Source organism: Pituophis catenifer, unplaced genomic scaffold (assembly GCF_029215685.1).
Source record: "Pituophis catenifer annectens isolate HBS135680 unplaced genomic scaffold, rPitCat1.0.hap2 SCAF_1, whole genome shotgun sequence".
Classification (NCBI taxonomy): Eukaryota; Metazoa; Chordata; class Lepidosauria; order Squamata; family Colubridae; genus Pituophis; species Pituophis catenifer.
Genome location: NW_027256881.1, coordinates 354,064,927 through 354,135,463, shown reverse-complemented (window position 1 = coordinate 354,135,463; position 70,537 = coordinate 354,064,927). Strand labels below are relative to the sequence as shown.

At 42.5% G+C, this 70,537-nt stretch overlaps 4 protein-coding genes across 4 annotated transcripts; all 4 read left to right on the top strand.

Moving 5' to 3' along the window:
* The first annotated feature begins 3,969 nt into the window (after window positions 1-3,969).
* Window positions 3,970-14,021, top strand: LOC139313659 (vomeronasal type-2 receptor 26-like). The gene is made up of 6 exons (XM_070939097.1): window positions 3,970-4,104; window positions 6,347-6,476; window positions 7,691-8,545; window positions 10,229-10,343; window positions 12,735-13,026; window positions 14,013-14,021. The coding sequence occupies exons 1-6, from the start codon at window positions 3,970-3,972 to the stop codon at window positions 14,019-14,021; spliced, it is 1,536 nt and encodes a 511-aa protein (XP_070795198.1).
* A 53-nt stretch (window positions 14,022-14,074) lies between these two features.
* LOC139313643 (vomeronasal type-2 receptor 26-like) lies at window positions 14,075-20,680 on the top strand. The gene is made up of 4 exons (XM_070939096.1): window positions 14,075-14,308; window positions 15,686-15,904; window positions 18,850-18,979; window positions 19,776-20,680. The coding sequence occupies exons 1-4, from the start codon at window positions 14,075-14,077 to the stop codon at window positions 20,678-20,680; spliced, it is 1,488 nt and encodes a 495-aa protein (XP_070795197.1).
* A 19,435-nt stretch (window positions 20,681-40,115) lies between these two features.
* Window positions 40,116-49,687, top strand: LOC139313627 (vomeronasal type-2 receptor 26-like). The gene is made up of 7 exons (XM_070939095.1): window positions 40,116-40,345; window positions 41,706-41,997; window positions 43,149-43,390; window positions 45,542-45,614; window positions 46,273-46,397; window positions 47,402-47,514; window positions 48,783-49,687. The coding sequence occupies exons 1-7, from the start codon at window positions 40,116-40,118 to the stop codon at window positions 49,685-49,687; spliced, it is 1,980 nt and encodes a 659-aa protein (XP_070795196.1).
* A 7,573-nt stretch (window positions 49,688-57,260) lies between these two features.
* On the top strand, window positions 57,261-62,728 carry LOC139313585 (vomeronasal type-2 receptor 116-like). The gene is made up of 4 exons (XM_070939091.1): window positions 57,261-57,917; window positions 59,914-60,132; window positions 61,258-61,387; window positions 61,824-62,728. The coding sequence occupies exons 1-4, from the start codon at window positions 57,261-57,263 to the stop codon at window positions 62,726-62,728; spliced, it is 1,911 nt and encodes a 636-aa protein (XP_070795192.1).
* Window positions 62,729-70,537: the final 7,809 nt, after the last annotated feature.

Sequence of the window (70,537 nt, the reverse complement as noted above, 5' to 3'; positions counted from 1 at the left end):
TCTGTTTTCTATTCCTGTTCTGTCAAAGTCTTTAATTTTCTTTGTTTTTTCTGCTTGTTTCCTCCTTCTTTACTCTTCTCCTCTTCCAACTTTTGGTTCCATCTGAGGGAAATTACTGGAAGGACTCAAAGGTAATTTTTCAAGAGACAACTGGATTTTCTGGTTTTTCTTTGAAGACGTTTTGCTTCTGATCCAAGAAGCTTCTTCAGCTCTGATGGATGGTGCGGATGCTCACCATCCAGTTAGAACTGAAGAAGCTTCTTGAGTGAGAAGCAAAACATCTTCAAAACCCCCCCAGAAAGTCCAGTTGCCTCTTGAAAAAGCATCTTTGGAACAACCATGACCTGGAGGACTGAGAATCTCCATAGACATTTACCAGAAGGACTTTTCCCTCACGCAGGTTCTGAGGGGAGGCAATCAACGTCTCTCTTTCCCTCTTTCCCTAAGTTGCTTCCTCCTTTCTGTTTGCCTCTTCTCATCTGAGCAGTTTATCTCTGAGTTAGCCTCTTTCTCTGCCTCCTGGGCTTCAGCTCTGTCCAGCTTCTTCCTCCTGAGGCCTCACAGAGAGTTCTTCCTCTATTCTGCATTCTTTGCTGGGTTTGCCTCATCCTGAGCTCCTTCCCTTCGTTCTCGAGAGGACCAGGAACCTGAGTTTGTGTGGAGGCAAAGACCTATTCCCTGAGTTTGGAAGAGAAAAATACTGTCACCTTTGTAAATTTGGTTTATCTGCCTACCCGAAAATACAAACCACCAAGGAATTCAGGCAAAGCCAAAAGCTTTTTTTTTTTTTTGGGGGGGGGGGTAGGGTGTCAAGTCTTTATAAGGTACAGAAATAAATACATTTATTAAGTATATGTGATACGTCAACAAGGAACAAATCATAGAACATAGAATAATAGACTTGGAAGGGACCTTGGAGGTCTTCTAGTCCAACCCTCTGCCCAGGCAGGAGACAAATGGTTGTCCAGTCTCCCTTTGAAATCCTCCAATGATGGAAGCACCCACCAACTTCTGGTGGCAAGCTGTTCCACTGGTTGATTGTTCTCACTGTTAGGAAATTTCTCCTTAATTCCAGGTTGTTTCTCTCCTTGGTTAGTTTCCATTCATTGTTTCTTGTCCTGCCTTCAGATGCTTTGGAGAAGAGGTGGATCCCGTCTTCTTTCTGGCAGCCCCTCAAATATTGGAACAAACTTATCATCTCCCCTCTAGTCCTTTTTTAAAAATTAGATTAGATATATCCAATTCCTGTAACCATTCGTATGTTTTAGCCTCCAGCTCCCTAATCATCCTTGTTGCTCTTCTCTGTACACTTCCCAGAGGTTTTTTTTTTTATTATTATTGTGGTGACCAGAACTGGATGCAATATACCAAGTGTGGTCTTACTAAGGCTTTGTAAATCAGTACTAGAACTAGAAATCAAAGAATAAGACATAATTTAGACATGGGAATTAAAGAATAGAAAGTATTGGTCCTCGATAACATTCCACAAGTGGCAAATTCATGGGTTACATCAACCCTCTTTTCCTCCTAAATTCATACCTTTCTCAATATACTTGCAAATGTACTTCAGTGATTTCCGGAATATGCTCCCTATTGTTGAGTTGCTGAAAAAAACTAGTTTTTTCATGTTAAAAAAAATGATTTGTCTGAAAACAGTCACATGGGTCACATCTTCCTCGTGTTCCAGACAGAACAAGATAGGACAGGACAGGACAGGACAGGACAGAACTTTCCTGAAGTTCAAAAGGGACTAACCTGCTGGAGACAGAAGCAAAAATTGGCCCCTGGGATTATGCATTTCCTATGTGGAAAAAATCTGTTCTTTGAAGAATGGAATTGATTAAATCAAGTCAATGAATAGAGATATAAGGCCAAAGTCTGTAATCTAATTGAGATATTTCTTTTTAATCTGTTCTTAATGTATTTATTATGTGTTTTTATTTGGCTGTACACCGTCCTGAGTCCCTAGGGAGAAGGGCGGTATATAAATTTGAAGTAAAATAAAATAAAAATAAATAAAAAATAATTAGAGCAATCCCATAGATTTGCAATGGGAAATTTTTCTCTTTTGGTGTCTGGCATTCTGGCTCCTTCTCTTGATTTATGGGAGAGGTTTTCCCTCCCTGTCCTATTTTATTGCTTTATTCCTCCCGTTTGGCTTCCAAAGGAAAATCTGCACAAGAAATAGGCTGAGCTCCATTACTTGAGATCCTTTCCCTATGAATATCTGTGCTTATCTTGTCTGTTGCTTATGCATTAGCCTCTCCTGCCTTTCTTAGATGTGTAAATATGAGACCATCCTTTTCTTGAGCCTCTCTCAATATTGGAGAAGTCCTACCAGCACATGCTGTTTCACGAACCGTGAAAAATGTCTTGGTTATTGATTAACTTCCAGTTTTGGAGCACCCACAACCTCTGGAGGCAGGTTGATCAATTGTTCTAGTCAGTGGAATGAGCTGCCTCTAGAAGCTGTGAGTGCTCCATCACTGAAGGTTTTTCAGAAGAGACAAGCATATGCCTGAAATGGTATGGGGTTTCCTGCCTGAGCAGGGGGTTGGGCTAGAAGACCTCTGAGGTCCCTTCCAGCTCTCTTATTCTGTTATTTGCTTCAGGTCCTCTGTTTGTTTCCACCCATTCTTGTCATCCCTCCCAAAACAGAGGTTTATGGGAGTGATGCTCTCCTTCCCACACCAGCTTACTGTTCTGTCCCCGTCTCACACATGCACACCAGCAGTCGACTAAGAGTTAAAACAAACCAGCAGACAAGAATTTCCTTTGAAAGCAGAATTGGCAACAACCCAGTGGCTGCTTGCCAATAGTTTTTACTTACAAAGTGAGGTTTATCTCCTCCGACTGAAAACATCAAAGTTCACAAAAGCCAAGAAATAGTCAAGTCCAGTCCAAAAAATCAGTCCAAGCAGAGCATATAACAAAGTTCCAGAAATGCAGTATGACTTGCTAGCTTTTCAGTTTTGTCCGTCATAAAGCCTGAATGGCCACCACACCCCCTTTATCCCCTGTGGGGTGTGGTCCAGTGACTCAGCTTAATCTCTGGCACGCCTCCTTCTCTGCTGCGTGCGCTTTCTTATATAAGAAAGAAAATTTTCAGAAGCTTGGACTGCACATTATAAAAACAACCTATTGTGATCCTTATATTAAAACAACTCATTTGAGAATTCAAAAATTATATATAATACGGCACTTTATTGGAAGAAAACAGTTCACCTAAAATCTGTATATCTGGGTCTGATTGTGGGAAATTATAAAGGTGATATAGAAGTATGATTTTCATTCTTTATTCAGGTTCTTGTTTCCTTAATTTTTTTTATTCTATGTTTATATATTGTGTTCTTAATGTTCTGTGTTTTATATTCTGTATTTTTGTAGGCCTCGTGACTAATAAGCAATAAACTATGTTAACAAGTTTAAGAGAATGAAGTTGGATGTATTAAAAGCTAATGTTTTGGACTTGATCTGAATATAAGCATTCTTTGATGTCTTTTCAGATCAGTTATCTAACTGCTTTCATTTCATTTCATTCGTATTTTCAACAGTTGGCTTAAAGCTGAAGTGATAATTCTGTTCGGAGATTCCAAAGGTGTTGAAAATGTTGCAATGGCTGTGAATGTTTATCAAGAATTTCAAAAGACGACATTTCAAAAAGTTTGGATCTTAACTTCCCTTTGGAAACTCAGTGAGATGGAATACGAAGAGACACTGGAAATTGTAAAGCAATTCCATGGGGCTTTGCATATTAGGGACCACACCAGTCATTTCTCGGAATTCGCCCATTTCCTTCTGACGTTGGACCCTTTCAACCCACAAGGGGATATTTTTCTGCCACTATGGTGGGGAAAGGTCTTTGATTGCGCAGTCCAGAAACCAGGAAAGATCTCTCAAAAGGGGAAAAAACCATGCTCGGGAAAGGAAAAATTACAAAACGTACCTTCTTACATCTTCGAAACCACCATGACGGGAAAAAGTTACAATATCTACCATGCCATTCATGCTGTGGCACACGCTTTACATGCAATGCATGGATCAGGAGGGCGACCAACCATGATGAGGCTTGGAAAGAGGGTCTCCAAAATCCGGTCATGGCAGGTAAACTCTCAGACTTTCTATCCGGTCCACAGATGCTTAGAGTGGAAGGTTTGCAAGTGTATTTTTGAACTATTGAATAAAATCTCCATATGGACCTTCTGTCTGAGCCCCTGCTGCTACCAAACCATACAGTGATGTAGGTTGTTTTAATGCTCTCAATGGTGCCTCTGTAAAAAGCGGCCAGGACAGAAGGAGAAATATGGAGTGGTGCAATGGCCTAGAGGCGGTGCTGTCGCCTCACAATCAGGAGGCTGTGAGTTCGATCCTAGGTAGAGGCAGATGATTCTCTCTCTCAGCACACTGAGAATATATCTGCTGAACAAAACTCCACATTGGTGTCAGGAAAGGCATCCGGCCATTAAAACATTCTGCTAGCTCCATTCAATTTCCCAGACTCCGCCCTCAAGGTATTATGGGGTTGTTAAATGAAGACGATGATGATGACAGAAGGAGAAAGATGTGGTCTCTTTTTCTTTCAGCTTCTTCCCTATTTGAGGAAGGTCCAGTTCAACAACAGTGCTGGAGGTGAAATCTCCTTCTCAGAAAATGGACTGGACTCTCCTCGCTATGAGATTCTCAACTGGCGTTTCCTCCCCGATCTTTCTTTTGTCCCTGTGAAAATTGGCCGAATAGATCCCGGAGCTCCCCCAGGCCAGGATTTTACTATCAACTCCAATTTGATCCTTTGGGCCACTGAGATGAGATGGGGGAAAATGTTCTGAATTCAGGGAAAGGCCTGTTTTCTCTTGGAGATGACAAATATCTTTCTCATTGGGAAAAAAAAAACTGTATGGAATCAGAAAATGGTTGGTGAAAGTTCTGTTTTCCGTGCAACCGATTCAAATCTTTGTGTCATCTCCACAAAGGCTTGGAGTTGAAGGAAAGCCCTGGCTGAACCTAGGGTGCAATTAGAGAAAGCAACTGTAGATTTTGTGAGTCATTCCTGTTTAGTTTGAACATTGTGACTCTTTCTTTTAGAAAAAGCTGTAGCTCAAAGACACAATGCAAGGACGTAATTCTAGGGAGTCCTCATTGTTCAACCATTTGTTCAGTGACCGTTTGAAGTTATAACAGCACTGAATGAATGGGACTCATGCCCAGTCCTCAGACTGTTGGCCATTGGAGCTCCCTGCAGTCACGTGACTAAAATAATCCTCTCCCCCCCCCATCTCTGCCCCTTTGGTCCCCTCTGCTCTGCTACCCCCAGGAGACCTCGCGGTCTTCTGGATCCCATTGCTGGATCCCGTTGCCTGGCCTGGCTCTTCCCGAGGCAGCTGATAGCCAAGGAAGTCCTTCTTAGGATGCTCCTGGTGCTTAACTCGAAACTTTTGGGGGAAATGTCTCTTGTAGTCAGCAGCTGCTTCTTGAAGGGCAATGCCTTGTCTGCAATAGGAGCAAGAAGATGGTAATGGTCAGCTGAGATGGTGGAGCAGATGGTGCCAAGGGATTCACAGAGCAGGTGATGAGGGTGGATGTGGCTGGGTCTTTGATGCCAATTCTGGACTGGCATTAGGTGGGTCTTTGTGACATGTTGCTAAGCTGGTGGGCTGAGGTTTTATGCTGCATGGCTGGGACAGGGTTTTCTTGGCAAACTTCAGCTCTACGGCTTCTTGGTGCTCCATGACTCTGGGCTATTTAACAATCTTTGACCCAGGAGGCCCCTTGGCACAACGTAGCCAACTTCTGATGGAGTGGAGGTTGTGGGATGCAGTGGCCTTTTTATGCTGTGCAGTGTGGCCAAAAGAGCAGAGACGTGGAGAGGGTGGGGGGAAGGGGAGATTGTCCCTTTCCTTGGAACAACCGAGGCTCTGGGTTGGAAGCGACCATGCCAGGAATGGTTTGGATCAGGGTGAGTCCTCAGCTAATGACACAGAAATCATTTAACAACAGCAGTAGGGACTTCTGGAACTGTTCATCATTGAATGGGGACATCACATGATGTTTCTATTAACTATTGTTTGATTAGCAACAGAGCTGCCAATTCTAATTAGGGTAATAAAGAGAGGACTACCTATAGCTGCCTTACATGCAGACCTCAAGTTACAATCCCCAGCATCCATTGGTTAGGTGGCGATGCAACTGGTCTGAATTCCTCAGGAACTCCTCGTGTTCATGTTACACTATGGTGATCCAGTTCTTCTAAAGACCTTCTGAAGGTGGAGATGTCAATTCATCATGATGAATTGACATGATGCATGATCAACATATAGAGCATCTCAAACATTTCTCTTTTCTCTTTCAGAAGGTGCCCTTTGCCAGGTGTGGCATGAAGAGGTGCCAGGCGGGAGAGAGGAGAAGAGTTCCAGAGGGCAAGCAGGTTTGCTGCTACCAATGTGCCCCTTGCCCAGAAGGGACCATTTCTAATCAGACAGGTAGAGCACTCTTCAAATGTAGATCTTCCAAGATCAAGGAAGCCATTCAGTAGATCAAAACTTTAAGAGTATTTTTGGTCATTTGTTGGTAGGTTTCACATGCTTCAGGGTGAGAGAACAAATTGTCCTGTCACAACTGAGGAATGATAATTGGCAGGACTTCTCTCCTGACCCAATTTCACACAGGGTAAACTCAAGGCAGCAATTTGTAGATTTCCTGCTGTACTTTCTGCTCCTCCTGTCACACATGAATGGGAATATCAGCTACTTGAGTCTTCGGAGAAAGGCAGCATACAAGTTGAACAAATAAAATAAATACTGGTCCTTTTCATGAATTAATAGAGCAGCGTGTCTGTTCATTTGTGTTACTTTATTGTGCCTCTTCTGTCTGGAATATTAATCTTCCTGGAAACTTGCAGGCATGTCAGAGAAGTAAATCAATCTACCTGTGCCTGATAGCCCCTCCCTGCAAAAGATTTGGGGTTTCTTCCCCAAATCCCCAAAACTTTAACCTCAGACTGTCTACTGTAGACCTCACCCCATTCCTAAGAGGTCTGTTAAGGGCATGCATAAGTACACCAGTGTGCCTACCATCCCTGTCCTAATATTTTCTTTTATTGATATCCTTTTCATGTATTTATAATTATGTTTACACTTGTATCTGTCATAAAATACATGCTTGACAAAATAAATAAATAAAATAAAAACAAATCTCTAAATGCATAATGGGGGAAACTGATTTGAAATAGGGAAATTCATTCTCCCTCCTCACAGACCTCCCATTCCACATAGGTGTGTGATTGTTCTTGTCTAGGAATGTGTGTATGTCACTTTATGATCTTATGACACACCAAGAGATAATGTACCTAAAGAGTAAATAGCAGGATCCCTAATAGGCAGGTGTATAAATCTTCTTGGGCTTCCAGTATGATCTGGGTGGGGCGGAGATCAGGTTCCAATTTCTCCCTGTGAAAGGAAAATGAATTGCAGAAGAGAGATCCTGATCTTTAAGCAATTGATCCCTGAGCTCATTTTGAATGTACAATGATCTCTACTTTTTAAGGGACCTGAAGCTACCAAGGAGTTCTTTTCACCATTTCCTTTGTGAGTTACACTCACTAGAAAGGAGTCACACTGGGATCCTAGGAGAGAAGGGGAAATAAAACTCACTGTGGATGTCTCTGAAGTCCTAAAACAAAGACTCTTGATTGCAGATGCAGCTCGCTGTGACCCCTGCCCAGAAGACCAATATCCCAACAAGGAGAAGGACCACTGCATTGCCAAGAAGATCCACTTCCTCTCCTATCAAGACCCCCTGGGATATACATTAACCTCTCTTACTATTTTTCTCTCTGTGAGCACATTGGCAGTCCTGGCAATTTTCCTTAAGCATCGTGACACACCCATTGTCAAGGCCAACAACCGAGATCTCACCTACATCCTCCTGGTCTCCCTCCTGCTCTGCTTCCTCTGCTCCTTCCTCTTCATTGGTCAACCTGGGAAGCTCACCTGTCTCTTCCGACAAACTGCTTTTGCCATTCTTTTTTCCCTTGCGGTTTCTTCTGTCTTGGCAAAAACTGTCATGGTGGTTCTGGCCTTCATGGCTACTAAACCAGGGAACAGGTCAAGGAAACTCTTAGGAAAACCACTGACCAACTCCATTGTCATAGCCTGTCCCCTGGTCCAAGCAGTTCTTTGTGCCACCTGGTTGGTAATCTATCCCCCATTTCCCAACTTGGACTTCGGCTCACTAGTAGGAGAGACCATCTTGGAATGTAATGAAGGCTCAGCTTCAATGTTTTATGTGGTCCTCGTCTACCTGGGGTTTTTGGCCCTGGTTAGTTTCACGGTGGCCTTTCTGGCTAGGAAATTGCCCGACAGCTTTAATGAAGCCAAGTTCATTACTTTTAGCATGCTGGTCTTTTGCAGTGTGTGGATCTCATTCCTCCCCACCTACCTGAGCACCAAAGGGAAGTCCATGGTGGCCGTGGAGATCTTCTCCATCTTGGCCTCTGGGGCTGGTCTCCTGGCTTGCATCTTTCTCCCCAAATGCTACATTATCCTCCTGAGGCCTCATCTTAACTGTAGGGAAAATATGATAAGGAACAAAAATCTCTAACTGGTGCATGTCCAAGAAACATTTAAATTTTCCTTTGAGGCATGTTTAGTATCTTATGACGTTTCTAAAACATGATGATAGAGAATTTATTTATTTATTTATTTATTTATTTATTTATTTATTTATTTATTTATTTCAACTTATATACTGCCCTTCTCCCCAGGGGGACTCAGGGCGGTGGACAGCCAAACTTAAAACACATATAGTACAAAAGTTAAGAAAAAACTAAAATAAATTAAATCATCGGCATTTCCAATATAAAATCCCAGATCTGCAAAATCGAAAAGTTCCCAATTTAAAACCCAGAATCAATAAAATCAAAAATTTAAAAACCCCATTAAAGCCATTTAAGCTAGGCCAGCTTGTTGGAATAAATAAGTCTTCAGGGCCTTTCGGAAAGCGCGGAGGTCCGGGATCAGTCGTATTCCAGGAGGTAGCTCATTCCACAGGTTGGGTGCCCCCACAGAGAAGGCTCTCCCCCTGGGGACCGCCGGCCAAGATTGCTTGGCCAACAGCACCCTGAGGAGGCCCTCTCTGTGCGAGCGTACTGGCCAGTGGGATGTTATCGGTAGCAGCAGGCGGTCTCGCAGGTATCCCGGCCCTATGCCATGGAGCGTTTTAAAGGTGAGAACCAACACCTTGAAGCGCACCCGGAAGACCACTGGGAGCCAGTGCAGCTCGTGCAGGGGAGATGTTACGTGGGAGCGCCCTGTGGCTGCCATAATCACCTGCGCGGCTGCATTCTGGACCAGTTGGAGCTTCCGGGTGCACCTCAAGGGGAGCCCCATGTAGAGAGAATGAGGAACATGCCCATTAAATAATGCCTTATCAAGTTCTATAACTGGTTACAATAAAAGTCACTTCTTTGAGACAGACAGCTATAGAAATTGAATGACTGAGTCAATGAATAACTAAACAAATAAACCTGCTATCAGTAACAATTATGCAGCCATTTTCATCCCATGTCTTCCAGTTGTCTACACTGAGTCCCAGTGCCCTATGTAGAAAGAAAGCTTGCTCTTATACATCTTTGATCTTTGGGCATTCAGACTCTCCCCAACTCAATCTCATCCTGTTGAGCAAACTGAAGCTTTTCAAACAGCTACCATAACTAACTTCTGCTTTTTGAGGAGGAGATGAGAGTTGAAAGAGACACTCATATTATACAACAAGTCAGGGCAATGTCATGCAGGACCAAAGAAGGAAAGTCCCCAGTACTGGGAGGATCAATCATCCACGGCTGTTTGATTCTACGAGGTTTAAAAGTGGGAATCTTCCTCCATCCAATAGAATTCAGGCACAAGGGCAAATGTTTGATAGCATTCCTTGGTCAATCAATGGTTGTATAATTGAATATTATCAGGGTAAGGATGATACTTAGAGCTGAGGTGGTGCAGTGGTTAGAGTGCAGTACTGTAGCTACTTCAGCTGACTGCTAGTTCAACAGATCAGCGGATCAAATCTCACTGGTTCAAGGTTGACTCAGCCTTCCATCCTTCCGAGGTGGGTAAAATGAGGACCCAGATTGTTGGGGGCAATATGCTATTTAGTATACTGTCTTTGGTGAAAGCCGCCCAGAGTCCTCGGAGAGTGGGCGGCATAGAAATATGACTAATAAATAATACTTGACCTTGAAATGAGAAGGCCTCACTGAGATACCTTAAAAATCAGGACTTTGGGCTCAATGTCTCCCCTCCAATCAACACTGAAAGAGCTTCAGAGAATGGAGGGAACCACATAACACCCATGTACCCATTCCTATTAGCCAGCAACTCCAGACGTAGACCATGGGTGATGGGTGATGGGAGAAGAAGCTTTCTGATTCCAACAAGTAGTTGGATAACCCTCCTGTAGAGTTTAAATTTGCCTAACACCTTGAAAGATCTTCCTGCTGATTTTTAAGTTCTATGGGAGATGTTAGTGTTTAATTTCATCACCTGCCATGTTGGTAACTATAAACCACTTATTCCATCCAAGCAGTGGTACGATTGCCCAGACTAACTAGGGTACAATTGATTGTCAAGTGCCACCATGCCCCATGAACACTTATACTATCCAAATAAACTATGAAAGAGGCCAGACTCCACCTTGAGTGCACCTGCTCAGTTTCACATAACTCAAATACCCAACTTCACCTTGACTCTCAACTGCATCTGATCTGTGGATTAACAACAGGAGACCCAAACTCACTTTTCTCCATCTGCTGCATGAAGAGTAGCTATTGCTCAGTAAATAGAACAATTGCTTTTCCATGCAATTATCAGAAGAAGAGTAATTTCTAATGTATCCCCTATGGATTTCTACACACAAAAAACCTTCCGAGATAAAAGCTGCTTTAAATTAGATACTCAGAATTTTCCCAGTGGGGGCAGACATATTACTTCACTTTGTTTTCCAAAGAGCTAACTCTGAGGTTTGGTGAGATTTAACTGGCCTTCGTTTCCTCCCTGGTCACAGTACAAACAAAAATAAGAGGAAGCATGGTTGATGTAAATTTGCACTGAGGGTATTCGGGTGGCACAGCCTCTCTCTATGGTGCTAAAGCTCTGTTGAAGTTTCAAGTGCTATTTGCGATTCGGCTTCTGCACAAACCTTGATTTCTGATCTAGGAGGAAAGGTGAGAAGAATGACTGAGCTGCCTCTCCTGCTGCTGCTCCTCCTCCTCTGGCTCCTGTCTCCAACTTCTGCTAAGAGGAAGCAAACTGGGTGTGTTTTGACAAACACTTTGCAGACTAGGAAAGACTTTTACAGGCCTGGTGATTTCATTATTGGTGGGAATTTTCCCCTGGGAACCATACATGCCTTAAAAAGCCAAGACTTTCGAAAAGACCCAACTCTGCTTCGAGAGAGTTTTCTGTAAGTTTCTCACCCAGAGGAGAAATATGTAAATAATTATTTGCTTTATATTCAGGGACTCTTTTCAGAAATACTTGTTCTAGTGATGTTTGCAATGTCCTGGCGTAGTTCGGATCTTTGTGCTTTTCTCAATAAAGAACCGAATTCATAAAATAGGCTAGAATTCTCCGTCTTTCCAGAACTCAGGAAGCTAATAAATCACCGAAAAAAAGGGAGGAAGGAGAACCTCTTGGAAATTAAGTTAGCTTATAATATAACTTTGGACATAAACCCCTGATACAAAACTAAAAGATGAGGTCTACCTATTGACACTGTGGAAGAGTTTGAAGAAATGCCTCGGTTTCTGAATCAGGATTGCTCATGAATAATGGCCTTCCGTAAATCAGACCCCTTTATTTATTTTATTTTATTTATTTGATTTGTATACCGCCCTACTCCCGAAGGACTCAGGGCGGTGAACAGCCAAGCAATAAGATACATAAATACAAAAATTTAAAAAACCAGTTAAAATCGAATTAAATCATTTTTTGGCCCAGACAAATTAAAACACCCCAATAATTTAAGAACAGATTTAAAATTTATATATTAAAAGAGGGAGGAGATTAGGCCAAGCCTGCTTGATGGAATAAAAGAGTCTTCACAGCGCGGCGGAAGGTGCGCAGATCCGGGATCCTCCGTATCTCTGGGGGGAGCTCATTCCAGACGGTAGGTGCCCCCACAGAGAAGGCTCTCCTCCTAGGGGTCGCCAGCCGACATTGTTTGGCTGACGGCACCCGGAGGAGTCCCTCTCTATGAGAGCGTACTGGCCGGTGGGAGGCTATTGGTGGTAGTAGGCGGTCCCGTAAATAACCAGGTCCTAAGCCATGGAGCGCTTTAAAGGTGGTAACCAAAACCTTGAAGCGCACCCGGAAGACCACCGGGAGCCAGTGCAGCCCTCCCATTGAAGTCCTGTGCTCAGCAATGGTTACCAGATCATAAGAAGCTGCTCCAAGAGAGGACCAAATTGCTTAGGGGGGAAAAGGAGCAATTGAGGAGGACTATACCCACTGGGGCAGAGAGGGACAATGGAGAGGTATACAATGATCTGGGATATGGACAGACGAGATTTTCTCCTTTCTCTCAAGGCCATCAAATATTAATCAACGAACACCCTTAACAACAAAACAAACCCAACTGAACTTGAGACTACCTGCTACAAAGAACAATTTTTAAAAAGACACAACAAACTCCACCAGCACACACAGACTTTGATTAAAATTTCCCCAATGATTTTCTCACTGTAGAGTCGTACCCAAGAACTACCAGCAGTTCAGAGCCTTGGTGTTTGCAGTCAGAGAGATCAACAAGGATCTGCTTCTCCTCCCCAACATCACTCTTGGCTTCCACATCTATAGCAATTCTCATATGGAGATGGAGATTTCCATAATCGGCCTCTCCCTCCTCTCCACACGAAACCGAATGGTTCCAGGGTACAAATGCGACATGAAGGACCCTCTGCTCTCTGTCATTGGAGATCTCAATCCCAGATCCTCAAGGCAGGTGGCCTCCATCTTCAGCCTCTTCAAGGTCCCACAGGTAAGGGGGCTTTATTGGATACAGTGTCAGATAGAGAAATAACAGAAGCACACACAGAAGCCAAAAGTGGGGGAAAAAGGTGTTTTGGGGAACATATATTTATATTTTTGTGTCAAGATATGTTTTTATAGAAGCCAAAAGCGATAGATTATGACATAAATTTGAAACGCAGTACTTTCCAAGACGAATTCCTTCCTAACCTATTTTTCATAAAAGTGTAACCAACCTTTCAATGCAGTCCATTCTCTGAACTAAGTTGACGTATGGTTCTCTCGGCTTCTGACATGTCACCACCAGTCAAAATATGTAACCTCTTCTTCCTAATATGTAATCCTTCTTCCTAAGAAGCCAGGAAAATTAAGCTTGACACTCAAAGTGAGCCAGTCTCACAGGTGCAACAATAATTCACATAAAGGTGACACCTAAAATTTACTATCAAGAATCTCACTTTCTCCAGCTCGGCGTTGGCTTTGAGTTCACTCAAGGAGACAGAATAGTTTATCCTTCCTTCATCTGGATTAATCCCAGTGACTTTCCTCAGTATGTGGGTTTAGTCCAGCTGCTCCTGCATTTCCAGTGGAACTGGGTTGGGCTTTTCGCCCCTGAAGATGAAAGAGGAGAACGTTTCATCTCATCTCTGGTGCCAATGCTGAAGGAGAAGGAGATCTGCCTGGCCTTCACTGAAATGATTCTTGATATTACAGTGTTGAAATTACTTCATATTTTGGAGACTTGGACTAAAGCTAAAGTGATTATTCTATTTGGAGACTCCAGGAGTATTACAAACGTACAGGCAGCAATGAATATGCATGAACATTTGAGAAAGCCATCATTTCAGAAAGTTTGGATCTTAACTTCCCATTGGAAACTTAGTGTGGCCAGGAATCAAGACATCTTGAAAGCAGTAAAGCCCTTCCATGGGGCTCTGCATTTTAGGCCCCACACTGGAGATGTCTCAGAATTCAGTCATTTCCTTCTGTCTTTAGACCCCTTGAAGCCACAAGGGGACCTCTTTCTCCTGCACTGTTGGGAAAGGTTGTTTGGCTGCATGACGGAAATACCAGGCAGGTTCATTCCAAAGAAGGTAAAACCATGTACAGGAAAGGAGAATTTACAGAATCTACCTTCCTACATTTTTGAAACAAGCATGGAAGGTGAAAGTTACCACATCTACAATGCCATTTATGCGGTGGCACACGCATTACATGCAGTGCATGGATCTGGAGGACAACCAGCCATGTTAAGACTTGGAAAGAGGATCTCAAATATTCAGTCGTGGCAGGTAATCTCAGTGAGTTTAGCTCTCTAGGTAGGAAACTCCCTATATGCATTTCTTCAATTACTGATTAAATATCTATGTGCTATCAATGTATCTAAGAAGAGATTAAGATAACAATTATTTTAAAAAATGTAAATTGAATTGAGTGAGAGGTTTTTGTTGAAAAGGGAGAGAGGGAGGAAAAAGAGAATTAAACTAAACCAATTGTTCATAAGAGCAAAGAGCTTCCTAGAAGGACATCAATGGCTGCCTGAGAGTCAGGCGTGACCACTCCAAGGAGAAGTGGTCATCCCAGAGCTTAAGGACAACCTGGATGCTTTTGTACCAGGCGCTTCAACAGGTCAGTTCAAGTCTCAGTGGACACATTTGCAGAAGCACCTCAGTTTCTCTCAGTCGGTAGTTTGAATGCAATCTGTACAAAGACACTCAATGCATTTCAATGTTACTGTGGCTTAGAATTCTTTGTGAGTCCATCCCATTTTTTTTATGATTATCCCATTTCTTGTACTGCTTCGTTTGTGGTGTTCAGCCTCGGTCAACCTCAGCATGTGCAGAAGAAGACTCAATATATAGTCCTAATGGGTTCCTGATCTGAAATTCTTCAGACTTTCAACATCAAATTATTCCTCTCTGGACAATGAAGTGACAAACCAGGGCAGGACAAACCTTCTACGTGGCCCCTCTTGGTCAGATCTCCTTCTTCATTCTGCTCTCTTTGACCATCAGCTAGAGAAAGTCAGGGGAACTGTAGGATTTTATGATAGAAAGTATTTACCAGTAAAGGAGAATATTACAGCTCAGGGTTGAAATGAGGGGTCCTTGGTGCTCTTTCAGTTTGGTTGTTTTATTATAGACATTTCATGACCCAACTAGGTTGCATCATCAGTGCTGGAAGGGAGGGATATCACTATCAATGTTACCCAGTTTAGGTCATGAAACGTCTGCAAGAAAACAACCAGGTTCAGAGAGCACCAAGAATCCCTCCAAAATTATTGAATCATTCCTAAAATGCATTTGTCATTTCCAAGACCATGGGCCCAAATAAAATTAAAAATGTAACTTGCCAAGTATCACAGAGCAAAACTACACAATGTAATGTGGAATATGGCATTAAAATGTATGTAGCTATCATTCCTGTAAAACTGGAATTGAAGAAGCCATGATTCAAATGTCCAATGATAAAGAAAATGTGTGACTATTTGGGGGATGGAGTTGAATATCTGATGTTACTTCTGATAGCTTAGATCTCCATCAAGGGAACTCTTTTAGCTTCTCAGGTATAGACCTGATTCCTAGGCTGAAGGACATGACATTATGATAGAAACCAGGGAGTCTCATGTGTGGTGTTCAGCCAATTAATCCAGGTGTCCTTTCTTTCAGGTTCTTCCCTATCTGAGGAACATCAAGTTCAACAACAGTGCTGGAGAGGAAGTCTCCTTCTCAGAAAGTGGATTGGTTTCTTCTCGTTACGATCTTCTCAACTGGCTTTTCCTCCCCAATCAATCTTTTGTCCCCATGAAAGTTGGACAAATAGATTCCACGGCTTCCCCAGGACAAGATTTCACCATTAACTCCAATGAAATCATCTGGGCCACAAAGGTGAGTTGGAAGGAAACATCATAAATTCAGCAAAGGATTCATTCATTCCAGGGGATGCATAGCACCCTTTTCACTGGGAAACACTTAAATTCAGGAGTTTGATGAAAAACCTGTTTTTGAGTTTAACATATTTGAGATTTGACTTCTGAAAAGTCCAAGATGGAGTAAGATTGAGAAGACCTTCTGTTGAAACCCAGAAGCCCATTAAAGCAGGCAAGAATGATTTCCATGGAGAATTCCCATTCAGTTGGAGCCTCACGATTCTTTCTTTTTGAAAAGCTGTGGCTCCATGTCACAAGCCTTCCTTGTATTTTGAGGTCTCTGTTCCAATCTCCAGCATCTATTCGTGGGTCAGGATTGCCACTGGCCTGACTCCCCCTGGAGCTTATCCTGGTCTCTGGTAAACCATTTCTTTTGAAGACATTCTAAAGATGGAAACAGAAATGTACAAATGAAGAAATGAAGAATATTCATTGCTGAGGCCACCTACAGTACCTCTCTTTTCTCTTTTATTTTTATTTTTTTAAATTAATTTTTGAAACATAAACATAAAATACGTTTATTTATTTATTTATTGGATTTATATGCCGCCCTTTCTCCACAAGGACTCAGGGTGGCTCACAGCAACAACAAGTCCAAATTAAAATTCAAACAATAAAAGAATCTAAAATTCCCATTAAAACCCCTTCAGTCCAGGCCAGCCTGGCGAAACAATCATGTTTTAAGGTCACGGTGGAAAGAGCAACGGTCAGGGGCCACCCAGAGCTCCAAGGGGAGCTGATTCCAGAGGGTAGGTGCGCCTACAGAGAAGGCTCGCTCTCTAGGGGCCGTCAGCCGACATTGCTTGGCCGACAGAACCCCAATTAGGCCCTCTCTGTCTGAGCGCACTGGGCGATGGGGAGCCGTTGCTGGCTGCAGGTGATCCACCAGATACCCCGCGCCTAAGCCATGTAGGGCTTTATAGGTAATCACCAACACCTTGAACCTCACCCGGAGGGCAACTGGTAGCCAATGCAGGTCATGCAGGAGGGTGTGACATGGGAGCGTCAGGACACTCCCATCACTACCCACGCGGCCACATTCTGCACCAGCTGAAGCCTCTGAGTAGTTTTCAAGGGCAGCCCCATGTAGAGAGAGTTGCAATAGTCAATCCGAGAGGTGACAAGTGCTTGGGTGACCATGTGTAAGGCATCTCGGTCCAAATAGGGGTGCAACTGGCACACCAGACAAATCTGGGCAAATGCCGCCCTGGTCACGGTCATGACATGGTCTTCAAAAGTCAACCGTGCATCCAGGAGGACGCCTAAGTTGTGCGCCCTATCCACAGGGGGCAACACCTCTCCCCCTATGACCAAAGATGGAATTTTCCCTTGGAATTGAGATGCCAGTACCCACAGCCACTCCGTCTTGGCAGGGTTGAGTCAGAGCCTGTTCCTCCCCATCCAGAGCCCCGCCACTTCCAGGCATTGGGACATCACGTCGAGGGCATCACTGGGCTGATTCAGGGTGGATATAAAAAGTTGGGCATCATCAGCATACTGATGATACCCCACCCCAAAACCACGGATGATCTCCCCCAGCAGCTTCATATAGATGTTAAACAGCAGGGGAGAGAGAACCGACTCCTTGGGAACCCCACATGTGAGGAGCCTTGGGGTCAACCTCTGCCCCCCCACCAACACTGCTTGCGAGCGTCCAGAGAGGTAGGAGGAGAACCACCGTAAAACAGTGCCTCCCACTCCCAACCTCTCAAGGTGCTGCAGCATGATACCATGGTTGATGGTATCAAAAGCCGCTGAAAGATCTAACAGGACCAGGGCAGAGGAATATCCTCTGTCTCTAGCCCTCCAGAGATCATCCACCAGTGCGACCAATGCCGTCTCTGTGCTGTACCTGGGCCTGAAGCCCGACTGGTACGGGTCTAGGTATGATGCTTCATCCAGGACCAGCAGGAGCTGATGTACCACCGCGCTCTCAACAACCTTTGCAATAAAGTGAAGGTTGGAGACAGGACGAAAATTGTTTAAAATAACTGGATCCAAGGTGGGCTTCTTGAGGAGGGGCCTCACCACCGCCTCCTTCAAGGCAGCAGGGAAACTCCCCTCAGCCCTCTTTTAAGAGCGAAGCTTTGATCCGGTCATGTATAGGTACAATCGCTTCTCCCTCTTTATCAAGCTCTTTCCCAAATCTCCACCATAACATCTTTTTAAAATAAAAACCAAAACAATTTTTCCCCAATTATAATATCTTAATCTAAACAATTACCTTTCTATTATATCACCACAAATCTTAATTTCCAAATAACACAACTCAATATTTAATTACATTTATTACCCTGAATTCTATCTATATACCCATATCTAGGACCCACTACATTAAATCTTTAAATCCTAATCTCTTTATCTTACACCTATATTTCTTAAATTTATCACACATTACATTCTTCATTTTACACAGTCATTTCATTTTTACAGTCTTATCATTTAATACTAATCCCAGCATAATCATATTATTATCACCACCAATTCCAACTTAAGTCATATTTATTTTAACTACTTGTCTCTTAATCATCTTCTTTTGGCTGTTTTCCAGCATATTAATTTATTGTTTGGCTGTTTCCCAGCATTATCATTTATTGTTTTGGCTGTTTCCCAGCATATTCATATTATTTGGCTGTTTCCCAGCATATTCTCTCTATTTTACTATCACACTCAAAGAGAGAAAAGAACTCATAGAGAGTTCCCTCCTACCTCCGAGGAACTTGCCTGTTCCCCTTGGTCATCTGAGGTGCATCTCTTCCTACCCCATCTCTGCAAGACAGTTCTGGTCCGAAGACTCATCAGGAGCAATTCGGCAGTCGGGTTTTTTGCAGGGCTCTGCGGAGCTTGCTATTTTCCTGGCTGTCTCGCTGTGAAGTCAAACCGGAAGTCTCTTTTCTCTTTTAGAAGGTGCCCTTTGCCAGGTGTGGCATGAAGAAGTGCCAGGCAGGAGAGAGGAGAAGAGTTCCAGAGGGAGAGCTGGTTTGCTGCTATCAATGTGATCCTTGTCCAGGAGGGACCATTTCTAATCAGATAGGTAGAGTTCATGTCAAATTTATATCTTCTAGGATCAAGGAAGCCGTTAAGTAGGAACAAATATTAATTTTGGCATCAGTTTTCTAGGATTTACACACTTCAATATATTCATATTTTTCAGCAGACCTTCTCAACTCATGAATCTAAACTGTACTACCCCACAGGGCACTTTTTCTTGCTCCTCAGAAATTTAATACAGTTGGTTTTGGAGCATAATTCATGAGTTACCTACTAGGCTTTCTACTTTTACATCTCATCTGGAAAACCAGAGATCAATCTTTTTGTGAAAGAATGGGATGTGAAATTCAAGCTTTAATTTTTATTAAGGACTCTTCTACCAGAACACTTGATCTCCCAGGAACTTTGTAAACCTGTTGGAGATAGAGCAGATCCATCAATCTATGTCTGTTGATCCTTCCCTGCAAAAAAAAAAAAAAAAATTGAATGAGTGGATCAGGGGTGAAATTCACTTACTTTCCCTACCGGTTTGCAAATGTGTGCACGGCATGTGCAAAGCCTTCTGTGCATGAACAGAGGCTGAAAATCATCGCAAAAAGGTACATCATGAAGTCCGTGTGGGTGGGTGAGTCTTTGTGCATTTGGCCCTACTGTATCACACGATTCATTAGGAACTGGCTGAATTTCATCCCTGGAATGGATTTGAAGCATAAAACAGAGATGCTGAGCCAGAGAACAGATCTACTTTTCTGACTAACCAATTCCCAGCATTGTCAATGTGGATGGATGATTTGCCTGTGTTGGTTCACCATGAAATTCACACTGACTCTTGATTTCAGATGCAGCTCTCTGTCATCCCTGCCCAGAAGACCAATATCCCAACAAGGACAAGGACCACTGCATTGCCAAGAAGATCCACTTCCTTTCCTATCAAGACCCCCTGGGATATTCTTTAGCTTCTCTCGTTCTTTTTCTCTGTGTGACCACATCTTCAGTCCTGGTGGTTTTCCTTAAACACCACGATACACCCATCGTCAAGGCCAACAACCGAGATCTCACCTACCTCCTCCTGGTCTCTCTCCTTCTCTGCTTCGTTTGCTCCTTCCTTTTCATTGGTCAACCAGGGAAGCTCACCTGTCTTTTTCGACAAACTGCCTTTGCCATTCTCTTTTCCCTTGCGGTTTCCTCTGTCTTGGCAAAAACTGTCATGGTGGTTCTGGCCTTCATGGCCACCAAGCCTGGGAACAGGTCAAGGAAATTCTTAGGAAAACCACTGACCAACTCGATTGTCTTCACCTGTCCCCTGATCCAAGCACTTCTTTGTGCCACCTGGCTGGTAACCTCTCCCCCATTTCCCAAGCTGGACTTTCATTCCTTGGTAGGAGAGGCCATCTTGGAATGTAATGAAGGCTCAGCTTCCATGTTTTATGCTGTCCTTGCCTACCTGGGCTTCCTGGCCAGTGTCAGTTTCACAGTGGCCTTTTTGGCCAGGAAATTGCCTGACAGCTTTAACGAAGCCAAATTCATTACTTTTAGCATGCTGGTCTTTTGCAGTGTTTGGATCTCATTCCTCCCCTCCTACCTGAGCACCAAAGGGAAATCCATGGTGGCCGTGGAGATCTTCTCCATCTTGGCCTCTGGGGCTGGTCTCTTGGCTTGCATCTTTTTCCCCAAATGTTATATTATCATATTCAGACCCCATCTGAATTGCAGGGAAAAGATAATGAGGCACAAGAATCTGTGATTTATGTGGGTATTGGAAACTTTTATTTTGATTCTGAAACTTTGAATTGGGACTTTTATTTTCACTTTTTTGTATTTGATCTGATTTTTTTAAATGATTAAATGGAAGATGAGTTTGTCCATTAAATAATTGGAAACCAAGTGAAGTGACTAATCACAAGCTATCTCTCATCAGCAACAGGGGTGAAATCTGAACCGGTTTGCTACCGGTTTGCTGGCTGTGCAGTACGCACCAAAAGGAGGCTAGGTAGGTAAGTAGAACAGCAAGGGGGGGGGGGGTCAGCTGTGGCTAAAATCCTGCTTTCCAGCAAAGCTAAACCACACGGCACAGGTGATGGTTGGATCGTAGCTTTCTTTAACTACCGGTTTGACTGAATCGGTAGCTTTTTTTTATTACCAGTTTACCTGAACTGGTAGTTTTTATCGCTACTAGTTCGCCCGAACTGGAGCAAACCGGTAGCATTTCACCCCTGATCAGCAACTATCCCTCACGCTTTTAGTTTTCATTAATTCCTTTGTCCTCACTGAGGCCCCAGTGATCAATTTGGAAATAAACATAGACGTTTTAAGGATGTGGATATTTGTTTCCAGCATGTTTCCCACTTTATTATCATCAAATAAAGCTTTAAAAATATGTCAGTGTTTTTAAGCATGCTCATTTCCATAGATCTCTGAGGGTGTGTTGAGTTCCTACTAACTTTTACATTCAATCAAATATCAGAGGGTTTTTTTCATAACAAATTTCTAGGATTTACATGAGGCTCATTATTTTACTCTCTACTAATTAATTGTGAGACATACTTTATTAATAAACAAGAATATATAAAGTAGACAATAGAACATTTGCAATAAATGTTCTATTGGTTTTATATTTAGTTCATTCCAAGAAGCTAACCTGAGGATAAGCTTCAAACAGGCTCCTTCCTAATTCCCAGAAAGGTAAACTGCGGAAAGAGGGAAGCACATTCAAACTTGCAAAGCCCTCTATTCAAAGTAGCCTTAGACTCATGTGGCTTTGGGTTCCTGGCATGCTTTTTATTGGCTGAAAGCCCCCCGTCCCCCCCACAAATGGTAGCATTTTATTAAAGGGATCCCTCATTTCATTGAGGCTCATCTTCTCTGCCCAAATGCACCAGATGGGCAGAAACATCTGGAGACAGGTGATCCTTCAAATAACCGTCAGGCCCCATGAAGGACTGTGTAGATGACAACCAGCTCCTTGAATCACACCTGGGAGGCAACTGGTAGCCAATGGAGCTCTCGGGGCAGCAGGGACACATGGACCCAGGGAGATGCATCCGTTATACGGCTCACACAGCTTCAGTTTGCACCAGGGTGACTTTTCTGACTTAAACCAGTTTCATCACTCAGCTTTCCAGAACTTCCCTGAATGTCACCCAAACTGCCCTTCAGGTTGTCTTTGGACACGGTGGTCCTGCTGGGGTCTTTGTGTCAAACCACCTGAAGATTTCAAGATTAAAATCCCCCCTTTCAATGGCATGGAACTGAAATCCAACGGCACCGAAATTTCTAATATCAGCAGATTTGAGACCTCTGTCATTTCTCTGTTCTGGAATTCCCGTCAAGAGTTGGGAAAATGGCAGGATCTCATGTCATCAGTTCTGCAACCAACGGACTTTTCCCAAATCTTCTAATCCTGGTTGTGGGTTAAAGCAAAGGGGAGGGGGAGCTGCTGAGGAGTTCTAAAAAGAGTCCACAGAGAGGTAGGTGGGAGAGGGGCAGAGGAAGGCAGTGAAGGAAAAGCCTCTCCCCCTTCTGTGCAAAAGGGAATGGAAAGAAATTCCAAGGGAGGAATTTCAGACATCATTCATAATCTGGGTCTAGTTGTGGCATGCAATGCCCTGTAGCAACATTCTGGGACATTGAAAAAGTTTCTGTTCAGGATGTGAAGAGTCTGTAGTTATTTTCTCATCCCTCTTCCTGGTTCCTGCAGTAATACAGATCCTCAGTGGAAAGCAGGATGATTGCAATTGTTTTTTCTGCAGTCCTGACTACTGGTTGAAGTCTGTACCTGTCCTGTTCGGTTGCTGTGCCAAACCAGACAGTTCCAGAAATACAAATGACAGACTCAATAATTCCCCTGTAGAACTGGGATCAGCAGCTCCTTGGGCAGTCTGAGCTTCCTGAGTCGACACAAGAAGAACATTCTTTGCTGTGCCTTTTTAGTGATGGTTCCAATGCTAGGTGTCCATTTCAAATCCTGGGAAATGATAGAACCCAAAAACTTGAAGATCTCAACTGCTGATACTGTGTTGTCTAGTATTGTGAGAGGTGGTAGAATAGGAGAACTTCTTCTAAAATCTACTATCATCTCTACAGTTTTAAGCGTGTTCAGCTCCAGATTGTTCTGGCTGCACCACAGATTCAACCTCCCGTCTATATGCAGACTCAGCATTGCTTCCAATGAGACCTATGACTGTTATATCACCTGCAAACTTCAGTACTTTAACAAAGGGATCCTTCAAGATGCAGTCGTTGGTACATAGAGAGAAGGGCAATGGGGAGAGCACACAGCTCACGGGGGCTCCTGTGGTAATTGAATGGATGATTGATGTACAGATTAACAGAGTTGGGAGGGACCTTGTAGGTCATCTAATCCAACCTCTCTCCCCCAAAGCAGGAGACCCTACCCCATTGCTGACCAATGGCAGTCCAGTCTCTTCTTGAAAGCTTCCAGAGATGAAGCTCCCACAACTTCTGAAAGCAACGTCTGTTCCATCGGTTGATTGTTCTCACTGTCAGAAAATTCCTCCTTATTTCCAGGTTGAATCTCTCCTTGATCAGTTTCCTTCCATTATTACTTGTCTGGCCTTCAGGTGCTTTGGAAAATAGCTTGACCCCCCTCCTCTCAGTGGCAGCCCCTCAAATATTAGAATACTGCTATCCTGTCTCCCCTGGTCCTTCTCTTGCCTAGACTAACCAGGCCCAGTTCCTGTCATCCTTCTTTGTATGTTTGAGCCTCCAGTCCCCTCATCATCTTGGTTGCTCTTCTCTGCATTTTTATTTTCCCTAGCTTCACCTGCTGCTTTCTATTTGTTAGACCTCAGATACATGACTGCGAACAATACACAATAAAAGAAAGAATAAAGGAAACAGTTGAAACAATTAACACAACGTTAAACACCAATATAAATAAAACCGAGGGGAGATGGACTCTATGAAGGCAAATGTACGTGTCCCAGGATAATGTTGCAGGATCCAACAGGACTAGAACCTCCAAATTGTTTAATGTACTTTGCATCCTTTGGAACTTCCCAATGCTCTTCAAGGGCAGAATTACAATAATCCATTCAGGAGATGACCAGGGCATGTATAACTGAGACTGGAACCTCTATGCCACCAAAGTCTCCAGGCAATGGGACACAATATCAACAGCATTGTCTGAACTCACAACATTGTTGTGGACTGAAGGACCAGAGATCCATGGATGAGTACAACCAGGAGCTGACGATAGCTCACCCCACAGAAGCTTCCAGTAGATGTTAAAAAGAAATGGAGAGAATGCCGAATCCTCTGCCATCCAACATAATGTCTGCAAATTGAGTCACGGCAACTGGACCTCTTTTCTTTTTGGCTTGAAGCCTTTCACTGCTTAATTCAAGTAGCTTCTTCCATGCAAGTTGGTTGGAGGGACCCCACCTACGTCCTCCCTAATCGGAGTAGCTCATTCGGTGAGTAGGCAGAGTCTTCTTTTTTTGGGGGGGGGAAAGCTTTTTCAGTTTTATTTTTTTTATACATATAATATAAAGTGTTCATTTTCTTATACATAATTAATCATATATGTATATATTTTCCTTAAAGAAAGCATTAAAATAAGCCATTTTAATTACATTCAGAGTTGCTCTTCTACCTTTTCTTCCCTCTTTTCACAACAAGCCTTCTTCTTCTCCTCCTTTCTTTTCCTTCCCAACCTCCTCTCCTCTCCTACTTTCTCCTTCCTCCTCTCCTCCCTCCCTTCTTCCCCTTCCTTTCCCCCACTCCCCTCTTCTTTCCCCCTTCTGACCTTCTCTCCTAGTCCTGTCCCCTGTCCTTCCTTTCCTCTCACTCCCTCTCCTCTTCCTCCCCTCTCCTCCCCTCTCCTCTCTATCTTCTTTGTTATATAAAATTCTTCTTGTTTGGTATCTGAGCAGTTCCTATATTCTAATCATATATACTTTCTTTCAATTTCTTTTCAAATTTATTCTCTCTATCAATATTATCATCATAATTGCACATTATTCTTATACTCTTCTTCCCCTGCCCCACCCTGCTTTTCAATTTTTCTCTGGTATCATCTAGATTTCTATTTCTTTTTTATTCTCTCCGTCATTTACCCTTCTATTATCTCCCTCATTTATCTGGAGATAATGGACATCCTTGTCTACTTCCTTTTCTTATATCTACTTTCTCTGTCATTTCACCATTCATTATTACTTTTGATGATTGGTCTTTATATATAGTCTTAATCATATTAATAAATCTATCCCCAAAATCCATCTGTTGTAATTGTAGGATCATAAATTGCCAATTCACATTGTCAAATGCTTTCTGTGCGTCTAGGAATAACAATGCCATTCGTTTCTCTGGATGTGCCTCATAATATTCCAATGTATCCAGTATAATTCTTGTATTATCTCTAATTTGTCTTTTAGGCAGGAAACCATTTTGATCTAAGTGTATAAATTCATTTAATAACTGTTGAAATATTTTCAGGATCAGACTCAATAATATTAGTGAAAGTTGAAGGTTTAAATATACTTCCTTTTATTTACAATAGGCATTCTATATTCACTGAATATTCACAGATAGAAGCAAGGAAAAGGGTGTAGGTGGCTCCTTATATATACAATGGGTGGAGCTATAAGTGGGAGTGGTGAATTATGAATACATTAAGAAGTGAAGAATAAGTTAACCCCTGATACCCCGTTCATATACTATTTACACATTAGAGAATAAGGCATTTACATCTGACAAATCCCCCTCTAAATGCCGATTCGTTATACAACACCAATTACATTCAGATTCAGGACAATACAAGACATACAATTTAGATGTTAAATATTTGTGTTGCTTAGAAGGTAAAGGCTTCGTCAATATGTCAGCTAATTGTTCTGAAGTATCACAATGCACTGCTTTAATAAATCCATCCTGAGATAATTGCCTCACATGTTTAAATTTTATATCTATATGCCTGGACCTTTGTCCAATGGCATCAGATCTAGATATTTCAATGGCCGCTTTATTGTCTTCATGCATGACAAAAGGCAAAGCAGGTTTTTTCCAAACATCTGAAATTAAATCATTAAACCATACAAGGTTATTTGCAGCTTTGGATAAACAAACATATTCCGCTTCTGTCGTTGAAGTGGCTACTAGTTCTTGTTTACCAGTATACCAGTAAACTGGACAGTCATTTAAGAGAAAAATATAACCAGATGTACTTTTTCTGCATGATGTGTCTCCAGCCCAGTCCGCATCTGCATAACATGCAAGCTTTGGTTCTTTATTATCACTAGGTTCTAATACTAAGCAAAAATCTAATGTACTTTTCAGATATCTTAAAATTCTTTTAACAGCTTCCCAGTGATACATTGTTGGTTTGCTGACGTGTCTGGATAATAAATTGAGTGGTAAGGCGATATCTGGTCTAGTCCAATTAGATATATAAAGAAGTGAACCTATGATTGATCTATAAAACGTGTTATCCTTGAATTCAGGGGAAGATTCATCAGTATTTCTAAGAAAATCAGTTTGCATAGGAGTATCACAGGGTTTGGCATTGTTTAAATTGCATTTATTTAAAAGTTCTATAATTTTATCTCTCTGAGTAAGTTTGAATCCCCTTCTAGTCTTATTAATTTGAACACCAAGATATTTGTTCACTTTACCTAGAGATTTCAACGAGAAATGTTCATTTAACTTATTTACAAAAGTTTCTCTTCTCTCTTTGTGTTTTCCTATATATAAAATGTCATCTACATAAATCAACACAAATTCAATGTAATCATCACCCTTTTTGACAAAGAAACAGTTATCAGCAGTGGTAGCGTTGAAATCCATGGTCTTAAGTACTTTTACTAAACAATCATACCATCTTTTACCAGATTGTTTTAATCCGTATAAACTCTTGTTCAACAGCCAAATTTCATTTTTGTTGGTGTATTGACTGTGAGGTGCTCTTACGTATATTTCCTTATCTAGTTTTGCGTGTAGATACGCAGTCTGTATGTCATATTGAAATACATCAAGATTGAGTGCTGATGCTACCACTAGAGCTGTTTTGACACTCTCTGTTCTTACAGTGGGGGAATACGTGTCAGTATAGTCCTCTGGATATTTCTGTGCATAACCTTGTGCAACTAATCTAGCTTTATATAGAGTATTGCCTCCTTCTAAGTTCTTAATTTTATATATCCACCTGGTACCAATAATTGTTTTATCTTTAGGTGCAATTGCAGGTGTAAATACATTTAATCCTTGTAAACTTTCCATCTCTTTTTTCATAGCTAATTCCCATTTTTCTTTTTCTTCACGAGGGAGTTTTAACACTTCCTCATAAGTATTAGGTGTTATTGGCTCACCATCCATATGCATTATGTAATCTCTGTATTTATTTGGCATTTGATTTCTGTTGTTTCTAATGACTCTTTCAGGTTTGCTATTGTTATCATGCAAATATCTTGCTTCTTTTTTTGTTAGTGTGTCTGTCTTTATTTTGTGTTGGCTATTTGTCCAAGTTTTGGTTTTGCTTTTATATTTGTTGATATTCTGTTTTTCTATGGTCCCTTTCTCATGAGATTTTGTATCTTTACATTTATTTGGAAATATTTCATTAAGATGTAATTTAGACCAGTTGGCCTGTTCATGGAACACAGCTGTTCTGGAAACTATAAATTTGTTATTATTATCAATGAATCTGTACCCTTTGGTGCCAGTTTCATATCCCATAAATCTGAGTCTTCTGGATACGTTTTCTCCCTTTCTTCTCAACTGCTTAGGTATGTGTACGTCTGCAGTGACTCCAAATATGTGCATGTGTGCTAATTTCGGTTTCCTATTATACATTACTTCATATGGTGTCTTATTTACAATACTGGACCAGGTTCTATTTTGTGTGTAATTTGAATAATGTAAGGCTTCTGACCAAAATTGTTTGCTTAAGCCAGCATCCTCCAATGTGCATCTAATCATGGTTTGTAATGTGGAATTCTTTCTCTCTGCAATCCCGTTCTGAAACGCAGAAAATGGACTAGACGTGTAATGTAGCATTCCTCTATCCTTTAACCATTGGGAGAATTCTTTAGACATGAATTCACATCCCCTATCTGTCATAATTTGTTTTATTTTGATATTGTGTTGTGTTTCTATGCGTTTGTAAAATTCCTTAAATTTTTGAAAGGTTTCACTTTCAGGTAGGTCAAAAAGTCAAATTCAGCTTGATTCTCAAGACCATTTGCTCTGTGGATTAGCTACAAGGGACACAAACATGTTTTTCCCCACCTGATGTGCAAACATCTATTGCTCAGTGGGTAGGACAATTGCTTTTCCCTGCAATTATCAGAAGAACAGTAATTCTTAATGTCTCCCCTGTGGATTTCAACCCACAAAAACCTTCCAAGGTAAAACTTATTTTCAAAAATATGCCCTGAATTCTGTCACTGATGGAGGGCCTTGTCCGGTCTTCCAAAGAGCTAACTCTGAGCTTTGGTGAGGCTCAGCTGCCCTTTGCGTCAAGGCCAAAACACTGGTAAGAGAAGGTGTTATTGATTTAATAGTATTTTATTGATTGATTAGTCTTGAGACTTTATCATTAAAATAAATTAAAATACAACTGTCTAACTTCAGAATAGGCTAGATAGGGGGATACAGATATCTTAATACAAAAGAACGTCAGATAAAATTTGCCTTGATGCCATCCAGCTGGCAAGGCAGCCTAAACTATGTAAATCTGCTGAGATTTCAAGAGCTCCCTGCAATTCAGCTTCTGCAAACCTTGATTAGCAGGGAAGGTGAGAAGAAGAATGACTGGGCTGCCTCTCCTGCTGCTGCTGTTGCTTTTCTGGCTCCTGCCTCCAACTGCTGCTAAGAAGACTCAAAGCATGTGTGCGTCCCAAAAGGGTTTAAACTTTCAGAATCAGTGGGAATATTACAGGCCTGGTGACCTGATTATTGGGGGGAATTTACCGCTGGCAGCTCCTATGTTCTTCACTCCCCCAGATTTTCAAAATGACCCGTTCCTGCTTAGTCATAAATTCTTGTAAGTTTCACCTGGAGGGGAAATATTTAGATGACTGTTTTCTTTGTTTTGGGTTCAGGGTTCTTTCTTTCAGAAATAATTGTTCTGGGGATGTTTGCAATGTCTTTGTGTAGTTTGGATCTTTGTCCTTCTCTCAATAAGGAGCCCAACTCAAGAATTCCCATCTTTGCAGAAGTCTTCATCGGGATGATTATCATGCATAAAAAAGGAGGGAGAGATGACACCTTAGAGACTCTGCTGGCCTAGTGAAGAAGTTGTCATATAATACTAATTTGGACGTAAAATCATGGTTAAAGAAACCTGAAAGCTCAGTCCTTTTGCAGTGGTGGGTACTGCCAAAATCCCTGAGTTTAGGAATCAGCATTTCTCTCATGAATAATGGACTTCAGTAAATCTGTGCTGTGATCCACCCACTGGACTCTTGTGGTCAGCAATGTTTACCTGATCTGAAGAAGCTGCTCCAAGAATGACTCAATTACACTCACTAAAGCGAAGTTCAGAATGGAGGGTGATGGAATCGTATAAAATGGTCCATGATATGGAAAAAGAGCCTTTCTCCTTCCTCACTAAGCCATAGAAGTTTAATCAAGGACTCAATGAAACTTGGGACTTGCTGTTGCAGACTAAACCAAAAATATCGCAACGCAAACTCTACCAGCAGACTCTAGCTTCCTTGTAATGTTCCCCAATGGTGTGGGGTTTTTTTTCTCATTGTAGTGTCATACCCAAGAACTTCCAGCAGGTCCTGGCCTTGATGTTTGTCATTAAACAAGTCAACAAGGATCTGGTTCTTCTTCCCAACATCACCCTTGGCTTCCACATCTATGAAAATCACCAGACGGAGAGGAATAGTTCTTTATTCAGCCTCTTCTTGGTCTCCACACGAGGTCAAATGGTTCCAGGTTATAAATGTGACCAGGAGGACCTTCTGCTCTCTGTCATTGGAGGTGACAATGCCAAATCCTCAAGGCTGATGGCCTCTATCTTCAGCATCTTGAAGGTCCCACAGGTAAGGGGAATTCAATATGGAATAGGTCAGACAACAGAAAGAGACACAGAAGCCAAGGATGAAAGGAAAGGTCTGACAAAATAACTTAGATAATCCTTCCTATAGTTGGATTTATTTTTATATTTTACATATCAAGATACATCTTTATATAGCCAGAAAGAGATATTGATATACTTGTCAAAGAGAAATTGTTAGGATATTGAATTTAGTAGTTTAAACAGTAAAGTGTACAATGGGCCGGAAACCACAGTTGTAGTTGATTAGTTAGAGAGTGCTGACTCATGCATGAGGCAATCTGCACTATGATTGGTTGCCGTAAGTATAAAGGGGGCATTTCCCTTTTTCCCGCCTTTTTCTTCTGTGCATTCTGTATAGTGTTTAATTTACCTCATGATGTTCCTGTGTTTCTGGCTATCTTGTCTGCTCATGCTTGAGGCAATCTATGCAGTGATTGGTTGTAGTGGGTGTAAAGGGGGCTTTCCCTTTTTTCCCGCCTTTTTCTTCTATGTGTTCTGTATACTGTTTGATTTACCTCATGATGTTCCTGTATTCCTGACTATCTTATGTTTTTTCTTTCTGGATGATGACAAAGACTGTTGTAAATTTGAACGTTAAATATATTTATATAAAAGACTACAAGTTTGTGTCAGTGTCTCCAATTTCATATGGACAGCTGCTTTGCCATTCCTTGACAGAAATTACTTCCTGACTTTCATAGAAGTTTATCATCTTTCTGCAACTTTAAGTGCAGTTTTCCATATTTTTCAGAATATAAGATGCACTTTCCCCCCCTAAAAGGGTGTGAAAATTTGGGTGTGTCTTATACACCAATGTAGCCCCACCCACCCACTGGCCCCCATCCTTTGGCCTCTGCCTCCCAGCAATTTACCTCCTTGCAGCAAGCAGCAAGAAGAAACAGCCCATTTCAGCTTCAGCACAGCCTAATTAGCACAAGTTGACTGGATCGGCCTCCCAACTCTCCGCTGTTTTGCTCTCAGCTATTTTGCGTGGGCCTCTGCTGCTTGCTGCAAGGAGGTAAATTGCTGGGAGGAGATTTTTTCTTTCTTGTGCTAATCAAGCTATGCTGAAAACGAAAATGAAAGTAAAGCAGGCTGTTTGCTGTTTGCTGCAATGAGGCAAAATTGCTGGGAGGCAGAGGCAGATTTCTTTTTCTTGTTTTCCTCACCAAAAAAGGTAGGTGCATCTTACAGTCTGGAGTATCTTATACTCCGAAAAATATGGTATTTTCTGTATCAAGGTTGATGTTTTGTTCCTTTGGCTTCTGATCTATCACAACCAGGCAAATCAGGGAACTGGTGCCTCTTCCTAAGAAGGGGTGAAATATAAGCTTGCCCCTCAAGTTGAGTCAGCCTGACTGGTGGGGCAATCCACCATATAATGTTTGTCTTTGAAAGAAGATTCTCACTTTCTCCAGCTTGGTGTTGGCTTTGAGTTCCCTCAGGGAGACAGAAGAGTTTATCCTTCCTTCTTCCAAATTAATCCCAAGGAATTTCCCCAGTATGTGGGGTTAGTCCAGCTTCTCCTGTATTTCCAGTGGAATTGGGTTGGGCTGGTGGCCTCTGATGATGACAATGGAGAACGTTTCATCTCATCTCTGATGCCAATGCTGAAGGAGAAGGAGATCTGCCTGGCCTTCACTGAAATGATGAGATCTGATTTTTATGCTATGCCAGGGAAGAAATTGCTTCATATTTTCAACATTTGGTCTAAAGGTGAAGTGATTATTGTGTTTGGAGACACCAGTACTACTGCGATTCAGTAGAAACAAATATCGACTTATCTGCCTTTTTTGGCAGATTACATTTTTCAACATATTCATACTTTTCCGTAGAAACTCTGAGTTTATAGATCAAAACTGTCCGCCCCCTCCCCTCCCCCCCACAGCCCACCTTTCCTGCTCCTCAGCCATTTAATGCAAGGTAGCTTCAGGGCAGAATTCATGGGTTCCCTACTAGACTTTCTACTCCTTCTCTTTACAACCCATTGGGAAATCCAGCTGCCAATCTTTTCAGGAAGGAGAGGAGTGTGAGGTTCAAGGTTTAATGTTCATTATTTCAGGTGTGGTTCTTCTGCCAGCCTCCCAGGAAATTGATAGACCCATTGGAGAAAGAGAAGATCGATCTAGCTATGTCTGCCTACCCTTCTCTGCAAAAGAAAGTCTGAATTAATAGATGTAAAATACAAAACAGAGAACTTGAGCCAAAGAGCTGAAAACATCCTTGCCTTTGGCTAATATATCCACAGGGTTTTCAGTATTAAGAGATTATTTGCCCTTTTTGATACACCATGAAATGCACACTGGCTCTTGATTTCAGATGCACCTCACTGTGATCCCTGCTCAGAAGACCAATATCCCAACAAGGAGAAGGACCACTGCATTGCCAAGAAGATCCACTTTCTTGCCTATCAAAACCCCCTGGGATATGCTTTAGCTTTGCTCACACTTTCTCTCTCCACCATCACCTTGGGAGTGCTGGAAATCTTCCTTAAACATCGTGACACACCAATTGTCAAGGCCAACAACCGAGATCTCACCTACATCCTCCTGGTCTCCCTCCTGCTCTGTTTCCTCTGCTCCTTCCTCTTCATTGGTTGACCCACAAAGCTCACCTGTCTCTTACGACAAACTGCCTTTGCCATTCTCTTTTCCCTTGCGGTTTCCTCTGTCTTGGCAAAAACTGTCATGGTGGTTCTGGCCTTCATGGCCACCAAACCTGGAAATAGGACTAAGAAACTCTTAGGAAAATCTCTGACCAACTCCATTGTCTCAATCTGTCCCCTGGTCCAAGCAGTTCTTTGTGCCACCTGGCTCATAACCTCTCCCCCATTTCCAAACTTGGACTTCCACTCACTAGTAGAAGAGACCATCTTGGAATGTAATGAAGGCTCAACTTCAATGTTTTACACTGTCCTCGCCTACCTGAGTTTTCTGGCCCTCATCAGTTTCACAGTGGCCTTTTTGGCCAGGAAATTGCCTGACAGCTTTAACGAAGCCAAGTTCATTACTTTCAGCATGCTGGTCTTTTGCAGTGTTTGGATCTCCTTCCTCCCCACCTACCTGAGCACCAAAGGGAAGTCCATGGTGGCCGTGGAGATCTTCTCCATCTTGGCCTCTGGGGCTGGTCTCCTGGCTTGTATCTTTTCCCCCAAATGCTTCATTATCCTATTCAGGCCGGATCTGAATCAGAGAGAAAATATAATGAGGCACAAGAATCTCTGAAAGAAGAGAGGGGCTTGTTCAGTAAATGATTAGAAATCATATAAATATTATGTAATCATCTCTGTCCAAAGATGTACTGTTTGAAATTCCTTCTATTTGCCTTTGAGATTTGGTACAACACAACTTAAAGTATATTAAAATATTTCTCCGCATATCTTAAAATTCCCATGGTTGAGAAACATCATCATAAAAGAGTGGATCAGGATTCAACAAGCTCTCGACAAGCTCGATCAATAATCAGAACCCAGTCAGATCATTTCATTTCATTTCATTTCATTTTATTAAATTTCTATACCGCCCTACTCCCGAAGGACTCAGGGCGGTGCACAGCCAAACAATAAAAACACATACAATACAAAATTTAAAAATAGAATAAAATCAAATTAAATAATTTTGGCCCCGACAAATTTAAAACCCCAAACTTTTAAAACCAATTTAAAATTGAATATATAAATACTAAAAGATATTTAAAATTTTAAAAATCTTTTATAAAAGAGGGGGAAATTTAGGCCAGGCCGGCCTGGTGAAATAGTAAGGTCTTTAAGGCGCGGCGGAAGGTGCGCAGATCCGGGATCCTCCATATCTCTGGGGGGAGCTCGTTCCAGATAGTAGGTGCCCCCACAGAGAAGGCTCTCCCCCTGGGGGCCGCCAGTCGGCATTGTTTGGCTGACGGCACCCGGAGGAGCCCCTCTCTATGGGAGCGTACCGGCCGGTGGGAGGCTATTGGTGGTAGTAGGCGGTCCCGCAAGTACCCGGGTCCTAAGCCATGGAGCGCTTTAAAGGTGGTAACCAAAACCTTGAAGCGCACCCGGAAGACCACCGGGAGCCAGTGCAGCTCGCGCAGGAGAGGTGTTACATGGGAACGCCATGTCGCTCCCATAACCACCCGCGCGGCCGCACTCTGCGCCAGCTGGAGCCTCCGGGTGCTCCTCAAGGGGAGCCCCATGTAGAGAGCGTTGCAATAGTCCAGGCGGGAGGTGACAAGGGCATGAGTGACCATGCGTAACGAGTCCCGATCCAGAAAGGGATGCAACTGGCGAATCAGGCGAACCTGATGAAAAATCCTCCCGGTCACGGCCATCAAGTGCTCTTCTAAAGACAGCCGTGAATCCAGGAGGACGCCCAAGTTGCGAGCCCTCTCCGTGGGGGCCAATGATTCGCCCCCAATAGTCAGTGATGGCGTCAACTGACTATATCGGGACGTCGGAAACCACAGCCACTCAGTCTTGAATGGGTTGAGCCTGAGCCTGTTCCTCCCCATCCAGATCCGTATGGCCTCCAGGCACCGGGACATCACTTCAAGGGCATCGTTGGGGTGATCCGGGGTGGAGATGTACAGCTGGGTGTCGTCAGCGTACTGATGGTACTCCACCCCGAAACCACGGATGATCTCGCCCAGCGGCTTCACATAAATGTTGAACAGGAGAGGCGAGAGGACCGACCCTTGCGGCACCCCACATATGAGGGGCCTCGGGGTCGACCTCTGTCCCCCTGTCAACACAGACTGCGACCGGTCAGAGAGAAAGGAGGAGAACCACCGCAACACAGTGCCTCCCACCCCCAACTCTTCCAACCGGTGCAGCATGATACCATGGTTGATGGTATCAAAAGCCGCTGAGAGATCTAACAAGACCAGGACAGAGGAGCACCCCCTGTCCCGAGCCCTCCAGAGATCATCAACCAACGCGACCAATGCCGTTTCCGTGCTGTACCTGGGCCTGAAACCGAACGGATCCAGATACGTCGTTTCATCCAGGTGCTGGGGGAGCTGTTGCGCGACCACACTCTCAACAACCTTCGCAACAAAGCGAAGATTGGAGACCGGACGATAATTTACCAACATTGCCGGGTCCAGGGAAGGCTTCTTGAGGAGAGGCCTCACCACCGCCTCTTTCAAGGCGGCGGGAAAGTCACCCTCACTCAGCGAAGCGTTTATAATCCCCTGGAGCCAGCCTCGTGTCATTTCCCGGGAAGCCAGTACTAACCAGGAAGGACACAGGTCCAATAAACAAGTGGTCGCGTTCAGTCTACCCAGAATCCTGTCCACGTCCTCAGGGGTCACAGGATCAAACTCATCCCAGATAACATTCTCAAGACCTGCCCCTGTCTCTCCCCCTGAGACTACCCAGTCGGAGTCCAAATCTTCCCGAATCTGAGTGATTTTGTCATACAGATACTGAACAAAATCCTCGGCTCTACCCTCCAAGGGGTCCTCCCGCGCTTCCTGGTGGAGCAGGGAGCGGGTCACCCTAAAGAGGGCGGCCGGGCAATTATCTGATGACGCAATAAGAGCAGCAAAATAACTACATTTCGCTGCTTTTATCGCCACTAAGTAATTCCTAATGTGGGATCTTACTAGTGTCCGGTCAGATTCAAGAAGACTGGCCCTCCAACTACTCTCTAGGCGTCTTTTCCAGCGCTTCAACTCCCTCAGCTCCTCGGTAAACCAAGGAGCCAATTGAGATCGGCGCCGGGTCAGAGGCCGCAAAGGCACGACCCAATCCAGAGCACCAGCAGCCGCCCTATCCCAGGCGGCCACCAGGTCTTCAGTCGAGGCGTGTGCCAGAACCTCAGGAAATGGCCCAAGCTCCGTCTGGAATCTGTCAGATCAATTCAACATTAGCAGATCCAAGTCCTTCTTTTGTGCAGGAAAAATCAAGGCCATGTGTTTAGGATTGAAGAGAGCGTCCTGGGCAGCAGCACATGGGAAAAGGATCTCTAGGTCTTCATGAATCACAAGCTGAACATGAGATGAGATGAGCATCTTGTTGCTGACGCTCTTTGTCTGTTGATTTTGCTGATGCACCTCCCATAGTCCTTGCTGTAAAGAGTGACAACAGCAATAAGAATCATGGCCTGAGTGGCGCAGCAGACTAATGCTACTGTTAAAAGGTAGTATTTAGCTTCCAGCTGCCTGCAATTACTGCGAGTTCAATTCTCACCAGGCTCAAGGTTGACTCAGCCTTCCATCCTTTCTAAGGTAGGTAAATTGAGGACCCAGTTTGTGGGGGCAATAAGCTGACTTTGTATAAAATATACAAAAGTGTGAAGGCTATTGCTTAACGCATTGTAAGCCGCCCTGAGTCTCTGGAGAAGGGCGGCATATAAATCAAAATAAAAATTAAAAAAAAAAATGGCTCCTACATAGTCAACATTGGTTAGTCCACACCTGAATATTGCATCCAGCATCAGAGACAGACCAACAGATAGTGACAGGGTGTAAATGCAGGGAGGGAAAATGAGGAGGGGGTGGAGGGAGGGAGGGAGGGAGGGACGCTAGGCCAGCGTCGGAGCCCTTAGAAGGCTCTGATAAGGAAACAGCATCAAAGACAGAGGCAGAGCTGGGGCCTTCCATCCTCCCCCAGGTGGAGGGGCAGCTGTCTGCGGGGCCTGAGCTGAGTGAGGGGGAAGAACAGATGGGGCCCATCCCGATGTGCGTATGCACAGAGGGGAAAGGAGAGGAGAGCAGAGGAAAACAATAAGCCGGCTCTCAGGGAAAAGAAGACATAGACACTAGCCAGCCCTTCCCTGGCTGGGAAATAAATAGTAATGGTTTGGGAGTGGCCAGTTGTCACAGACGAGCGTTCATTTTCCAGGATACAGCAAGCAATTCGGATTCCTTGGCCAGAACCAGGTTTGTTGGGACTAATTATGTTTCATTTTTTGTTTATCCACGTGAGTAAAAGACTGTTTTTGCCCTGTTATAAAAAGGGGAGTGTTTTACTCACGAGTAAATGGCTTATATTTATTTATTTATTTATTTATTTATTTATTTATTTATTTATTATTTATTTATTTATTGGTTCGATTTATATGCCGCCCTTCTCCGGAGACTCAGGGCGGCTTACAATGCGTTAAGCAATAGCCTTCATACTTTTGTATATACCCGCTTAGTAGGGCATTCAGGGGCCCCCAAGCGGTGTTCTTTTTTATACAAAGTCAGTTTATTGCCCCCACAATCCGGGTCCTCATTTTACCTACCTCGGAAGGATGGAAGGCTGAGTCAACCTTGAACTTGCGACCATTATTTGCGATGGCTGGGTCAAAACACTGGTGTGGTGTACAGGAACATATGCAGAGTGTATGGGCTAGACCTTCTCAAACCCAGATGTGATAATTCCACACAAAGCTGTGAAGAATAACAGGGCTGAGATCCTTTGGGACTTGCAAATCCAAGCAGACAGGCAGGTCCTGGCCAATCAACCAGACACAGAGGTCATAGAGAAGAAGACAGGGGTGGTGATAGATGTAGCCATGCCAAAAGACAGCAACATCAAGAAGAAGGAGAATGGGACTCTGGAGAAGGACCAGGCCTTGAAGGAAGAACTAGAGAAGATATGAAAAGTCAAGGCCAAAGTGGTTTCAGTTGTGGTAGAAACATTTGGATCTATGACTACGTTGGGAGAGTGTCTCTAACAGATCCCAAGAACAACAGCAGAACTCTCTGTCCAGGGGTGAAATCCAACAGGTTCTGACAGGTTCTGACAGGTTCTGGAGAACCGGTAGCGAAAATTTTGACCAGTTCTGAGACCAGAAAACACCACCTCTGGCTGGCCCCAGAGTGGGGTTGGAAGGGAGATTTTCCTTCCCCTAGGAGTGGGGATGTTAAATGTGCCTGACATTTTCAGGGACCCTCTTGTCTATTTGTAAGATCTACTGGAGAACTTGGTTTCTGGATTCATCTCCTGCCTTGTGTTTATAATCAAACCACTTACTCCATCCCAGCGTTGCTTTGATTGCTCACGCTTACTAGGCTGCGACTGATTCTCGTGTGCCACCAGGCCCCATTAGCTCTCAATACTATCCAGGCAAACTGTCCCAACATACAATCTTTATATACTATTGTTCAGTAGTTGGTTCCACTTACCTTCGCTCCCGGTTTGCAACCGGGAGCACGCACACGTGTGCACTCACTTCTGCACACATGCGTGCTTGCTTCTGCGCATACGCAGAAACTTCTCCACATGCACAGAGCATCCGTGATAACGTCTGGGTGGGTGGACAGAGCCTCCCACCACCGCCACTACCGATTCGCCCGAACTGGGGCGAGCTGGTAGAAACCCACCACTGCTGATGTTGCTATCTATCCCCATCTAGTGGCCGGAGAGACAAATGCCAATTATATTGTTTGAAGCTGACCCAACCGCTTACCCATCAGCCCGCACTCTCAAAACAAGTGCATGCTGGGAAGCCAGACTCCACTTCCTTTAGCATTTGGAGAAGGCAGAAGCACAAGGAAACATCCGTCTTAATCTGTGGCACATGGTGATCCAAGCACAAGCCCATATCCCACACACAGAGCATCGCTGGTGAGATTTCAATTGCTTGTATTTATTAATTGTTATGTTCAACAGTAACTCAATACTGTCTATCTTGTATTTGGTTCTCATTGTATGTATCCCTATTTTCCCCAGTTTCACCATATCCTGTTCTTTCAATAAAGCATCCAGATCTAGGCACATTGTTTGCTTTATTGGAGGATAGGAGGGTTTAGCTGCATGTCGAGGTGTGCACAGACTAATGTGTAGTGAGGACAGAACACACACATTGGCTCAGGCCAAACTCCACCTTGTTTGCAGGTACTCAGTTTCATATAAGTCAAATAACCCACATCCCCTTGACTCTCAAGTCCACCTACTCCATGGATTACAAGAGACGTAAACATTTTTCCCCCATCTGGTGCACAAACAAAATCTAATATTACGTAGGGAGGATATTGCTGTTCCTTGCAATTATCAGAAGAACAGTAATTCTCAATGTCTTCCCTGTGGATTTCTACCCACAAAAATCTTTCAAGATAAAACATCAAACAATATGCTTTGAGTTCTCCAGGTGAGGGCTGGACAGGTCACCTTAGCATGTCTTGAAAAGAGCCGACTCCTGGGTTTGGTGTAGCTCAGCTGGCCTTAGTTTCCCTTTGGTGACAGGACAAGCCCAGGTAAGAAGAAACATGGTTGATAAAAATGTACCCAAAGATCATCTAGTTTGTACGGCCAGTCTGTATTCTGCTAAAGCTCTTGTGAGAGTAGCAGTGTTGCTTGCTTATTCAGCTTCTGCACCTGCCTTGATTTCTCATCTAGGAGGTTGGGAAGTTTTATCTCAAAAGATACATTTATTCTATATACTGTCTTTCCTTAAAACATTAACAGAATCCACAATGGTCTGAGAATTAGTGGCTCATAATTGACAGTCAAGCTGAAACTAAGTTAATCAGTATAAAGCCTTAGGAAGGCCACACCTAGAGCACTGCATCCAGTTTTGGTCACCACACTATAAAAAAGACGTTGAGACTCTGGAAAGAGTGCAGAGAAGAGCAACCAAGGTGATGAGGGGACTGGAGATTAAAACATACGATGAACAGTTGCAGCAACTGGGCATGGCTAGTCTAGTGAAGAGAAGGACCAGGGGAGACACAATAGCATCTTCCCATATTTGAGGGACTGCCCCAAAGAAGAGGGGGTTAACCTATTTTCCAAGGCACCTGAAGGTCGGAGAAGGAAGAATGGATGGAAAACTGATCAAGGAGAGAGATTCAACCTGGAACTAAGGAGAAATTTTGCTGACCGTGAGAGCCATCAACCCATGGAACAGAAGTTGCCTTCAGAAGTTGTGGGAGCTTCATCCCTGGAAGCTTTCAAGAAGAGACTGGACTGCCACCTGTCAGCAATGGTGGAGGGTCTCCTGCTTGGGCTGGGTGGGTGGGGTTGAGCTGGATGACCTCCAAGGTCCCTTCCAATTCTTTAATCTGTTAATCTCCTTGTACCCCATTTCTCTGCAGCTGCCCCCAAGGCAAACCTTTTTGCCTTGAGGAATAAATATTTCTCCTTTTCCGCACAGCTGTCTGGATTTCATTTTTTATTTATTCTTGCACAAACCCGGCTCAAGTTGGAATCCCAAATTATTATTCCGACCAAGGGAAGGTGAGAAGAATGACTGGGCTGCCTCTCTTCCTCCTCCTGCTCCTCTTCTGGCTCCTGCCTCCAGCTGCTGCTAAGGGCATGCCAAATGTATCTGTGCTGGCAAACTCTTTCCACATTCTGCAAGAATATTACAAGCCTGGAGATCTCATTATTGGTGGGAATTTGCTCCTGACAAGAATTCAATACTTCGAAGACCCAGATTTTAAAAGAGACCCATCCAAGATTCCTTACAGGCTCATGTAAGTTTTACCTGGAGCAGAAAGATGTAGATGATGGCTTGCTTTGGATTAGACTCAAGGACTCCTTTTAGTATAACAGAATAACAGAGTTTGAAGGGACCTTGGAGGTCTTCTAGTCCACCCCCTGCTCTAGCAGGAAACCGTACACCATTCCAGACAAATGATTGTCCAATTTGTTCTTTAAAAACCTCCAGTGTTGGATCTCCCACAACTTCTGGAGGCAAGAGGTTCCACTGGTTACTTTTCCTCACTGTTAGGAAGTTTCTCCTTTTAATTCCAGGTTTCTTCTCTCCTTGATGAGTTTCCATCTGTTGCTTTTTGTCCTGCCTTCAGGTCCTTTGGAGAATAGGTGGACCCTCCTCTTCTATGGGGCAGCCCCTCAAATATTGGAAGACTGTGATCATATCACTCCTCGTCCTTCTTTTCATTAAACTAGACACACCTAATTCCTGCAACAGTTCTTTATAGGCACTTACTTCATAGAAATACATAGAAATATTTGTTCTAGTTATCTTTGCAACGTCCTAGTGTAGTTCAAATCTTTTCGCAAAGTTAGCGTCATGGATGGCATGTAAAAGTAGTCAATAAATTTTTTAAAAAATAAAGTAGGCTACAGTTCTCAATCTTTTCAGAAGTCATCGTGATCAGGGAAATGGTAAGTCTAAAAGGTGAAGAGGGACAACAGAAACTGCGCTGGCCTAGGGAAGAAGTTGACTTGTAATATTAATTTGTACAGAAAGTCATGTTGGAAAATTCAAATAAAAGCTCATTGTGGGATTTCGACAAAAGCAAAAATAAAACTCATTTTTTGAATCAACAGTACTCGGGAATAATGGCCTTCAGAAAACATTTGCTTGTCCTCCACTGGAGTTTTGTGCTCAGTAATGGTTAGAAGACCTGAAAAAGCTGCTAGAAAAGAGACCCAAAGGTGCTTTTTCAAGAGGCAACTGGACTTTCTGGTTTTTCTTTGTCGTTTCGCTTCTCATCCAAGAAGCTTCTTCAGTTCTTCAGAGCTGAAGAAGCCTCTTGGATGAGAAGCGAAATGTCTTCAGAGAAAAATCAGAAAGTCCTCTTGAAAAAAGGACCTTTGGGACAACCGTGACCTGGAGGACTGAGAAGCTCCATCGACCCTCAAAGAGAGAACCCAATTGATTAGGGAGCTAAAGGAGCAATTGTGATATGGAGAGGAACATATTTCTCCTTTCTCGCGAAGCCATTCAAGTTTAATCAAGATCTTCCCTTTTAAAAAAAAATCCAGAAACCCGATAAAACATGGGACTTGCTACTCTGGAGAACAGCAAGATAAGGAAGCACGTAGAAGTTCTTCTGAAAATGAGCCCCAATGATTTTCTCACTGTAGGCCCATCCCCAAGAACTACCAGCAGTTCCTGACCTTGAAGTTTGCAGTCACAGAGGTCAACAAGGACCGGGTTCTCCTCCCCAACATCTCCCTGGGCTTCCACATCTATGACAGTCACCAGACTGAAAAGAATAGTTCTTTGATCAGCCTCTCCCTGCTCTCCACACGAGGCCAAATGGCTCCAGGCTACAAATGTAATGGGCAGAACCCTCTGCTCTCTGTCATCGGAAGTGGCAACCCAAAATCCTCAATGCAGATGGCCTCCATCTTCAGCATCTTCAAGGTCCCGCAGGTAAGGGGGCTTCCCTGGAGACAATATGAGGTAGACAGACAAAAGGAGCCAAAGATGAAATCAAAAGTGTTTGGGAGGTGAGCATATCAGGATATGTATGAGTTAGAGAATCCATGCTATAATTGAACTTATATTTTATCTATCAAGATACATTTTTGTAAGGACTGTGGTGGTTAGGATGCAGTGTTGCAGGCTAACTCTGCATTCCACTGCCAGCAGTTCAATCCTGACCAACTCAAGGTGGACTCAGCCTTCCATCCTTCCGAGGTGGGTAAAAGGAGGATCCAGATTGTTGGGTGCAAGAGGCAGACTCTGTAAACCGCTTAGAGAAGGCTGTAAAAGCACTATGAAGCGGTATATATGCCTAAGTTCTATTGCTATTATATAACCCCCAGGAGATAGATATGAGAAAATTCTGAAATGCTGCACTTGGCAAGAGAAGTTCCTTCCTGACTTATTTAGCCGCCTCTTTAGTGCAATTTATTCCATGTTATCACCATAATAGTTCTTTCCCTTGTACGTTGACCTGTCAGAACCAGGCAAAAATCGTAACTGGTTGGTCTTCCTAAGAAGGGGAAAAGCTAAGGTTTGTCATTCAAAGTGAGCCAGTTTGACCACTCATGATCAATCAATCAGAATATAGAGCTGGAAGGGACCTTGGAGGTCTTCTAGTCCAACCCCCTGCTCAAGCAGGAGACCCTCTACCATTTCAGATTAGCAGCTGTCCAGGCTCTTCTTAAAAACCTCCAGTGATGGAGCACCCACAACTTCTAGTGGCAAGCTGTTCCACTGGTTAATTACTGGTTAGGATCCCTAGAATCAGTGGTGCCTTTCCAATATTCTTACCACTCGGCCTTCAGCGCATTCACCCAGCCTCAAAAACATGGTTAAATAGGACAGTATTACATCCAGGCGGGCAGTCGCCGCTAACGATTCGCCCGAACTGGTACGAACCGGCTGAATACCACCTCTGCCTAGAGTCACCATACAAATTTACTTTGCATTTGAGAAAAACATCTCACTTTCTCCAGCTTAGTGTCGGCTCTGAGTTCCTTCATGGAGACGGAACAGATTATCCTTCCTTCTTCTGGATTAATCCCAAGAAATTTCCCCAGTTTGTGGGTTTAATCCAGCTGTTCCTGCATTTCCAGTGGAACTGGGCTGGGCTTGTGGCCTCTAAAGGTGACAGTGGAGAACATTTCGTCTCATACCTGATTCCGACGCTGGAGGAGAAGGAGATCTGCCTGGCCTTCCCTGAAATATTCGATTCTGATATTCCGGCTATTGACGCATCAGGAATGCACCTTGTTTTCAAGATTTTGCTGGAAGCGGAAGTGACTATTCTGTTTGGAGACTCCAGTACTATATCGTTAGTGGTGTTCACTCTGCTTCGGTTTGGACGATCCATGACATTTCAGAGAGCTTGGATCGTACCTTCCCACTGGGATCTTAGTGTGGTGGGATCTCAAGATGTATTGCAATTTCGAAAGTACTTCCATGGGGCTTTGCATTTTAAGGACCACACCAGGGATGTGCCAGAATTCAGCCATTTTCTTCTCTCTTTAGATCCTTTGAATCCAGAAGGAGATGACTTCCTCCCATTGTGGTGGGAAAAATTCTTTAAATGCAAAATCCACCAACCAGGACTGATCCTTCCAAAGAGGGCAAAACCATGTACAGGAAAAGAGAATTTACAGGATCTGCCATCTTACGTGTTTGAAACAAGCATGACAGGTGAAAGTTACATGATCTACAATGCCGTTTATGCAGTGGCACATGCATTACACGCAATGCATGGATCAGGTGCGCGACCAACCATAATGAGGCTCGGAAAAAGGATCTCAAATGTCCAGTCATGGCAGGTAATCTCTGTGACTTTTGACTCAGCCTGGAGATTCTTAGAGAGGAAGATTCCCATATTGCATTTCTTCAGTTACTGATTAAATATCTGTATGCCACCATATAATATAATAACAGAGTTGGAAGGGACCTTGGAGGTCTTCTAGTCCAACCCCCTGCTTAGGCAGGAAACCCTACACCACTTCAGACAAATGGTTATCCAACCTCTTCTTAAAAACTCCTAGTGTTGGAGCATTCACAACTTCTGGAGGCAAGTTATTCCACTTATTAATTGTTCTAACTGTCAGGAAATTTCTCCTTAGTTCCAGGTTGCTTCTCTCCTGGATGAGTTTCCACCCATTGCTTCTTGTCCTGCCCTCAGGTGCTTTGCAGAATAGCTTGACTCCCTCTTCTTTGGGGCAGCCCCTGAGATATTGGAAGACTGCTATCATGTCTCCCCTAGTCCTTCTTTTCATTAAACTAGACATACCCAGTTCAGTGGTGGGTTTCAAATTTTTTTACTACCGGTTCTGTGGGTGTGGCTTGGTGGGCGTGGCAGGGGAAAGATACTGTAAAATCTCCATTCCCTCCCCTCTCCAGGGGAAGATTACTGCAAAATCCCCATTTCCTCCCGATCAGCTTGGACTTGGGAGTCAAGTCATTGATGAAGATGGCACTGGGCCTAAAACAGAGCCTTGGAGCTCCCACTGCATAGTTCCCTCCATGTAGATGTAGCCCACGTTAAAACAGTATTTATAAAAACAATATGAATGAAGTATAACTTTTTGTTGAAAAAAAGGCAGAATGTAGAACATAGGATAATAGAGTTGGAAGGGACCTCGGAGGTCTTCTAGTCCAACCCCCTGATTGAGCAAGAGACCCTGTACCATTTCAGACAAATGGTTGTCCAATCTCCATAGATCTTTGAATCTCCATAGATCTTTGAATGTAGGCAACATGCTGATAAAATTGGATCTCAGGGTTCCAAGTAATAGATCTATTGAACCAAAAACTCCGAGGCAGGTGGATTCCTCAAATAGCTTTATTGGAAATATCAAATTGGCACATATCTGGTGAAAACCAACTCTGAAGGACCCCTCGGTTAGTAGTAGAACAATAGTAGAATAGTAGTAGTAGAATTCTTTATTGGCCAAGTGTGATTGGACACACAAGGAATTATGTACGCTCTCGGAGTACATAAAAAAATATACATTTGTCAAGAATCATAAGGTACAACACTTAATGTTAGTCATAGGGAAACCGTCAATATAAATCTTAAGGATACCAGCAACAAGGTTACAGTCATACAGTCATAAGTGGGAGGAGATGGGTGGTGGGAACGATGAGAAGATTAATAGTAGTGCAGACTTAGTAACTAGTTTGACAGTGTTGAGGGAATTATTTGTTTAGCAGAGTGATGGCGTTCGGGAAAAAACTGTCCTTGTGTCTAGTTGTTCTGGTGTGCAGTGCTCTATAGTGTCGCTTAATTTAATTAGGTTTTCACCTAAGTAAAAGTAAAAGTTTTTCCCCCAGTCTCAAAGAATCGGTCACATGGTCCAATCATGGCTCCGTTCAGCTTCCTGGTAACATCACTCCTCCTCCCCTCAGCCAGGTGTGAGAATGTTCTTCTTGGTTCCCAGGAGAAAGTATTTTATTTTGACTACACATCCCCAGTTATCTCTAATTACCTCTCCCTATCCCTCAGCTCTAGTGTGACAATGCTGAAGCTCCAAGGTGGCTCCAGCCAGGTCAGCTTCAGGGTTGACAGTGGAATTGAAGTATTGGGCATGATTCTAAGGCCCAATAACAAAGAGAACCTTTGACCATGTTGAGAAAGGAGTCAAATATGTAGTGTCCCTCCCGACGACTTAGTTCTCCATCAAGGGTTCTCCACTAACTTCTCAGACATTCATGTGTCTCCTAAGATGATGGCCATCACAGAATGATAGAAGGCATGGTATCTCATTTATGGCTTTCAGCCATTGGTGGGATTCAAATAATTGAACAACCAATTTCTGCCCTAATGATCAGCTGGTTGGGTGTGGCCATGGTGGGGATGGCCAGGGGGCATGACAGGCAGCACACGGCCTCCTGCACCCCCTTGGAAGCAAAAGTGGGCCACAGGGGGAAAAAATTTTGCCCTCCCGCATGCCCCGTTTTGGGCCTAGTAGGCCTCCCTGCACCTCCTGGGAGCAAAAATGGGCCACGGGAGACGCGCTGCACCTCCCACGCCCCATTTTGGGTCTAGTAGGCCTCCCTGCACTTACCTGGGAACCAAAATGGGGCACATGGGGACACCTGGAAGGGGCGGGGAGGAGAGGGGAGGGGACAGCTAGCAATTTAACAACTGGTTCACCCAGACCGGACCGGACCGGCTGAATCCCATCGCTGCTTTCAGCCAATTATGACCATTTTTGAAGGCCTCTTTTCTTTCAGATTCTTCCCTATTTGAAGAACGTCCAATTCAACAACAGTGCTGGAGAGGAAGTCTCCTTCTCAGATAATGGACTGGGATCTGCTCGTTACGATCTTCTCAACTGGGTTTTCCTCCCCAATCAATCGTTTGTCCCCACGAAAGTTGGCCAAATAAATCCAGGGGCTCCCCCAGGCCACGATTTCACCATTAACTCCAACGGAATCATCTGGGCCACAGAGGTGAGCTGGAAGGAAACGTAACTTCCGAGAAAGTTTTATTCTCTCCTTGGGATGCAGAACTTCTGGTTGAAAAACAGGTCTGCTGCTACAAGAATAGTATTTGCACAAAGATGGAAAGCAGAGAAAATCCCTTTAGAAGGGGAAGTAATTAGAAAAATTTTGGAGTGCGCAGAGATGAGCAGATTAACTTTAATGATTAAAGAGAAAGAGGATACGGAATATTTTAAGATATGGGGGAAATTTTATGATTGGATAGAAAAGAGAGATAGATAAAGAATTTGATAAGCAAGCAGGAGAAATTTACATTAAAAATATGTACTTTGGGGAAAATATTGAAATAGAGAAATGGGATCTACTAAGGAAGAAATAAGAAGAGAAGGAGTAACAAAAAGAAGAAGAAGTCACCGAAGAAATACCGAGATGACACACGGAAGGACTGATGTATTATATGTTTGTTTGTCTTAAAAAATAATAATAAACTTTTTATTAAAAAAAAGAAAAAAGAAAAACAGGTCTGCTGGAATAGAAAATATGGAAGACATTTCATTAAAACCTGCTTTAAATGTAACACATTTGAGATCTTGTTTGTGGCAGGTCCATTTCTTGTTTAAATTTATCAAATTGATATCTTGGCCATTTCACCAGCAATGACTGATTTGTCCGAGTGCCAGGCTTCTAGAAATTCCCTGACATTTTTGGACTTGGCTTGATCTAGGATAGTCACATTTTCCCAGTTGAAACTATGGTTAAATCTGTCTATATGTTGTGAAATTAAATAATTTTTGTCATGTCTTCTGACTGCTAGTTGATATTTGTGGTTGCATTCAGGAATAAAGGAAGCATGTTCATTGCTTAGGCCTTCTCATATATTTCTCTTTTTCTCTTTTAGAAGGTGCCCTTTGCCATGAAGGTGTGGCATGAAGAGGTGCCAGGCAGGAGAGAGAAGAAGAGTTCCAGAGGGGAAGCAGGTTTGCTGCTACCAATGCGACCCTTGTCCAGAAGGGACCATTTCTAATCAGACAGGTAGAGCAAATCTATGGAACATTCTTTTTTTTTTTTAATTTGATTTATATGCCGCCCTTCTCCGGAGACTCAGGGCCAGTCTTACAATGCTTAAGCAATAGCCTTCATCCTTTTGTATATTTATACAAAGTCAGCTTATTGCCCCCACAAACTGGGTCCTCAATTTACCTACCTTAGAAAGGATGGAGGGCTGAGTCAACCTTGACCCTGGTAAGATTCGAACCTGCAGAAATTGCAGGCAGCTGTGTTAATAACAGGGTGCATTAAACCACTGTACTACCAAGGCTCTTCATTCTTCCATTATAGATCTTCCTTGGAGAAGGAAACTATGACAATCACACCTGGGCATTCCTGAGGATCTGCAATGGTTCCCTTAGTGCAGCTTACATCTTAATAAGGCCACACCTAGAGCACTGCATCCAGTTTTGGTCACCACACTATAAAAAAGAGGTTGAGACTCTAGAAAAAGTGCAAAGAAGAGCAACCAAGGTGATTAGGGGACTGGGGGCTAAAACATAAGAAGAACAGTTGCAGGAACTGGGCTTGGCTAGTCTATTGAAGAGAAGGACCAGGGGAGACATGAGAGCATCTTCCAATATTTGAGGGGCTGCCAGAGAGAGGAAGGGGGTCAACCTGTTTTCCAAAGCACCTGAAGGCCTGAAGACAAGGAATAATGGATGGAAACTGATCAAGGAGAGATTCAACCTAGAAAGAAAGAGAAATTTTGTGACCGTGAGAACAGTCCACCAATGGAACAGAAGTTGCCTTTGGAAGTTGTAGGAGATTCATCACTGGAGGCTTTCAAGAAGAGACTGGACTGCCATTTGTCAGAAATGGTGTAGGGCCGTATTGCCAAAATGCACACAGAGGGGACTGACAGAAACCGGAAGAGCAGCTCCCCAGCCTGCATGTACATGCTGGGAAGCTGAGCTTCCGGTCTTCAGTGGATGCATGTGCGCCGGTCACCTGGTCTTCTGGTTTCTGGCATGCATGCGCATACAAAGACCAGCTGGCCAGTGAACTTGCACTTGCTGGAAACCAGAAGCTCAGCTTCACAAGCAATCTTCAGATGCTCCCTTCCATTGTATATTTTTCCAAGTCAAGGAAGTAGTTCCCTTAATTTGCATTCACTTAATTCAAACTTCACCTCAATTTTGTTTGGAGGGGGCTTCTGAAGAAAGGAGTCATGCCTGAGACTCCTTGTGGAAGAGGGACCTTGCTCATGACAGGTTCAGGTGAAATACTTAGACAAAGACTCTTGATTTCAGATGCAGCTTGTTGTGACCTGTGTCCAGAAGACCAGTTCCCTAGCAAGGAGAAGGACCACTGCATTGCCAAGAAGATCCACTTTCTTTCCTATCAAGAGACCCTGGGATACATTTTAGTTTCCCTCACTCTTTTCCTCTCTGTGATCACATCCGCTGTTCTGGTGATTTTCCTTAAGCATCTCGACACTCCAATCGTCAAGGCCAACAACCGAGATCTCACCTACATCCTCCTGGTCTCCCTCCTGCTCTGCTTCCTCTGCTCCTTCCTCTTCATTGGTCAACCAGGGAAGCTCACCTGTCTCTTCCAACAAACTGCCTTTGCCATTCTCTTTTCCCTCGCGGTTTCCTCTGTGTTGGCAAAAACTGTCATGGTGGTTCTGGCCTTCATGGCCACCAAACCAGGGAACAGGACAAGGAAACTCTTAGGAAAACCACTGTCCAACTCCATTGTCTCAATCTGTCCCCTGGTCCAAGCACTTCTTTGTGCCACCTGGCTGGTAATCTCTCCTCCATTTCCCAACATGGACTTCCACTCTTTGGTAGGAGAGGCCATCTTGGAATGCAATGAAGGCTCAGCTTTAATGTTTTATGCTGTCCTCGCCTACCTGGGGTTTTTGGCCCTGGTTAGTTTCACGGTGGCCTTTCTGGCCAGGAAATTGCCCGACAGCTTTAATGAAGCCAAGTTCATTACTTTTAGCATGCTGGTCTTTTGCAGTGTTTGGATCACCTTCCTCCCCACCTACCTGAGCACCAAAGGGAAGTCCATGGTGGCCGTGGAGATCTTCTCCATCTTGGCCTCTGGGGCTGGTCTCTTGGCTTGCATTTTTTTCCCCAAATGCTACATCATCCTATGGAGGCCCCACCTCAATTGTAGAGAGAATATAATGAGGCACAAGAATCTCTGATTTATGCTCAGATTGGGAGATTTATTTTGATTGTGGACTTTTTGTAGTTGATCTGATTTCTAAAAAAAAGATGAAGTGAGAAAAGGGCTTGTGTATTATACAATTGGAAATTAAGTAATGTATCTGATCACAAACTATCTGTTAATCAACAATAATCACCCATCCTTTAATTTTTTCATTAATGCTAGTTGACCGTAGTAATAAACATGGAAATTAACACTGCAGCATTAATTGTTAATGTTTCATACTGAAAGTTTCTCATCCAAATTTGGAGGGCTAAATGTTTTGTGTAGTTTGTCTAGAACTGGAATTGTCAAAATAGATTAGAGAAGATTGGGGGAATGGAATAGAATAGAATAGAATAGAATAGAATAGAATAGAATAGAATAGAATAGAATAGAATAGAATAGAATAGAATAGAATAGAATAGAAAATATGGAATGGAATGGAATGGAATGGAATGGAATAGAATAGAATAGAATAGAATAGAATAGAATAGAATAGAATAGAATAGAATAGAATAGAATAGAATAGAATAGAAAATATGGAATGGAATAGAATAGAATAGAATAGAATAGAATAGAATAGAATGGAATGGAATGGAATGGAATGGAATGGAATGGAATGGAATGGAATGGAATGGAATAGAATGGAATGGAATGGAATGGAATGGAATGGAATGGAATGGAATAGAATAGAATAGAATAGAATAGAATAGAATAGAATAGAATAGAATAGAATAGAAAATATGGAATGGAATAGAATAATAGAAAAATGCGTCTTTATATAAAGAAGAAGATATACCCAAAGAGAAAGTAAAACAATATTTATTGGAGCAGGGAATGCCACAGATTGGAGAGGAGGAAAAAGAGATGTTGAACAAAGAGATCACATTAACAGAGTTAAAGACTGCAATTGCCAAATTGAAAAAGAACAAATCTCTGGGCCCGGATGGATTCCCAGGGGAATTATACAAAAATTTAGAACTAGAAGACATTCTACTCCCAAGAATGCTCCAAATTTTTAATGAGGCCTTAATGAAAAACAAAATACCAGAATCTTGGAGAGAGGCCTATATTACACTTTTACCAAAAGAAGGATCGGATACCAAATTGATACAGAATTATAGGCCAATTTCACTTCTCAATACTGATTATAAAATATACATGAATATATTAGCGGAAAGATTAAAAAGAATTCTCAGTAAGATAATACATAGCGATCAGAATGGATTCCTCCCAGGGAGGCAAATTAGGAATAACACAAGGACGATTCTGGATGTGATAGAATATTATGAGGAACACCCGGAAAAAGAGGTGGCATTAGTTTTTTTAGACACACAGAAGGTTTTCGACAATTTGAACTGGGAGTTTATAAAGCAACAACTGAACATAATGGGATTTGGACAAAATTTTACAAATACAATAAATACGATTTATGAGAAGCAAAAGGCCAATATTTTAGTAAACGGTGAACTTACCAAAACATTTCAGATCAGCAAAGGAGTAAGACAGGGATGCCCAATGTCACCACTTTTGTACATATTGGCATTAGAAGTGTTATTGAAGAAGATTAGAGAGAGTGATCAAATCAAAGGGCTTAAAATCAGGAAGGAAACATATAAAGTCCAAGCGTTTGCGGACGACGTTGTCCTAATTATGGAAGAACCGGTGGAAACAGGCATACAAATATTGGAAACACTTGATAAATATGGAGAAGTAGCAGGACTCAAATTAAATAAATCTAAAACCAAAATGCTCACCAAAAATATGACGAAAAACCAGAAAGAAGCCCTGGAGGAATCTATGGGAATCCAAATTGTGAAAAAAGTTAAATATTTGGGAGTATGGATCTCAACAAAGTACCTGGCCCTCAAAGAGGACAATTATGTCCCCTTGGTAAAAAGCATAAAACAAGATTTAGAGAAGTGGGGGAAGTTACAAATTTCCTTCCTTGGGAGGATAGCGACAATTAAAATGAGCATCTTACCCAAATTGTTGTACCTGTTCCAAACAGCGCCAATTAAATTTGATAAAAAAATTTTTAGTGAACTTAATACTACTATTACGAAGTTTATTTGGGGAGGAAAAAAACCAAGAATAGCAATTAGGAGCTTACAAGATAAAAAAAATAGAGGAGGGCTTGGATTACCAATATGGGAAACATATCACAAAGCAGCAATTCTTGTTTGGTTAAAAGAATGGGCGACGTTAGCGAACAAAAGAATTCTTACGCTAGAAAAAAAAAAAAAAAGAACTGGAAGGGACCTTGGAAGTCTTCTAGTCCAGCCCCCTGCTCAGGCAGGAGAGCCGATACCATTTCAGAGAATGATACCTGCGCTTGATTTGAGGAGGTCTCACTAAAGCACCTTGAAAATCAGGGCCTTTGATGATTAAACCTTCAAATTAATTTCTAAATTTCTCTTTTTTTTTCTATTTTAAGTATAAAAACCAGAAGCCATTTCCAAATAGAAAATAGGACCAAATTATATTTTCCTGTTTGCATTTGTTAATTTTTCTAGACTGTTCTCATCTATATATTAACAAAAGTCACTAAACTCTTTCAAATTCTTTATGTAGGAGAAGAAATGGCAGAACACAGCGACAGAGTTAAAAGAGGAATTAGCCGAGAATCTCTACGTAGCCACAAACCAACTAAGCCCAACCCCCCCCCTTGAGTGAGGTTGATTCTTACCTAACTCAACCAAGGTGCTGACCATTAGTTGAGAAGATTCCTGTATAGAGGCTCTTAGCAATGAATCAGCTTAATTTGGTCTTCATACTTGCACCTCTTGTCTCACACCCAACACTTTACCCTTAAAGCGAAAGCTACTTTATATTCTTTCTAAAGCTCTGAACATTTCTTTAAAATGTTCGTGTTTATAAAATTAATTAATTTTATAAACATGAACATTTTTAACAAATCACTTTTGACTTTGTTTTGTATATAACGTATTTTCCGGCATATAAGACGACTTTTTAACACATGAAAATCTTCTCAAAAGTCGGGGGCCATCTTATACGCCGGGTGTCGTTCTCCTGTAACCAGGCAGACCAGCCCAAAAGACTCTAACGAGCCTTAAAAGGCTCTGGCGATCCAAGCTCTGACGATCCCAGCTTTGCCTGCCAATCAGGCAACGCAGCTGGGATCGCCAGAGCCCTGTAAAAGGAAAAAAGTTTTCCCCCTCCAGCTTGCTTACCTTAGCTGCTAATCGCAACGCTTGCCTTGCTTCGCTTGCCTGAATCCATTCCATCAGCAAGCCTCTCCCTGCCTGCAATCAAGCAGGCAGGGAGTTGTGGACTTCAACTCCCAGAATTCCTCAGCCAGCAAAGCAAAGCTGGCTGAGGAATTCTGGGAGTTGAAGTCTACAAGTCTTAAAGTTGCCAAGGTTGGAGACCCCTGTTCTATTGGGTAAGTTTTTTCCCCCTTTGGGAGCTTTAAAAAAAAATAGTTAATTGGGTTTTTTTTTAGTTGTTCTTTTTTAGACCTAGCCATTTAAAGTTTAGGAAGTTTTAAATTTAGTTTTCATATAAAAATAAAAATAAAATAATATTTGTGCAGCTTTCTGAGATGTGGTGTGTTTCTGTAGTGTTTCACTCTAACTACACAAACACACAAAATCTCACAACTTCTCTGTATGTGGAATTTTGTGTGTGTAAAGTGTGAAAGTTGATTTTTTGGGGGGCTTTTTGTGGCTGTGTGAGGTTGCTGCTTGTTGCAGGGGCCATTTTGGGTCTAGCACAGCTGCTTTTACATTGTGTTGAGCCAGTTGATGTTTTTTAATTTTTATTTGGTGTGCATTGGAAGAGGGGCAGTCTTATATGGCGAGTATAGCCCAAACCCTATATTTTAACAGGAAAAGTCGGGGGTCGTCTTATACGCCCAGTCGTCTTATACGCCGGAAAATACGGTACATTCAAATTCACTTTATATCATATTGTGCAAACTTAAGTGACAATTTATGCATCTCATTTTATAATAGCAAAGTTCACAATATTCTTCCAGATTCTTTACCCGGCAATGATAGAAATGGCTTGTAATAACTGAAGGAAATATGAAAAGCTGAGGCCATAAATGGATGAGTATTGTACTGTGTTGGAAAGAGTGAGAAGTCAACAACTTCTTCTCCACCGTTTTCAATCCTGCATTCCCCCACCCTCTGTTTAAAAGTTTCTTTTTTTTTTTTCTATTTTATGTTATAATAAACCTCTGCAAAACTGTAAAACTTGAAAATGAAAATCAGGGGTTTGGGCTGAGTCTCCCCCATTCCAAAAAACTTGACTGGAACCAGCTTCAGAGAAAGAGGAGAGCCACATAAAACCACGTATCCCTTCCTATTAGCCCAGCTGGTCCAAAGGCTGAGCATGGCTCAGGGCATCCTTCCCACGGCAGCTGAGAATTGGGAAGATGTACTTCACGACACAAACACAGCAAGCAAACTTCTCTGGCTCCAGCGAGTTCTTAGACAGCTCTCCTGTCGAGTTTAAAGCAGCCCAGCATTTTGAGGGATCCTCCTGGCTATTGTAGGAGGTTAGCACCCACCCCTTTCCTGGAGGAATGAAATATTTTAGGAAATATTAAAAAGGCAGAATATTATGTTTCCCTGTATGAGAAATGGAGAAGCATATTTTTAAAGACAAAGCAGCTCCCACCTTCCTGCCCCCAGAGGCAGGAATTCAATCTTTGTCAATGAATCTCATTTGCAAGACAATGGGACCCATCTAGAACGAAACTCACCACATGGCACCTGGGAAGATTACATCAACCAGCAAGGCTAGCTAAGACCCCCACCCCCTGGGAGTCTGACAACCAATCAGGATACTCTTTCGGGGCCCCAAGAAATGCAAAGCCAGAGAGAGCATAAAAACCCGAGGATTTACTGTATCTGCCCCTTTTCTGTTCAGGAACTCAAGCCATGTGATCCTGTCCACCATTAAACCATCTTTCCAAGCAGTCTCCACGTTGCCAGTGTCTTTTTCCCCACTTGGAGCAGAACCCAGAAGGATATTTCTTCCTACATTATGTTTAAGGTCTGTGGGAGAAGTTAGCTTCTCATTTATCCCCTGCCATGCGGCCATAAATAAACCAGTGATTCAAGGCAAGCATTGGGATGATAGCTCGGACATACGAAGGTACAACTGACTGTCAGTGCCACCACGCCCTCTTAGTCCTCAGAGATTCTGAACAAATTGTGTCACAGCCCAAACTACATTTTTGTGCGCAGGTGCTCGGTTTCATCACCACTTCACTTTTGACTCTCAAGTGCCTCTTTGCTGTGGATGAGAAACAAACATCTTTTTTTCCCCCTGCATATAAGACCTTGTGCTAAGTGGGTAATCCTTGAGATTATCAAAAGAGCAGTCATCCATCATGTATCCTCTGTGGATTTCCTCCCACAAAAATCTTCCAAGATAAACACTTTTTAATAATAATAATAATAATAATAATAATAATAATAATAATAATAATAATAATAATAATAATAATAATATATGCTCAGAGGTCTCCTGACTGGGGGTGAGGGGTAGGACATGGCACCTTGTCTTGCAAAGAGCTGGGCTTGGTGAAACTCAGCTGGGCTTCATCTCCTCTTTGGTCACAGCCCAAACACGGCTAAAGAGGCAGCATGGTTGAAATACGTTTGCCCTCCATGGGGCACAGCCACTCTCTGTTGTGCTGCAGCTGCACTAAGATTTGAAGGGCCGCCTGCAATTCACCTTCTGTATAAACCTCGGTTTTTGATCTAGGAGGGAAGGTGAGAAGAATGACTGGGCTGCCTCTCTTGCTGCTGCTGTTGCTCTTCTGGCTCCTGCCTCCAACTTCTGCTAAGAGGAAGCAAACTGCATGTGTGGTGGAAACAACCTTCAAAACGAAAAATAACTTTTACAGGCTTGGTGATCTCATTATTGGTGGGAATTTGCTCCTGCAAACAGGGTTTGCCTCTGAAGTCCTAGACTTTGCAAAGCACCCACTGTTCGTTCCAACTCCCATTTTGTAAGTTTCGCCTGCATGATAAAGGTGTAGAGGATTATTTGTTTGCTCAGAAATACCTCTTTTGGTGACTTTTTCAAGATCCTAAAGTAGTTCAAATCTTTGTGCTTTTTTTTTTTTTTACTAAAGAGCCAAGTTCCTAAACAGAATTCTCAATGTTTCCAGAACTCTTCGTTAAGAAGGTTCTAAACCACATAAAGAGTCAGGAGAGACAATATATTTGAAACTGTTCTAAGAGGTTGACATATTGTTCCTTTTGAAAGAACGACATGGTGGAAACCTCAAGGAAAAGCTCAATCCTTTTCCAGTGTACAGGAGTTGTAAAAAGCTTTCTGTTTGGGGATCAGCAGGGCAAACTCTACCAGCACTCAGAAATACATTAATGTTTCTCTCACTATAGAATCGTACCCAAGAACCTCCAGCAATTTTTGGCCTTGATGTTTGGAGTCAGAGAGCTCAACAAGGATCTGGTTCTCCTCCCCAATATCACCCTTGGCTTCCACATTTATGACAGTCACCAGATGGAAGGGAGGATTTCCTTATTCACTTTCTCCTTGCTCTGTGGACGTTACAAATTAGTTCCAGGTTATGAATGTGACAGGCAGGACACTCTGCTGTCTATCATTGGAGGTCACGATCCTAAATCCTCAAGGCAGATGGCCTCCATTTTCAGCATATTCAAAGTCCCTCAGGTAAGAGGTGTCCACTGGAAGCAGTATGAAATAGAAAAGCAATAGTAACATATATAGAAACCAAAGGCTTTTTGGCATGCATGCCAAGATTATGTCACTTAGGTAATCTATTAGAAATTCTGTTTATATATATACCACCAGAGAGGAAACAAAGAGCACAGTCACCATGTGCTTTACTGCTCAACTATTTTTTTTTGTTAGTATTTTTTTTATTCATAAACATTTGGAATACAGTGTATTGCCAGGGTATATCATTTACCAAAAAGCAAAGAAAAAACAAAAAAGATTAACACATATACTAATAATGATAATAATAATGTAACAGAATAATTTTAACTAGATTTCTCTTTATATTAATTTATTTGTAATTCTGTTAATTATATTAGCATATTTATAATTATAAACCATCTTTACATTTAATTCATGCACAGCAATAATCTTTCTTCATCTCACTTAGGTAATCTGTAAGAAATTTTGTTTATATATAGCACGGCACAGCAAACAAAGAGCACAGTCACCATGTGCTTTACTGCTCAACTGTTTTAACTGTTAACAGGAAACTCTACTTAGAATAAAAGAACATAGAAGATATACCATAGATCCAAACTTGTAAATGCTGCCATCGACTGGCTGAATACTTCTGTAGTTGTTGCATAAAACTGCATCATAAAACTTTGCCTTTGACACAAGAATCTCACTTTCTCCAGCTTGGTGTTGGCTTTCAATTTTCTAGAGGAGACAGAAGAGTTTATCCTTCCTTCTTCCAGATTAATCCCAAGGAATTTCCTCAATATGTGGGTTTGGTCCAGCTCCTCCTGCATTTCTGGTGGAACTGGGTTGGGCTGATTGCCTCTGAAGATGACAGTGGAGAACACTTCATCTCATCTCTGATGCCAATGCTGAAGGAGAAGGAGATCTGTCTGGTCTTCACTGCAATGGTGGCAACTGACCATATTACTACACAATTAATTTCAAAATTGCAACTTATTTTCAAAACTTGGTTTACAGCTGAAGTTATTATTGTGTTTGGAGACATCAATGGTGTTACTAGTGTATTGGCAGCTGTGTATCGTTATGTACAAAGGACAAAGACATCATTTCAAAGAGTTTGGATTTTAACTTCCCGTTGGAATCTTAGCGTGGTGGGAATCAAGTCAATATTGCAGGTTATAAAGTCCTTCCATGGGGCTTTGCATTTTAGGGACCACACTGGGGATGTCCCAGAATTCAGGCATTTCCTTCTGTCTTTAGACCCTTTGAATCCACAGGAGGACGTCTTCCTCCCTCTATGGTGGGAGAAGGCCTTTGGCTGCAAGATCTACAAACCAGGCGAGATCCCTCTAAAGGGGAAAAAACCATGTACAGGAAAGGAGAATATACAGAATCTTCCAACTTACGTATTTGAAACAAGCATGTCAGGTGAGAGTTACAACATCTACAATGCCATTTATGCTGTGGCGCACGCATTGCACGCCATGCATGGATCTGCAGTGAGACCAACCATGATGAGACTTGGAAAGAAGATTTCAAATATCCAATCATGGAAGGTAATCCTGGACACCTTTTCTCCAATGCATAGATCTTGAGAGAGGAATCTTCCCATTCGTATTTCCTGAATTAATAATCAAGCGCCTTTATGCTACCATGTCAAAACAGTTCAGAACAGAATGAAATAGAAATTAGTTAAAAAACAATAATACAAATAAAATATAATTCTGGTGGTCGGTGTGTGAGTATTTGTGTGTTGTTTTGTTTTGTTTTTTGTTTTTTTGAAAAGTGGTAGAGTGGAAAAAAGAGAAGTCAACCAAAATAGCTCCCCATCCAATCCATAGAGGAAAGACCTTAAAATTCATCAATTGTTGGCTGAATGTTTGGGGAGGGTCACCATTCCAGAGAGGAGGTGTCAGCCCAGAGCAAGCTGACAATCTGGTTACATTGTGGGTCATATTACCATATGTGGTGGACATGTGTAGAAGCCAAAAGATATTGGGCTAAAATCCACACAAGGTTGGAAAAAATGACAAAGAAACACATTGACTTTAAACCAGAGATATTTATATTAGGGATTTTACCAGAAACATATCATAGAGAACTGCAATATTTGATTGTGAATGTTTTAATAGCGGCTAAAATTGAATTTGCTAAAAAATTGGAAAAAGGAGGAAATACCTACGGAAGAGGAAGTTATTAAGAAAATTATGGAATGTGCTGAAATGAGTAAACTTACATTTGAAATTAGAGAACAGGAAGATAAACAATATTATATGATATGGGATTTATTTTATCAATGGTTAGATAATAAAGCATGGAAATGAAATATGAAACATGACATAAATGCAATATATATGAAAAGGTTCTTTAAGATGGGATGGAAATGCTATTGTTAAATAAATGATAAATGAGAATAATAATAATATAAAGAGATACAACAGATTGACAAATCTGAGACATTAGATAATTAATGAACTATGAATATGGAATTAAGCACAAAAGATTTTTAACCGATCGACACACTTTCTGTAATTGGATGATTTGTTTTATGTTCTGTTTAAAAAATAAAAAATAAAAATAAAAAAAAAAATCTGGGCACATTGTGCAAAAAACATCAATGGGCTAATTGAGCTCTGAGTGAGCTTGTATACATAGTCACTTTCTCTCAGCATGTAAGATAAGGGAAGGCGAGGCAGGGGAAGGCAGGAGAAGGGAAGGGAAGGGAAGGGAAGGGAAGGGAAGGGAAGGACTAGCAGTTTAAAAGCATGTAGAAAAATAGGGACCACCTTTGGTGGGAAGGTAACAGCGTTCCATGCACCTTTGGCGTTTAGTGGTGCTGGCCACAGGACCACGGAGACGTTTTAGGACAGCGTTGACTCTTCAGCATTGAAACAGAGATGAGCACCTCTCCCTAGAGTTGGGAATGACTAGTACATATGTGCAAGGGTAACCTTACCTTTACCTTTAAAATTCATTTGTCATTTACAAGACCTCGGGCCAAAGAAAACATTTCAGAATTCATGTAGCCCTGTATCACAAGAGCAAGACATGCAAAGTATTTTTGGAATGTGGCCTTAAAATCTTTGTATGTAGATATCATGATGGTAAACCTGAAGAGGAAGAAGCCATGATACAAATGCTCAATGATAAACAGAAACTTTGTAGTGTTGGGGAAGGAGTCAAATATTGTTACTTCTGATTGCTGATATCTTCACCAAAAACCTACTCTACCATTCCAGACAGAGGTGCTATTCAGCAGGTTCTAACAGATTCTAGAGAACCGGTAGCGGAAATTTTGAGTAGTTCGCAGAACCAGCAAATACCACCTCTGGCTGGCCCCAGAGTGGGGTGGGATTGGAGATTTTGCAGTATCCTTCCCCTGCCACACCCACCAAGACACGCCCACAGAACCGATAGTAAAAAAAATTGAATTCCAACACTGATTCCAGACATACACCCATCTCCTAAGACGATGGCCAGGACAGAATGAGAGAAGCCATGATGACTCATTTGTGGCTTTCACTCAATTTCAAAAGGTCACTTTTGTTTCAGATTCTTCCCTATTTGAGGGACGTCCAGTTCAACAACAGTGCTGGAGAGGAAGTCTCCTTCTCAGAAGATGGATGGGAGTCTTCTCATTATGATCTTCTCAATTGGGCTTTCCTCCCCAATCAATCATTTGTCCCCAGGAAAGTTGGTGGAATCGATCCCAGGGCTCCCTCAGGCCAGGATTTCACCATTAACTCCGATTCAATCATCTGGATCACTAAGGTAAACTGGAAGGAAAAGTTGTAAATTCAGGAAATGATTTTTCTTTCTCTCCTGGAGATGCAGAAGATCCTTCTAACTGTAAAAGCACCCGGAGGCTCCAACTGGTCCAGAATGCGGCCGCGCGGGTAGTTAAGGGCGCAACTCATTGTGCCCACATGACACCCCTCCTCCGCGAGCTGCACTGGCTCCCAGTGGTCTTCCAGGTGCGATTCAAGGTGCTGGTTACCACCTTTAAAGCGCTCCATGGCATTGGACCTGGGTACCTTCGAGACCATCTTCTGCCACCAGTAGCCTCCCACCGGCCAGTCTGCTCCCACAGAGAGGGACTCCTCAGGGTGCCATTGGCCAAGTTATGTCGGCTGGCAACACCCAGGGGGAGGGCCTTCTCTGTGGGAGCCCCTGCCCTTTGGAATGAACTGCCCCCAGAAATGCGTAAGATCTCCGATCTCCGTGTATTTCGCTGTGCCCTCAAAACCTTGTTGTTCCGCCAGGCCGGGCTATCAATGTAAAGATTTTAATTGGTTTTAAATGTGGGATTTTAAATTTGGGGGTTTTATAATTGAGCCAATTATTTAATAATTTTAATTATTTTTTAATTTTGTCTGTCTTTGTGCTTTTAATCAGGCTGTACACCGCCCTGAGTCCTTCGGGAGAAGGGCGGTATAGAAATAAAATTAATAAATAAATAAATAATAAATAAAATAAATAAAACATATATATATATATTGAATCAGAAAATATGGCAGCCATATTGTGAAACATCTGGTTATTGTGTAAGAAATTTGAGGTTTGGTTGGCTTCAGTCTGCAAGATTTGGGATTAGGAAGAACCCAAATTCAGGAGGCAATAAAAGCAGACAACTGTGATTTCTGTGAAATATTCCCATTTAGTTGGATCCTTCTGATTCTTTCTTTTTTTAAAAAATGTAGCTCAATATCACAAACCTTTCTTTTCTTGCTGATTTCCAGCCTCCCTTGGTGGGTTATGAGTGTCAATGGCCTGAATCAGCCAGGAGCTGTTCCTAGTTTTGGGTAGACCATGATGAACCATTTCTTTTGAAGACATGAATAAATGAGGCATGTTGATTGCTTAGGTCTTCTTACACTTTTTCTTTTTGTGTTTTAGAAGGTGCCCTTTGCCAGGTGTGGCATGAAGAGGTGCCAGGCAGGAGAGAGGAGAAGAGTTCCAGAGGGCAACCAAGTTTGCTGCTATGAATGTGACCCTTGCCCAGGAGGGACCATTTCGAATCAGACAGGTAGGGCACTCCTTAAATGTAGATCTTCCAGGATGATAGACTTTGGTAGATCAAAATATTACTATTTTGTCATTTGGATAGGATTTATTATTTATTTATTTATTGGTTCGATTTATATGCCGCCCTTCTCTGGAGACTCAGGGCAGCTTATAATGTGTTAAGCAACAGCCTTCATACTTCTGTATATACCTACTTAGTAGGGCTTTTGCCCCCCCCCCAAAGCGGTGTTCTTTTTTATACAAAGTCAGCTTATTGCCCCCACAATCCGGGTCCTCATTTTACCTACCTCGGAAGGATAGAAGGCTGAGTCAACCTTGAGCCTGGTGAGATTTGAACTCGCAGTAATTGCAGGCAGCTGGCAGCTAAGGGCTATTTAACAGCTCTTTAGTCCGCTGCTCCACCAAGGCTCCTTTGACATACATACTTTTGGTTTCAGATGCAGCCCACTGTGACCCTTGCCCAGAAGACCAATATCCAAACCAAGAGAAGAATCACTGCATTGAGAAGAAGGTCCACTTCCTTGCCTATCAAGATAACTTGGGATACGCTTTAGTTTCTCTCACTCTTTTCCTCTCTGTGACCACATCTGCAGTCCTGGTGATTTTCCTTAAACATCGTGAGACACCAATCGTCAAGGCCAACAATCGAGATCTCACCTACATCCTCCTGGTCTCCCTCCTGCTATGCTTCCTCTGCTCCTTCCTTTTCATTGGTCAACCAGGGAAACTTACCTGTCTCTTCCGACAAACTGCCTTTGCCATTCTCTTTTCCCTTGCAGTTTCCTCTGTCTTGGCAAAAACTGTCATGGTGGTTCTGGCCTTCATGGCCACCAAACCAGGGAACAGGACTAAGAAACTCTTAGGAAAACCACTCACCAATTCCATTGTCTTAGCCTGTCCCCTGGTACAAGCAGTCCTTTGTGCCACCTGGCTAGTAACCTCCCCACCATTTCCCAACTTGGACTTCCATTCCTTGGTAGGAGAGGCCATCTTGGAATGTAATGAAGGCTCAGTTTCCATGTTTTATGCTGTCCTCGCCTACCTGGCTTTCCTGGCTCTCATCAGTTTCACGGTGGCCTTTCTGGCTAGGAAATTGCCCGACAGCTTTAACGAAGCCAAATTCATTACTTTTAGCATGCTGGTCTTTTGCAGTGTGTGGATCTCATTCCTCCCCACCTACCTGAGCACCAAAGGGAAGTCCATGGTGGCCGTGGAGATCTTCTCCATCTTGGCCTCTGGGGCTGGTCTCTTGGCTTGCATCTTTTTCCCCAAATGCTTCATTATCCTATTCAGGCCGGATCTGAATCAGAGAGAAAATATAATGAGGCACAAGAATCTCTGATTTATGCAGAGATTGGGTACCTTTATTTTTATTTTGGGACATTATTTTATTTGATCTGACTTCTAAAAACATTAAATGAGTGAAGGGCTAGTTGTCAGATAATTGGAAATCAACTGATGTCACAGACATCACAGATCATCTATTAATCAAGAACAATCACCCATATTTTTATTTTTTATTAATCCCAGTGATGCCCCGTGAACAACTTGGAAATAAGCATTGACATAAACAAAGTGGATATTAGTTTCCAGCACTGCAGTTTACCACTATTTTAATCAAATGTATGTTTGAAAATATGTTGGGTTGGCTTTGCTATTGTTATTTTTAAGCATAATTTGATTGCTTTGATCCCTGAGGCCCTCCTACATTTTTTGATTCAAATGCCTATCAAAATTCTATTAGTTCTACCGTTTAAATGAGCCACATTGTTTTACTCTCTGTTCATGGAATAGGAAAACATTATTGGTAAATAAAATCTATGCTGAACATTCACAGTTCTAAGACTTTGCCCCAAGCAAGAAAAAATAATTTCACCAAAAGCCACAAAACCAATGCATACCAAGGATTCTATCCCACTGTTTGCATTCAGATTTAACAGATTAACAGAGTTGGAGGGGGCCTTGTAGGTCATCTAGTCTAACCCCCTGCCCAAGCAGGAGACCTTACCCCATTTCTGAAGGATGGCAGTCCAGTCTTTTCTTGAGAGCTTCCAGTGATGAAGCTCCCACAACCTCTGAAGGTGACATGTGTTCCATGGGTTGATTGTTCTCATGGTCAGAAAAATTTCTCTCCTTCATCAGTTTCCATCCTTTATTCCTTGTCAAGCCTTCAGGTGCCTTGGAGAATAGCTTGACTCCCTCTTCTTTGTGGCAGCCCCTGAGATATTGGAAGACTGCTATCATGTCTTCCCTGGTCCTTCTTTTCATTACACTAGACATACCCAATTTCAGCAACCGTTCTTTATATGTTTTAGCCTCCAGTCCCCTAATCCTCTTGGTTGCTCTTCTCTGCACTCTTTCTAGAGTCTCCACATCTTTTTTATAGTGTGCCAACGATTCTGCCACGGTTGGGCAGAACTCTAGTTCTGGTCTTCATATGAAATAAAATTTAAAAATGGCCACGGGTTTCTCAATGGCTGGTCTCTAGGTTTGGCTTTCCTGCCCAAACATTGGCACTTTCTGCGGAGGCCCACCCTCCACTAGAGAGAAAAGATGTACACCTCCCTTGGCAGCATCCAGGGCTTGGCAATTCTGTATCACTACTTCCCTAATTTCCCGTTTCTCCCTGTTCAGGTTGAGTAATGCCAGTATGACATAGTGTGATAAGGGAAGGGAAGGGAAGGGAAGGGAAGGGAAGGGAAGGGAAGAGAAGAGAAGAGAAGAGAAGAGAAGAGAAGAGAAGAGAAGAGAAGAGAAGAGAAGAGAAGAGAATATGGGAAGGGAAGGGAAGGGGAGGGGAGGGGAGGGGAGGGGAGAGGAGAGGAGAGGAGAGGAGAGGAGAGGAGAGGAGAGGAGAGGAGAGGAGAGGAGAGGAGAGGAGAGGAGAGGAGGGGAGGGAAGGGAAGGGAAGGGAAGGGAAGGGAAGGGAAGGGAAGGGAAGGGAAGGGAAGGGAAGAGAAGAGAAGAGAAGAGAAGAGAAGAGAAGAGAAGAGAAGAGAAGAGAAGAGAATATGGGAAGGGGAGGGGAGGGGGAGGGGAGGGGAGGGGAGGGGAGGGGAGGGGAGGGGAGGGGAGAGGAGAGGAGAGGAGAGGAGAGGAGAAGAGAGAAGGGAAGGGAAGGGAAGGGAAGGGAAGGGAAGAGAAGAGAAGAGAAGAGAAGAGAAGAGAAGAGAAGAGAAGAGAAGAGAAGAGAAGAGAAGAGAAGAGAAGAGAAGAGAAGAGAAGAGAAGAGAAGAGAATTCTTTATTGGCCAAGTGTGATTGGACACACAAGGAATTTGTCTTTGGTGCAGAGGCTCTCAGTGTACATAAAAAGAAAAGAGACGTTCATCAAAAATCATAATGTACAACACTTAATGATAGTCATAGGGTACAAATAAACAATATCAATATAAATCGTAAGGATACCAGCAACAAGGTTACAGTCGTACAGTCGTAAGTGGAAGGAGATTCCAAACATGGATTGAACATGGATCCTGTCCAATCTCCTAACTCCAAAATAGATTCATAATTACCCTCCAAACCACAGGACAAGACAAAGGGCAGGACAAGAAACAACGGTTGGAAACTAATCAAAGAGAGAAGCAATCTGGAATTAAGGAGAAACCTCCTAACAGTGAGGACAATTATCCAGGGGAACAGCTTGCCACCAGGAATCGTGGGCGCTTCATTAATGGAAGTTTTTAAGAAGAGATTGGACAGCCACCTGTCTGAGATGGTATAGGTTCTCCTGTTTGAGCAGGTGGCTGGACTAGAAGACCTCCAATGTCCCTTCCAGGTCTATTCAAAACAAAATTCATTATCTGGATTTCAAAAATATAAATGATAATCTTCCAATTATTGGACAATTCACTTTCACCATCATATACTTTACCATGATTATTTGCTATAATTCACATTTCAGTTCTAAATTTGTACCCCAAATTCCTCTTTCATTTCCTTCTCCTTTTCTCCCTTTTCAATTTTATTTTCACCTTTTTCTTTCCCCTTCTTTCCTGCGCCTTAAAATCCTGATCTCTCCTATTTTGCCCTATGTTGCCCATTGTTCTCTCTCTCTTTTCTCTTTTTTTTTTTATTTCACCACAGTTTAGCCCGCTGTTTAACTCAATATTGTCATTCTGTATATAAAAGTTCTGGATTCTTCTCTTCTGCCCTATATTTCCTCTTTCTCTCTTTTGTGTTTTTTCACTGTAAATCCCAGTGTAATCATTTAAATTCTTTATATCCTTTCTGTTCAACCCTTTTTTTCCATTTTTGTCTCTTTCTATCCTCCCTATTACTTCCATTGTTAATCCCAATGTAATCTTTAAAAACCTCTTTTTTATTATTTTAAATTGATTTTAAATTGATAAGTTTTAAATTATGGGCCAAATTTATTAATTATTTTAAATTTATTTTTAATTGCAATGTTATGTATAAATGTTTTTATTTTGGATGTCCACCGCCCTGAGTCCGAAAGGAGAAGGGCGGTATAGAAGTTTGAATAATAAATAAATAAATAAATAAATAAATAAATAAATAAATAAATAAATAAATAAATAAATATTCAGTGGTGGGATTCAAATAATTTAACAACCGGTTCTCTGCCCTGATGATTTCTTCTAACAACCAGTTCACCAAACTGTTCAGAAAGTTAACAACCGGTTTCTCCCGAAGTGGTGCGAACTGGCTGAATCCCACATATTTGCACATATTCAAATACATTTTCACATTTAGCCTCATTTTCTTTATCTTCTTTATCTCCAGCCTCGGTGTCTCGCTTCTCCCTCTTTGTTTCCTTGTCAGCTTGCACATGTTCTTTCCTCATTTTTTATGTCCTCAAATTTTGATTCCCCATGTGTCATTGTAGTTATTTCTCTTATTTCCCTTTTCCATGACAAGCACATCGCTTTAATCATTTCTCTAAATTCCTGTGCCATTTAAGTTAATAAAAAGAGCCTGTAGTACAGTGGACTAAAGGACTGTTATTAACATCTGCTGCTTGCAATTACTGCAAGTTCGAATCTCACCAGGCTCAAGGTTGACTCAGCCTTCCATCCTTTCAAAGGTAGGTAAAATGAGGACCCGGATTGTGGGGGGCAATAAGATGACTTTGTATAAATATACAAAAGTATGAAGGCTATTGCTTTAACGCATTGTAAACCGCCCTGAATCTCCGGAGAAGGGCGGCATATAAATTAAAGCAAAAGCAAAAAAGCAATATTGTTCCAATTTTAAAAGTTCAGTAGTATTCCTTCCCCCTCCCACCCCCCAAGTCAAGCCACTTGCAAACAAAGGGATCCTCCCCAAAAGTTCTCATGGCTATTATCTGTAAAGTTCATGATTTTCCAAAATACAAACCAAGTTACGGTGTTCCTTTTTCCTCCTGATGGTGTCTCTCTGCAATCCACAATTTCCGGTTATCTAACAAGTATCCATTTGTTTCAGTATGTTAACAATCTTAACTAATTTCTCTTTTTGGCTTTAAGAATACCAAGTCAATTTTGTAGTTCAGTCCAAATTTAAACAGCTATTTTCATTTCTTTTTTCCTTTTTGCTCTTGTTTTATACAGCACTTCTGTTACAAGGCTTATTATCCATTCTCTTTTTATTTTTCTTAAAGTTCACGAGAAAGAGGAGAGAAAAGGGATCTAATTATTCCTTTCCAATTCTTTAATCAATCTTGGGGTAGTTTCTTTCATTTTTAAGAATTTCCACGTTATTTTCCAAATTGTTTTCTTCAAAAATCAATTTTCTATTCGGGTTCTTTTTTTATCTCTTTAAAAATATGCTCCAATGTCCTCTTTTCTTCCCCCCCAAGCTTATTAGCCGCTGTTTTATCGCTAGGGGTCTTCAGGTTTTAAAAAAAAATTCCCTTATTTTGAGTTGGCTAACACTCATCCGGCTCCAAAAACTCCGTTCAATTCACCGCTTCTGCTCCATGCTTAGTCCGGTTGCCCCAGCTTCGTGACAGCCACAATGGCTGCCGCCCCCGCCGCCAAGTCATAGAGAGCTACTTCTGACCATCGAGGAACTTGCCTGTTCCTCTTGGTCTTCCGAGGTGCCTCTCCTTCAACCCCGTCCCTACAGGACAGTTCCGGTCCAAAGACCCCTTGTCAGTGGTTCGTCAGTCCGGATTTTTGCGAAGCTCATCAGAGCTCGCAAATTCCCCGACTGTCTCGCCACGACGTTTACGTTTACGAGCAGATCCAATTTCTGAGAGGAAACTGTTCCAGAGAACAGGGCCAGTATGAGAAAAGCAGGGCCTGGTGCACCTTCACACCCTTCTATCTTGGTCAAAAGTGTTTGGACAAGAGCTGGTGCCTTTGTGCCAAACCATGTAAAATAGGGTAGGGTAGGACAGGCATTTTCAGCAGGAGGAAATCAAGACTTCAATACAGGTAGTCCTCTACTTACAACCACAATTGACCGCCCAACATTTCTGTTGTTAAGTGAAACATTTATTACGTGAGCTTTGTCCCATTTTACGGCCTTTCTTGCCACCATTAAGTGAATCACTAAAGGTGCTAAGTTAGTCACACGGTTGTTAAGTGAATCTGGCTTCCCCATTGATATTGCTTGTCTGAAGTTCACAGAAGGGGATCATGTGACCACAGGGCTTCTGCAATGGTCATAAGTGTGGGGAAACGGTCAGGTCACTTTTTTCAATCCTATTGTAACTTGGTACGGTCACTAGATGAACAAGGACAATGTGTAATATTTTATTTTGCATTCTGTTTTCTCATCCATACAGTATACCAAAAGATGGGCCACATATGGCTCATGGCTTAGGCCCGGGATACTTGCAGGACCATCTCCAGCCGCTCTCCCACCATCCTGTGCGCTCTCACAGAGTCGCCCTCCTCAGGGTGCCGTTGGCCAAACAATGTCGGCTGACGGCCCCCAGGAGGACGGTGTTCTCTGTGGGAGCCCCGACCCTCTGGAATGGATTGCCCACCAAGCTCAGGATAGCCCCCGACCTCCTTTCCTTCCGTCGCGTGCTGAAGACGTGGCTCTTTCGTCAACTCAACTGATCCGTTTGGGAATACAGTTATAATTTTAAACTGTTTTAATAGGATTGTTGATTTTAATTTATTTCATTGTGATTTGTATTGGAATTTGTCATTTTGTAAGCCACCTTGAGTCCCTAGGGAGAAAGGCGGCATATAAATCGCAATAATAAATAATAATAAATAATAATAAATAAATAAATAAATAAATAAATAAATAGATATGAATTATATAATGTGTTAAGGAATATGCCCAGAGTAACCCTTGAGTAGCAAGGATGTGCACATGAGAAATGGTTGAGAGTGATTGTGAATAAGCATTGTCAATACACAGACACACTGAGTTGTGATATTCTTTTACTTTTAGGAAAAAGTAAAGCAAAGTACAATAAACAATCCAAGTCATACACATATAAAGATAGTTAAGATGTCAATCCAGGGATATTCCAAGAACAAAGTCTTCTTACCAGCTGTTGTAGTCATATGCAATAAAACAGTTCTTTTTGGAGTTGCAAACAGGAACAAGTACAGCAGTAAAACAATCAGTAAAACAGTAGAAAACAACAAGTAGCAATGATCAAGCAGTGATCATACAGAGAGAACAGGCAAAGAGGAGCAGAAGTAGCAATAATAATGTAATAAGAACAATAAGCCACGATTCAAGCTTCCTCTTAAGTACATTGGCTACAGAACTAGCCAATCAGAATACGGTATGATGCAATACAGCATTACAGTCTTAAAGCTATACGTTTATTTATTTATTTATTTATTTATTAAATTTGTATACCGCCCTACTCCCGAAGGACTCAGGGCGGTGAACAGCCATAAAATAAAACATATAGATACAAAATTTAAAATAGAGATAAAATAGTACATTTTGACTGCAAACATGCATTGATGGTTTATATATATTGCCAACCCAACCAGTTAGGCAACAGCCATTTCCTAACATGATGTATTTAATATCATGAATTATATGATAGGCCTGAGTGTTGTACTGTACAAACAAACACACATGTTGTGTATATGGCATGCCATGTTTCTATTCTGTTGACACATTTCCATTCCTCGGAGAATTTATTTTCCTCACCAAGTTTTAAAACTCATCTCTCACTTCCTGTCATGCTCCTGTCGGAGTCTGAATCCGAAGGGGAAGATGAACAGCTGACAGAGAGTGAGAGAGTGGCTCCGTTGGCTGGGGAAGAAACTGGGGAAGGGCAAAGTCAGGCTGGGCAGAGCAGGGGAGAGGTAGAACAAGGGAGAGGGGGTTCAGATGAAGACCAAGGCCCACCCCCTCCTCATCCTAGGCAGCTCAGGGAAGAACAGAGAAGAGGGCATGCGTGGCTTACGAGGGAGGAAAGGGCCCCGATTCCCTTCACAAGGCACACCTGGGGATGGAGTTTAAAGGAGAGGCAAATGGGAGGGGCAGTTGTCAGGAACAAACACTGAGTTCATCTTGTGTTCACTGTTAATCTGAGTTCCTGGCATCCTCCCAACTGGTTTGATTTACTGCCGTGCTACTTCACTTCTGGAACTCCTTATCTTGCTTGCCCTGCCGGATTATTTATTTATTTATTTATTTATTATTCCAATTTATATACCGCCCTTCTCCCGAGGGACTCAGGGCGGTGTACAGCCAAAAGTAAAAGCACACAAATATAAAATTTAAAAACGATTTAAAAGCACATTAAATAATTTGGCCCAGCTATTCAAATAAAATACCTGTATTAGAATTTTAAAAAATTAAAAAAGTTAAAAAATTAGGCCAGCCCGGCTTGTTGAAATAAAAACGTTTTGAGGGCACAGCAAAAGGTGCGCAAGTCGGGAATCCTCCATATCCCAGGGGGCAGTTCGTTCCAGAGGGCAGGTGCCCCCACAGAGAAGGCTCTCCCCTGGGGGTCGTCAGTCGACATTGTTTGATCGAAGGCACCCAGAGGAGCCCCTCTCTGTGGGAGTGTACTGGCTGGTGGGAGGCTATTGGTAGCAGCAGGCAGTCTTGTAAGTACCCAGGTCCTAAGTCATGGAGCGCTCTGAACACCTTGAATCGCACCCGGAAGACCACCGGAAGCCAGTGCAGCTCGCGCAGGAGAGGTGTTACATGGGAGCGCCATGTCGCTCCCACAATCACCCGCGCAGCTGCATTCTGGACCAGTTGGAGCCTCC

What these genes read in the sequence shown, in the direction of transcription:
- LOC139313659 (XM_070939097.1), top strand. Translation starts at nt 3,970, where the DNA reads ATGACGGGAAAAAGTTACAATATCTACCATGCCATTCATGCTGTGGCA. An exon ending in CCAAAATCCGGTCATGGCAG is followed by an intron (nt 4,105 to 6,346) that starts GTAAACTCTCAG and finishes TTTCTCTTTCAG; the next exon opens with AAGGTGCCCTTTGCCAGGTG. An exon ending in ATGCTACATTATCCTCCTGA is followed by an intron (nt 8,546 to 10,228) that starts GGCCTCATCTTA and finishes ATACTTGACCTT; the next exon opens with GAAATGAGAAGGCCTCACTG.
- LOC139313643 (XM_070939096.1), top strand. Translation starts at nt 14,075, where the DNA reads ATGACGGAAATACCAGGCAGGTTCATTCCAAAGAAGGTAAAACCATGT. An exon ending in AAATCATCTGGGCCACAAAG is followed by an intron (nt 15,905 to 18,849) that starts GTGAGTTGGAAG and finishes TTTCTCTTTTAG; the next exon opens with AAGGTGCCCTTTGCCAGGTG. An exon ending in GACCATTTCTAATCAGATAG is followed by an intron (nt 18,980 to 19,775) that starts GTAGAGTTCATG and finishes TCTTGATTTCAG; the next exon opens with ATGCAGCTCTCTGTCATCCC.
- LOC139313627 (XM_070939095.1), top strand. Translation starts at nt 40,116, where the DNA reads ATGACTGGGCTGCCTCTCTTCCTCCTCCTGCTCCTCTTCTGGCTCCTG. An exon ending in AAGATTCCTTACAGGCTCAT is followed by an intron (nt 40,346 to 41,705) that starts GTAAGTTTTACC and finishes TTCTCACTGTAG; the next exon opens with GCCCATCCCCAAGAACTACC. An exon ending in GTGGTGTTCACTCTGCTTCG is followed by an intron (nt 43,391 to 45,541) that starts GTTTGGACGATC and finishes CCTATCCCTCAG; the next exon opens with CTCTAGTGTGACAATGCTGA.
- LOC139313585 (XM_070939091.1), top strand. Translation starts at nt 57,261, where the DNA reads ATGCCAATGCTGAAGGAGAAGGAGATCTGTCTGGTCTTCACTGCAATG. An exon ending in CAAATATCCAATCATGGAAG is followed by an intron (nt 57,918 to 59,913) that starts GTAATCCTGGAC and finishes CTTTTGTTTCAG; the next exon opens with ATTCTTCCCTATTTGAGGGA. An exon ending in CAATCATCTGGATCACTAAG is followed by an intron (nt 60,133 to 61,257) that starts GTAAACTGGAAG and finishes TTTGTGTTTTAG; the next exon opens with AAGGTGCCCTTTGCCAGGTG.